Consider the following 72089-nt stretch of genomic DNA (forward strand, 5'->3'; position numbering starts at 1 on the left):
CAAAAGATACACATAGACTGAAAGTAAAAATATAAAAAAAATATTTCATGCAAATGGAAATGAAAAAAAAAAGCTGGGGTAGCAATACTTATATCTGACAAAATACTTTAAAACAAAGGCTATAGTAAGGGATAAAAAAAGTCACTACATAATGATAAAGGGAACAATCCAATAGGAAGAGAAAACCATTATATTTATCTACGCACCTAATATAGGAGCACCTAAATATATAAAGCACATTTTGATGGACATAAAGGTTGAGATCAACAGCAACACTATAATAGTGGGGGATTTCAATACCCCACTAAAATCACTAGATAGATCCTCAAGAAAGAAAATTAACAAAGAAACAGCAGACTTAAAGGACACACTAGATCAATTGGATTTAATAGATATCTTCAGAACCTTTCACCCTAAAGCAGCAGAATATACATTCTTTTCAAGTGCTCATGGTACATTCTCTAGGATATACCACATGCTAGGACAGAAAATGAGTCTCAACAAATTTAAGAAGATCGAAATCATATCAAGCATCTTCTTGAATCACAATAGCATAAAACTAGAAATCAACTACAATAGAAAAACTGAAAAACACTCAAACTCTTGGAAACTAAATAGCATGTTATAAAATAACTAATGGGTTAACAATGAGATCAAGGAAGAAATAAAAAATTTCCTTGAAAGAAATGAAAATGAACATAAAACAACTAAAATTTATGGGACACAGCAAAAGCAATCCTGAGAGGGAAGTGTATAGCATTACAGGCATATCTTAGGAAGCTAGAAAAAGGTCAAATAAACAATTTAACCCTACATCTAAAAGAACTAGAAAAAGAACAGCACGTAAAGCTCAGAGGAAGTAGAGGGAAGGAAATAATAAAGATCAGAGCAGAAATAAATGGCATAGAGGCTAAAAAAAATACAGAGGATCAATGAAACCAAGAGCTGGTTCTTTGAAAAGGTAAACAAGATTGATGAACTTTTAACCCGACTCACCAAGAAAAAAAGAGGACTCAAATAAATAAAATTAGAAATAAGAGTGAGAAGTAACAACTGACACAGCAGAAATACAAAGGATAGTAAGAAAATACTATGAAGAACTGTATGCCATAAAATTAGACAACTTAGGTGAAATAGACAAATTCCTCAAAACATAATCTTTCAAAAATCAATATAGAAAAATCAGAAAACCTAAACAGACCAATTTCATCAAATGAAATTAAAACAGTTTTCAGAAAACTCCCAATAAACATAAGTCCTGGGCCAGATGGCTTCACAGGCGAATTTTACCAAATATTCAAAGAAGAACTAACTCCTAACCTTCTCAAGCTATTTCAAAAAATTCAAGAGGAGTGAAGACTTCCAAACTCCTTTTATGAGGCGAGCATAACACTGATTCCAAAACCAGACAAAGACACAACAAAAAAAAAACCACAAAAACAAATATAGACCTATATCCCTGATGAACTTAGATGCTAAAATTCTCAACAAAATATTAACAAATTTGATCCAGCAATACATGAAAAAAATCATACATCATGATCAGGTGGGATTTATTCTGGGGATAAAAGGTTGGTACAATATTCGCAAATCAATCAATGTGATTCAACACATAAACAAAAGAAAGGATAAAAACCACATGATAATATCAACAGATGCAGAAAAAGCATTTGATAAAATCCAGCACCCATTTATGATCAAAACTCTCAGCAAAGTGGGAATACAGGGATCATACCTCCACATAATAAAGGCCATCTATGACAAACCCACAGCCAACATCAGAATCAATGGAAAAAAATGAAAAGAAATCCCCTTAAGATCAGGAACAAGACAGGGGTGCCCCCTCTCATCACTCTTATTCAACATAGTTCTGGAAGTCCTAGACACAGCAATTAAGAAGAGATAAAAGGCATCCAAATTGGAAAAGAAGAAGTAAAACTATCATTATTTGCAGATGATATGATATTGTATATAGAAAACCCTAAAGTGTCATTCAAAAAACTACTGGGCCTGATAAATGAATTAAGCAAGGTGGCAGGATATAAAATCAATATTCAGAAATCAGTGGCATTTTTATACACCAACAATGATCTGTCTGAAAGAGAAATTAAGAAAACAATCCCCTTCACTATTGCAACAACAACAAAAAATAAAATACCTAGGAGTAAATTTAACTAAAGAGGTTAAAGACTTGTACTTTGAAAATTATAAAATATTGATAAAGGAAATCATGGAAGATACAAACAAATGGAAGCATATACCGTGTTCATGGATAGGAAGAATAAACATCATTAAAATGTCTGTATTACCCAATGCAGTCTATACATTTAATGCAATTCCTATTAAAATACCAATGACATCCTTCAAAGATATAGAACAAATATTACAAAAATTCATATGGAACCAAAAAAGAACACAAATAGCCTCAGCAATCTTGAAAAGGAAGAATAAAGTGGGTGTTATCCACACTTCCAGATGTCAAGTTATACTGCAAGGCCATTGTACTCAAAACAGCCTGGTACTGGCATAAGAACAGGCATACAGATCAATGGAACAGAACAGAGAACCCAGAAATAAACCCACACCTATATGGACAATTGATATTTGACAAAGGGGGTTAGAGCATACAATTGAGTAAAGACAGTCTCTTTAACAAATGGTGTTGGGAAAATTGGACAGGTACTTGCAAAAAAATGAAACTGGATCACCAACTTACACCATTCACAAAAATCAACTCGCCTGATATCTGGTGGCGCAGTGGATAAAGCGTCGACCTGGGAACACTGAGGTCGTCGGTTCAAAGCCCTGCACTTGTCTGGTCAAGGCATATATGGGAGTTGATGTTTCCTGCTCCTCCCCCCTTTCTCTCTCTCTCCTCTCTAAAATGAATAATAATAAAAAAAAAGCCTGACCTGTGGTGGCGCAGTGGATAAAGTGTCGACCTGGAAATGCTGAGGTCGCCGGTTCGAAACCCTGAGCTTGCCTGGTCAAGGTACATATGGGAGTTGATGCTTCCAGCTCCTCCCCCTTCTCTCTCTCTCTCTCTGTCTCTCTCTCCTCTCTCTTCCTCTCTGTCTCTCTCTCTCCCTCTCTCTCTCCTCTCTAAAAGTGAATAAATAAATAAAAAATCAACTCAAAATGGATAAAAGACTTAAATGTAAGTCATGAAACCATAAACATCTTGGGAGAAAACATAGGCAATAAACTCTCAGATATCTCTCGTAGCAATATATTTCCTGATTTATCTCCACAGGCAAGTGAAATAAAGAACAGGATGAACAAATGGGACTATATCAAACTAAAAAGCTTTTGCACAGCAAAAGACACCATTAACACAATAAAAAGACAACCCACACAATGGGAGAATATATTTGCTGTCTGATAAGGGGTTAATAACCAAAATTTATAAAGAACTTCTAAAATTCAACGCCAGGAAGATAAAAAATCCAATCAAAAAATGGTCAAAAGAAATGAATAGACACTTCTCCATAGAGGATATACAGATGATCAATAAGCATATGAAAAAATGTTCAACATCACTAATCATTGGAGAAATGCAAATTAAAACCACAATGAGATACCATCTCACACCAGTCAGAATGGCACTCATTAATAAAACAACACATAATAAGTGCTGGCAAGGATGTGGAGAAAAAGGAACCCTCCTACACTGCTGGTGGGAATGCAGACTGGTGCAGCCACTGTGAAAAACAGTATGGAGATTCCTCAAAAATTTAAAAATCAAACTGCCCTTTGACCCAGCAATCCCACTTTTAAAAATATATCCTATGAATACCAAATCACTGATTCAAATAAGAAATTCACCCCCATGTTTATTGCAGCATTGTTTAATTTACAGTAGCCAAGATCTGGAAACAGCCCAAGTGTCCTTCACTGGATGAGTGGATTAAAAAGCAGTGGTACATATACACAATGGAATACTACACAGCCATGAGGAAGAAGGAAATCTTACCTTTTGTGACAACATGAATGGAGCTGGAAACTATCATGCTAAGTGAAATAAGCCAGGCAGAGAAAGAAAAATATCATATGACCTCACTCATTTGAGGAATCTAATGAACAATGTGAACTGAACAATGGAACAGAGGCAGAGGTGGGATCAAAGGGACCAGAGAGAAAGAGGTCAGAGGGGAAATGGAAGAGAAGATGGGATCAGAGAAGGGAAAGAGATTAGTGAAATTATATATACATAACACAGCATTATAGAGAGCAGGACAGCAATCCTAGAGGGAAGGGGGAAAGGCATAGGGGTGAGGGGCAAAGGGGTGTGCCGAGGAGAACACAGGTGTGAGGGGTGATATATTCGGTGGGACACTTGAATTTATGTAAACACAATAAATTAAAATCATAAATAAATAAAAAATAAAATGAATAAATAATTTTTTTTTTTTTTTTTTTGCATTTTTCTGAAGCTGGAAACAGGGAGAGACAGTCAGACAGACTCCCGCATGCGCCCAACCGGGATCCACCCAGCACGCCCACCATGGGGCGACGCTCTGCCCACCAGGGGGCGATGCTCTGCCCATCCTGGGCATCACCATGTTGCGACCAGAGCCACTCGAGCGCCTGAGGCAGAGGCCACAGAGCCAACCCCAGCGCCCGGGCCATTTTTGCTCCAATGGAGCCTTGGCTGCGGGAGGGGAAGAGAGAGACAGAGAGGAAGGTGCGGCGGAGGGGTGGAGAAGCAAATGGGTGCTTCTCCTGTGTGCCCTGGCCGGGAATCAAACCTGGGTCCTCCGCACGCTAGGCCGACGCTCTACCGCTGAGCCAACCGGCCAGGGCATAAATAAATATTAAAAGCATAGTTCCATCAAATTTTTTTCACCTATGGATGGAATGAACATTATTACCGATGCTTAGAAAATGCTGTTGTGCAGATGAATGTTAAAATAGAGTAAGGAATGTATATTTGTGATTTCTATGTTGGGTAGCTGCCCAGGTGCCCACCTGAGAGAGAACACTGATTATAAGTGTCATTTTAACAACCAGTTTGCTGAATTCTACAAAAAATTAGATATTGGTCTGCCAGATTGGTGTGAACTAGCTAAAAATCACTACTGCTTCTAACTCCTTCCTGATGCAGTGTGTTCCCTCACTGGCCAGTGAACTTCTGCAGAGGTGAAAACCTGCAGTGCCAATTGCCATGACTTTAGGAAGACTGCTGCTGTCACTCATCTCCGAGAGAACACCTCTGAGAAAAGGGAAGGCTCTCACCTTTGGAAGGAGGGGATGGCAGTTGCTGATGTTGCCAGTCAACAGTCAAGGGGCAATAAAAGGGGGACAGCCAGCATTTGGGGATGACTACAGGAACAGAGACGTATTGCAAGGTGATGGTGAAGCCACCTAGGCTGGACTGTGGGGCTGGAGGATGGGTGTGGACCCCAGGTACGGGTCTGTCAAGGGACAGGAAGACAGAAGGCCCCTGTGGGAACATTCACCAAGGGCTCAGGCTTAGATTTTGATAAACGAAACAGTAAATACAGGCACAGAAATACAGTGACAGGATTGAAAGGTGTAGCTCCTGGCATCCAACTCTCACAGTCGGGCAAGAACAGCAGCAGCAGCTGCTCATAGGTGGGAAAACAGAGCGGGGGGTAAGAATACTATTCAAGCTTTGTAGAACCCATTGTATAGTACACTATACAAGAAAAATATATATGCAGTTTATATATTTACATGTAGTAATATATATAATATATAGAATGAAATCCTGTAATTAGATTATATGGATCGTACTTTTGTGTTAACATAGTCATTTGCTCAGTGTAATACAGGTCTTCTTGATGTACAATGGAGTTTTGTCATGATAATCCCATCATAGGATGAAAATATCATTAAATAAAAAATGCATTTAACACACTTAACCTACTGAACATGATAGCTTAGCATAACCTACTGGAAATGTGCTCAGAACAGTTATATGCACCTACAGTTGGGTAAAACCATCCAACACAATGACTACACTGTCGAGTGTGGTCGTTGACTCTCATGGTTGTGTGCCTGACTGGGAGCTGTGGCTTGCTGCCATTCCCAGCATCATGAGAAAGGACCCTACCACACATATTGCTAGCCTGAAAATAGATCAAATTCAAAATTCTAGGCATGGTATTTTTTACTAAATATGTATCACTTACACAGCATTGTAAACTTAAACAATATCAGATACCAGAATTTTTGTGACTGTGTTTTAAGCCTTTATTTTCTAACTGGGAGTATGTGCAGGCAGCCCAGGCTCTTCCCCAGAGGCTCTGGGGAGATGGCCCCTAGAGGCCCTCCTCTGCAGTCAGTGAGGAGTTGAAGTCGTCGCTGAAGAGCTTCCTCAGTGTCTTCTGGCATCCTGAGCACAGGGCTTTGGTTTTCTCTACCTCTATCACCTGCCCCAGGTGAGGAAAGACTGCTGTATGTCAGGTACCATCCCTGCCGGGGCTTCTGCATGGGGGGCTCATGGCCCTATCACCAGGTGGAAAAGGACCGCCTAAACTCTGCACAAGGTTGTAATTTACACACCTATCTCTTTCTGGAGTATGACTGACTGGTTCCTCTTACTTTGCATTTCTCAAAGATTATTCATTTACCTATTTCTCCAGATCTCTCATTCTCAATCCCTGTCAACAGGAACTTTACAACAAAGTCATGTTTTCTCTCCCTTCCCCATGTCCAGTTTGTCTTTTTGTCTACTAAGCATTTGGCTAAAGTCTTTGCTGATTGTGAGGTTATGGCTTATCGACAGCCTCTGGTAGTGTCAAGGCAAAGGCATTGGGACTGAGACACCTTAAGTGATGGCAGGGATATGAAGAGAGGCAGAGGACCAGCCAAAAAATATTTTTCTTTTTCTTTTCAGTTCTGTGATCTTCAGAAGCTATTTAGACAATGGAATCCAAAGACTTAGACTTCTACTACCATTTATCTACAATTTGAGTTACTCCATATGAAAAGGGAAGTTGGTAAGTGAAACGAGTTTGGGCTTTGAAGTTAAACAAATTTAGATTGAAATCTCAGTTTAACAACTTAGCTGAAAGGGACAATTTTCTGGAGAAAAACAACTACTAAATTTGATTCAAGAAACAATAAAAGTCTGTATGATCAGTATTTCATCTTATTCTCTGAACTTTCTTATATGTTTAGAATGTTTCATAATATAGTTTAGAAGGCTAGTAATGCTCAACAAATATACTCATTCCATTCCTTTAGAATAAAAGACTAGTCACTCTCACCCACAGTTGGTACTAATATAAACTGATACAATATTGTGAAAGGATAATTTAGCAGTATCATCTAAGTTAAAAATGTACATATTCTATGGTTAAGCAATCCTATTTTTTTTTTTTGGCTTAAAACAGCTACTATTTTATTACATCTCACAATTTTATGGATCATGAATTCAGACAGGGCTTGCCTGGAGTCATTCTGACCTCATTTGGATGGTGGACGGGCTGAGATGGAGGGTCCAAGATGGCTTTGCTGAATTGGAAAGGCTGGTTCTACTAGCACCATAAATCAGAGTGCCTATGTGTGGCCTCTTCGGCATGTGGATCAATCTCAGATTAGTTGGAATTGTTACATGATGGACCACATGGCCAGGCTGTTGAAGATATGGTCCATAGACCAGCAGCACAATCTCCTGGATGCTTCTTAGAAATGCATAATATAGCCAGAAAATCCCATTTTTAGTAAGGCTGCCCATAGGAACACACGTGTGCGTGCACACACACACACACACAAATATATATTCACTAAGCATTATTTATAACAGATAAATATGAAACAGAAATCTCCCTAAAAAGAATGGTTCAATAAATCATGGGACATCCTGGACTGGAAAGATATCTATAATACATAATTTAGTAAAAAAAAGCAAATGACAGGATAATATATGTATCAGGACTCCATTTTTGTTAAGAAAAAAATTTCAATAAATATCTCTATCATTCATCCACCCATCCAAAAGTCCAGAATGTTGGGCACCAAATAAACACTGCAGAATAGCAAAGAATTTTTGCCTTTTTATATGTTGTATTTTAATGCACAAAAAGTGAGAGCTTAAAAGAATTTTATTTTTTTGCTTTTCTGTACATTTGAATAAACAAAAAAAAATCTTAAAAATCAAATCAAATCACTGTTTTCTGGGAACAGTTGTGCTGAACAGTCATGCTCAAAGGTCATGAAGATATGGTTTCCTGGTCTCAGAAGGTTTGTCAGCATAAACTCACTCACCCTTGCAATTTCTTCAAGCCTGTCATCTTGATTTCTCATCTTTTGTTGTACCTGAGGAATTATTTCATTGCTCCTCTTAACTTTTAGATCCCGGAAGTGCATAAGGAATTGCTTTTTGAAGTGAATCAGTTAAAATGTTTCCATTTCTTCCCAAGGTGAGTCCACAAGATTAAGATGTCAATGCTTTTGCATAAACTTCCTGGGTAAAACTAATCTGTGTTTTGGGTTCTATCCTTTTCTCCTGAAAACAAAGATAGATGGTTTAGACTAGGGAAGATTTCTATTTGCAGCCTGATAAAAACATTTAATTCCACCACTGAAAGATACTGTTAACAATAGCAGGCAGATATTGATGGGAAAAAAAAACAAAAAAAACAAAAACAAAAACAGATGATATCTTAGAAAAGTGTTCTGGGCCTGACCTGTGGTGGCCCATAAAGTATCCACCTCGAATGCGGAGGTTACTAAACCCTGGGCTTGCCTGGTCAAAGCACATACAAGAAGCAACTACTATGAAGTGATGCTGCCCACTCCTCCATCCCTCCTTCCTTTTCTCTCTCTTTCTAAAAAAAATCAATAAAATTAAAATAAACAAAAGAAAAAATGTTTTGGGGAAATGAGATCAAGTGTTCAGACACACCTGCCCCCTATGGGCTATATTTTCACCAAATCTGAAGCCAAATTTGTCCGCTTTTCCGTCACTGTAAGTAGCTGTGGCCCTGTGCAGGCTTCTTCAGGACATGCTTCCTCTGCTGGGTCCGTCAGGCCTCAGTGATGGCCAACGTTGGGCTCAGAATGTGTGACTTGATGACAACTGCTGACCCGAATTGCAGTAAGAATTTTACACTATAAAAGGGGGAGTTTAAGCTTTCCTTTTTCCCCTCTGGAAGCAATGTATGTTTCTAGCACAATTATTGACACACAGGCTAGCAGTTTCCATTTTGGTCATATTATAATCAGTGATAAGCAAATGGTAGATGTCCAGAGTTGAATTTCACTAGGTTGTGAAATAGCCTAAATATACCAGCTCTGTCTGTGGATGTCTGTTTTGATGATTGGTATAGACCAAAATCAAAGACACTTAACATAAAAGATGAGTAATTACAATTCCATAGGAAATGGTGAATGCTCCTGTCTGATGACTAGTGCCTTTGTGCCCTATTGCCAAAACCCCAGCAGTGCAGGTGGGCATTTTAAGTGAAATGCACCTGTGCTTTGAAGCTCCCTTTAAATATATTACTTTGGGTTGTCTGTAAGATGAAGCTTGGTGGTATTAAAACATGTTTAAAGCAAAATAGGAAGGAAACTGAAGGGAGAAACTTCTCTAGAATCATGATAGAAACTTGTCTTTAAGGCACGCAGTTTTATATTGACAGAGATCTTAGCAAAGAATTCACACATACTATGTGCCAGGCACCATACTAAATCCTTTACATTGATTATCTAGTTCACTTCCAACAATTCTGTGAGTTAGCATTCTTATAACCTTAGTCCGACAGGTGGGGGAGAAGAGGCTCTAGAAGGGTGTGACATGTAGAACATCATGTCCCCTGTAAGTTGTGGAGCCAGCATTAAAATCCAGGCAGCCTGACTCCATCCAGGCCTGTGCTCCTACTCTCACCCACTACAGCAGCACAGTGAGAGTGTGGCTGCGGATTAAATGGAGCAAAGGCACGAAGGGGCGTGAAGCCCCTCTGCTGAGCTTCAGGAGCGCGCACAACATACGCCTTCACAGGCGGGGCCAGACAAGTTCTTTCCTTCTCATTCCCTGGGCTTATTATGGACCTTGGATAGTTCAGAATAAATTTATGCCGGTATTAAATACCTAAAGGTCTTCCATAAAAGCTGAGTAGAAAGAAGCCCAAGAGGTTTTTAGCACATAGTCAGCTGTGAAGGGAAAGCAAGGCCAGAGGGAAGGGACTGGGGAGGTACTGTATTTCCTCATGGAGAAGACGCTCCCATGTATCAGACGCACCTTAATTTTGGGGCCCAAATTTTGAAGAAAAAAAAATTACATAAAGTTATTGAACTCAAGTTTTATTCATCATAAAACTCATACAACTCATCACTGTCAAAACTTCCATCCATTAGCTTGTCCTCATGTGTCTGATGATGAATCACTGTCTTCAACAATGAGCACAAAAACAAGCGCAAAAAGGCGGTAAATGCAAGTAAAAATTCTACAACCTCTGTATAAGACGCAGCCAGTTTTTAGACTCCAAATTTTTCAGGGAAAAAAGGTGCGTCTTATACATGGGGAAACACAGTACTTTCTAAGATATGCCTCAATCCACTGGGAAAAACCTTATTTAATCCCTTATCCATCAAGAAAAATGTAGAAAGAAAGCATATTAGTTGAAAGCAAGTCTTTTATAATTTTCCTTACCCATCATCTAAATATTTAAAAAAATCTTGAATGTAAGAACTTATATTAACATACTTTCTAGAGTCCTGCTCTCTACTTGATATTATTAGTAAGTGCTGCTCTCTGCAGTGGAAGACAGTCCAGTGATTCCTTTTATGAAGGCCACATGCTCTGAAATGCTTCTCCTAGAGGGGGAGCATTTCCACGATCCACATTTGAAGGTTGCTGTTATTCTCTGTGTAAGGTGAATGGGTCATGGTGAAACTCAAACCCTGAACTTGGTATTGATGCCATGCTCTTTCTAGGAACAAGGAGAAACACTGATGCCAATACACTCTGAACCTAAATAAAATAATTATTTTAGTGATTATATCATGAAAAGATTCATAAAAATTTAATCCTAAAAGGGACATTAAAAAATCACTTAGTATTAAATCTCATATTTTTATATGCCCTTAGCAAATATTATTTTATTTTTTTCTAGGTGAGGATACTTAAGCCCGAAGAACAATGTGACATGCCTGAAGTCATATTAGTCATATTGCTACAAGTGGATATCAACCCTGGCTTCACACGCTGGAACAACCAGGGGAGTTTTTTTTTTTTTTTTAAATACTGATGCTTGGGCCTTATGCAGGCAAATTAATCAGAATTTCTGGGCCTCTGGGCCTGGGCACTGGCACTTTATAAAGTTTCCCAGGTGCCTCAATCTAAAGCTAGAATTGAGAACCACTGAGCACACAAGAACCCAGGTGCTAATCGTATTCCAGTTATCAAATCCACGGTAGTCTCTCACTGCTCATCCCTGAGCCCAGGGAAGCCTTAGCTAATGAGTTACAGCACTCTTTCCTGCTGCACCCAGCCTGGTCTCCCAAACCTAGCTACACCTGGGCACTGTCTCTGCTTCCTTTAGTCACAGAAAATAGCTGAAAGTAATTTTTTCGTAAAACTGGGGGTGTCTATTCTTAGTTCAGTGTATTATCTTAGTCCATCAGTGCTCTCCTGGGGGATACCAGGGTAAAAGCCCTTGGTTGCTTCACTGAGTCTACTACTTTCCCATTATACACAGATGCAGTCAGGATGATCTAGGTTTGAATTCTACTCTGCTATTTACAACTCATGTGACTTTGGGCAGGTTCTTTGTGCCTCAGTTTCTTATCTATAAACAAGAATAATGAAACTGTTTCACAGGTCTGTCCTTCTCGACTCTCCTCTGGTATTGATCTCTAGCAAAACTGCAGCCGGGCCCTCAGTCTAGTCTAGTCTTCCTTACCTGTCTGAATCCCAATCCTCTCAGTCCCCAGGTAATAAACTTGTTTTGATAAACAAATTCTTTTTTTTACTTTTTATTTTTCTGAAGTTGAAAATGGAGAGGCAGTCAGACAGACTCCCACATGCACACAACCGGGATCCACCCGGCATGCCTACCAGGGGGTGATGCTCTGCCCATCTGGGGCATCACTCTGTTGCAACCAAAGCCATTCTAGTGCCTGAGGCAGAGGCCACAGAGCCATCCTCAACTCCCGGGCCAACTTTGCTCCAATGGAGCCTTGGCTACGGGAGGGGAAGAGAGAGACAGAGAGGAAGGAGAGGGGGAGGGGTGGAGAAGCAGATGCGCGCTTCTCCTGTGTGCCCTGGCTGGGAATAGAACCTGGGACTCCTGCACGCCAGGCCGATGCTCTACTACTGAGCCAACTGGCCAGGGCAATAAACAAATTCTTGATGAGGAGTTAGTCCTTAAGCCTTGCTTATTAGCATTTAGAGTGCCTGTAAAAGGCCTTCTGAAGACAGTGATTACATTTCAATACATTTTTTTCTTCGGTACTTTGTACTCTTCTAGCCAGAGATGAGTTTTGTAGTCTCCTAACAATTTGGATTTTATTAGAATAAATTCTATTCAAAACTGAGAGCAAAGTATGTAGACTACTGACCTGGAGGCAAAAAACAGCACTACAGCAGCATCGTTCACCATCCAGGACCGTGAGCCTATGCCAGGCATCGAAACCACCTTGTTTCTAGTTGGAACCCGAGTTTCAGTTAGATCCTTGAGACCCATCCTTTGCCCGGAGCTCAGATCAATATTATTTCTTGGTTGAAATCTAAATACCTTCCAGGCTCCCATCTGAATGAGGTGCTGGTTGTTCTGTTCTTCTCCCCCATCTCTCACCATTCCCAGTTGCCCACGTCCCTTCTGTTGCCTTCTGGCCCAGTCCTTTCACCATTCACCATGCTTTCTGGAACATCCACATGGAGGTAAACTCCACATGCCCGCAGTCTGCCTTTACATGCCTTTCTTGGGAATGCCTCTCTGAGGTCCTTTCATTCTCAGAATGTGGGATGTCATCCTTATCTCCTGGATGTTAATAGGTGAGGGTGTGCGGTCATCCTGGAAAGAGGGCAGCAGTAACTGTGGACAACAGTACCACATACACAGTACATGTCACTTGGAAAAATGTTTCCCTCTCAACTGCTTCTTCCAATTAGTTCCATTTCTATCCCACAAGACTATGTGGTACAAGTTTCTTAATTCCATCCTACTTACCACTCTAACACAGACTCAAACCTTATTGCTCCATTTCCCATATTCATTGAAAAAAAAAATCAAGCCAAATCAACATACTTGTAGTTCTTCAAACATAGCAAGACAACTTCAGAATAATTTCCAACAAGGAGGAAGAGCATTCTCCTCCGCCACCTCATTTAAATGCCTATCCTCTGTAAGAACCCCATTTACTTCTCTTTGACAGCACTCAGTCTCAGCAGTAAGTGGTTTGCTTGTTTCTTCCAATCAAGATGACACAGATCATATCTTTTAGAAACCCACATTTCACTGACCCTAGATCTGAGCTTTCCCTACAGCATGTATCCCATCTCCCAGTGTATCGCTAGTGTAATATTGGGTCTATAAAGTATTTTAAAAGGAATAGTATTCATATCATTGCAAGCTGGAAGAAAACTTATGTCATTAAATCCAACTCCCGTTTTAAAGATAAGCCCAAAGACATAGTGGCTTTCCCAGAATGTCCCAGGAAGTCAGTGGTTCAACAGTCCCAGATAGTTCCCTCTCCACTACTGAGACCATTCAAAACTTTAAGGAGTCTGACATATAATTTCCAAGAATAAAATAAGCACACAAATAATTATAATACAAAGTATTAATAAGACATAAAAAATTCAAAAGCAGATGAAAGGGGGAAAATTATACTCATAGGCTGGGATAGGTTGTAGGTAACGAGGGTAGTCAGGATACTGTACAACAGTTCTCAACCTTTTTAGTCTCAGGCCCCTTTCACACTTTTAAAAATTACTGTGAACCCCAAATAGCTTCTTTCTTGTGGTTTAATTCATTGATATTTATTATATTAGAAATTAAAACTAAGAATGGTAAAAATTATTAATTTAAAAAATAAACTCATTACGTGTTGAATTTTTGTAAAGATATATTTTCTACAGAGTGACATTTGTTTTACATTTCTGCCAATCTCTTTAATCTCTGACTTAATAGAAGACAGCTAGATTCTCACAGCTACTGCTACATTCAATCTCTAAAGATGTTTTGGTTGAAGCCTTAGAAGAAAATTTGGCCTCAAGTGCTTATTCATTTTTTAAATTTATTTATTCATTTTACAGAGGACAGAGAGAGAGAGAGAGAGAGAGAGAGAGAGATATTAAGAGTGAGAGCCAGAGAGCGAGACAGAGAAAAAATGTATGGTAAATATTCAAATATTCAATATTTGAATCCTCACAGTTTATTTCTCAATTATTTTTTCAAGTAAAAATGGATTCCATGAAAGAACTGTTCAGCACACAACTCCATTGCACAAGTTCTTTTTGTGTACTCCCCATATAGTCATATAGAATATTGAAAAAATGTTCTTGAAGGCTGAGATTTATAAAATTAATAGTTTTTACTGCCTTTATCAAGAACATTCTTAAATGAAATTGGCTTTTTCTTCTATAAGTGCATGGTGCCATTGCTTTGGTCATGTTAAGTAAAGTGCCAGCAGGTTTACCTACATTTGCATTTATGGTATATCGCAATAACACAGTAGAAAAGGAAATTAATGTCTTAATGTTATAAAATATATTTGACCATACGGCCCCCTGAATTACTTCTAAGGACTCCTCTGAGAGTGGACAATACTCTGAGAACCACTGGTATACTAGATATAGTCTTTGAAAAATAAGTTGAATTTTGATAGGACGAGGAAGGTAGCTACATTAAGAAGGAAGTAAAATATGAGGTATATCTAAGGGACAGAGGGTAGGATATAGGTTTGGTTGAAAGAGGAGGGAAGCAGAGGCAGATGAGGCTGAAAAGATACTGTGAAAGGCCTGGAATGCCTTCATGATAATCAATTAGGTTTTTTTAAAAAAAATTTTAGAGGTGACATCAGAGAAATGGCGCCGTGAGGAGGGCTCCCAATACCTCTCTCCAAAATTTCAACAAGTTGTACAACCAGAGACAGAAAAATCGGTCCCTGGAGCATCTGGAAGTCCCACACACTGAACAAAAAGGTATGATTGGGTGAAAAGGTGGCTAAATATATAATCAACCCTGAAGGAAATAAGATGGAGAAAGGAACACTCCGCCTTCCTCACTAACCTGAGCAAGGGCTGCTTTCACTTGAAACTGAGAGAGAGTGGGGGCTGGGGCAGAGACGTTCAAGCCAAGGAAAGAGTATGCCGTGGCAACTCAGCCCACGTGAGCCAATGCCAGCGCCGGACCCTGGCAAAGGCGGGCGAGCAGCAGCCGCCATTACCCCCGATATCCTGGTTGGCGAGCGTGGACAATATGTGAGAGGTTCCTCCTAGCGCCCCGGGCATGGGCGCCAGTGTTACAAGACAGAAGAGCAGGGTGAGAGGCTTCTGCATGGGCTGCGACCAGAGTCTCGGTGTGGTCCCTGCTCCCCCAGCAACAGCGCGCAGAGAGTGTGGGAAAGCGAACTTCCCTACACCCAACTTCTCTGGGCGGGTGGGGCGCCTCACCCAGCCATTCAAGCTAACATCCAGGGGAAGAAAAAATACAGAAGCGCTAGGGGGAGGGGCGCACAGGCAGCTTGCAGAATGTCTCTGGAGCAGATCTTTGGATCCAATCGCTGAAATTAGCTTAACCCACAGTCTGCTCACCACCCAACTGGTTTACGCAGCTTTAGTTGACAAGGTCTCTCTCAGATCAGTGATCTAAGACAAGAGACATATTTTTTAGTGCCTCTTGCTATGCACGTAGGGGTGGGGGCAACTTCCTGCAGCCGATACAGGGTGAAAAACACATTCCTATGGAACAAACCTCAGAGAACACTGCAGAAGATAGGCTAGGCTGTAGGCTTTTTAACAAGGAAGAAGCCTGCAGAAAGCAATCCCACAGAAAGCTAAGGCAAATTTAACTAGATATACCTAGGGAACTGAACAGAAGTCAACAGGTCCCCCTACCTGCTTAAGCTGGTGGCTCTGATTGGCAGAGCTTTCATATTCAGGGCTGTGCACTAAACAGAGGGACTTGGCAGCTTTTAAAACCTCCTGTTCTGCAGGCAGTGACTAAGGCATCTTCTTCCCAGCCAAAACAGTTTACAAAGTGCAAAAAGCCTGGGGAGAGTGGTCCCACAGAGTGCTGAGGCATACTGGACATGCCTGGAGGCTCATAAAAAGACACCTTGAGAGCAATTGGCTCCCAGCCTGCCTGATTACACTGGCAGCTCTGACTGACAGAGCCTTACCCAGAACCCTGCGCTGAATGGGGATAGAGTGGGGATCTGCCAGCTCTTTGAGCCTCTTACTCTCCAGGCAGAGGCAGCGGCAACCTCATAGAGGGCTCATCAGGCTGCTAATTCAGGAAGGAGAGACTAGGAGAGAGGCTCCGGGAAAACGGACTCTCTCATAGTCGGAGCCTGCAAATGCTAACAAGCCTTGACTACCAACGAGACTGAGGCCTAGTATATGACATCATCATAGAGACACATCAACTGCAAATCTCTACCTAAGCATGCCACAGGAGCAGAGCCTGGGGTACAGAGCCACTGACCAGGAAGAGGGAGAGGAAAGAAAAAGGAAGAAGAGAACCTCTCAAAATCAAGAAAAATCCACATTAACAGTCTTTATAACTTTTTCCACTTTTTTTTTGTTTCTTTCATCTTCTTTATTTTTTTTTCTTCTTCCACCTTGGTCATTTTATTATCTGCTCATTTTATTCTTTTCTCTTCATCTTAAACTACATTACCCATAAGTGTTACATTTCCCACATTTTTTTCTTTATTTCTTTCTCTCTATGAGGGTTACACTCCAAAACCCTTAACTCTCTCTTTTTTTCTTTTTTCCTTTTTTCTCCATTTCTCCTTTTGTCCTTTGCTTTTCCTCTCATTTGATCTTCACTCACGAACAAATTAATTTTTGTATTCAAATTTTTTCTGTGGCATTTTGCGTGCTTTTACTTCCCTTTTTAACTCATCAGCATTCCCCCCAATCCTGGTTCTCCATTCTATGTAGTTTTTATTCTTCTTAATATAATATTATAGTATTTTTTTTGTTTCCCTCTTATCCCTTTCACTATATCTCAGTTGACCATCATTTACAAGCAAATTATTTTAATCTTGATCCAAATTTATTCCTTTTTGGCATTTTGTGGGTCCCTTCCTCCTTTTTGCCCCTTTATCACATCTCCCCAACTCAGGCCCTCCATTATAGGTAGTTTTTGTTCCATTTAGCACAATATAATTCTCAGATTTTCATGGTATTTTCTTAAAGAGGGAAAGAAAAAAGGAAAGAAAAAATTTTTAATTATTTTTTTATTGTCCTTTTTTCTTTTTTTTCACTTTTTATTCTTTATTAATTCTCATTAGTGGTATTAATAAAACCACCCTCAGATGCCATTAAGGAAAAGTAAATCAAATATCATGGATACAAAAGACAGAGATGTAGCACAGATAGATGAGGAAAAATCAATAGAAAAGAATTTAACAGACTGAAAACCTTGGAATTAAATGACAGAGAATTTAAAATAGAAATCCTAAAAATACTCAGAGATATATGAAAAAACACAGAATAACAATTTAAGGAGCTCAAAAAACAACTCAATGAATGCAAAGAATATATTACCAAGGAAATTGAAACTATGAAAACAAATCGAACAAAGATGAAAAACTCAATTCATAAAGTAAAAAATGAGGTAACAAGCTTAGCTAATAAAACAGGCCAGATAGAGAGAGGATTAGTGACATAGAATACCGGCAACTTGAGGCACAACAGAGAGAAGAGAGAGACTCAAGAATTAAAAAAAATGAGAAAGCCCTACAGGAATTGTCTGACTCCATCAAAAAGAGTAACATAAGAATAATAGGTATATCAGAAGGAGAAGAGAAAGAAAATGGAATGGAAAACATATTCAAACAAATAATAGAGAACTTCTCAAGCCTATGGAAAGAACTAAAGCCTTGAATTCAAGAAGCAAACAGAACACCGAGTTATTTTAACCCCAACAAACCTACTCCAAGGCACATCATAATGAAAATGGCACAAACCAACGACAAAGAAAAAATTCTCAAGACACCCAGGGAAAAGAATACAACATATAAAGGAAGGCCTATTAGATTATCAGCAGATTTCTCAGCAGAAACTCTACAAGCTAGAAGAGAGTGAACCCCAATATTTAAAGTTCTGAAAGAGAGGAACTTCCAGCCAAGAATACTATACCCATCAAAGCTATCCTTCAAATATGAAGGAGAAATAAAAACATTCACAGAAACAGAAAAGATGAGGGAATTTATCATCAGAAAACCCCCACTCCAGGAAATACTAAAGGTGGTTTTCCATACAGATACAAAGAACAAAACAAAACCACAAGTAAAAGCTCCACCAAGAACACAATGAAACCAAATTTAAACTGTGACAACAAAAACACAGGGGAGAGGATGAAGATTAACAGTAGCAAAGGACAATGGAGTGCAGAAGCACTCATAAAATAGTGTACTACAATGAACATGGCAGGTACCCTTTTCATTACTTAATGGTAACCACCCCTGAAAAAACCACCATAGAAGCACATGACTTAAAAAAGGTAGTAACAGAGGAAAGAAGTATGGATTACAACCAAACAAAAACAAATAATAGAAAAACAAAAGAGAAGAATCAAACAAGATACAAAACTAACAGAAAGCAATATATAAAATGGCAATAATGAACCCTCAGGGGTCAATAATTACACTAAATGTAAACGGATTAAACTCACCAATAAAAAGACACAGAGTAGCAGAATGGATTAAAAAAGAAAATCCAACTGTATGCTGCCTACAAGAAACACATCTAAGCAACAAGGATAAAAACAAATTCAAAGTGAAAGGCTGGAAAAATATACTCCAAGCAAATAACATCCAAAAAAAAAGCAGGTGTAGCAATACTCATATCTAATAATGCTGACTACAAGACAGCAAAAGTACTCAGAGACAAAAATGGTCATTTCATAATGATTAAGGGGACAATGAATCAAGGAGACATAACACTTTTTTTTGTTTTGTATTTTTCTGAAGCTGGAAACGGGGAGAGACAGACAGACTCCCGCATGCGCCCGACTGGGATCCACCCGGCATGCCCACCAGGGGTGACGCTCTGCCCACCAGGGGCGATGCTCTGCCCCTCCGGGGAGTCGCTCTGCCACGACCAGAGCCACTCTAGTGCCTGGGGCAGAGGCCAAGGAGCCATCCCCAGCGCCTGGGCCATCTTTGCTCCAATGGAGCCTTGGCTGTGGGAGGGGAAGAGAGAGACAGAGAGGAAGGAGGGGGGTGGGGAAGCAAATGGGCGCTTCTCCTATGTGCCCTAGCTGGGAATCGAACCCGGGTCCCCCACACGCTAGGCCGATGCTCTACCGCTGAGCCAACCGGCCAAGGGCCGACATAACACTTCTTAATATATATGCACGGATCCAAGGAGCACCAAAATATATAAGACAGCTACTGACAGACCTAAAAACAAAAACTGACAAAAATAGAATCATACTTGGAGACCTCAATACGCCATTGACTGCTCTAGATGGTTCATCCAAACAGAAAATCAATAAAGAAATATTGGCCTTAAACGAAACACTATAGCAACTGGATATGATAAACATCTACAGGACATTTCATCCCAAAGTGACAGAGTACATATTTTTCTCTAGTGTACATGGAACATTTTCAAGAACTGACCATATGTTGGGCCACAAAAATAACATCAGCAAATTCAGAAATATTGAAATTGTACCAAGTATATTTTCTGATCATTAAGACTTGAAACTAGAATTCAACTGCAAAAAAGAGGGAAAAACCCCCACAAAAATGTGGAAACTAAACAACATACTTTTAAAAAATGAGTGGGTCAAAGAAGAAATAAGCGCAGAGATCAAAAGATATTGTACAGACAAATGAAAATATCAATATGACATATCAGAATCTCTGGGATGCAGCAAAAGCAGTAATAAGAGGGGTGTTCATATCACTTCAGGCCTATATGAACAAACAAGAGAGAGCCCAAGTAAACCACTTAACTTCACACCTTAAGGAACTAGAAAAAGAAGAACAAAGAAAACCCAAAACTAGCTGAAGAAAGGAAATAATAAAAATCAGAGCAGAAATAAATTAAATAAAGAACAGAAAAACTATAAAAAATTAATAAAACAAGGAGATGGTTCTTTGAAAAAATCAATAAAATTGACAAACCCATGGCAAGACTCACCAAGGAAAAAAGAGAAAGAACTCATATAAACAAAATCCAAAATGAAAGAGGAGAAATCATCACAGATATCAAAGATACACAAAGAATTATTATAGAATATTATGGAAAACTATATGCCATGAAATCCAACAATCTAGTAGAAATGGATAAATTCCTAGGACAATACAACCTTCCTAGACTGAGTCATGAAAAAGCAGAAAGTCTAAATAGACCAATTAGCAGGGAGGAAATAGAAAAAACTATTAAAAACCTCCCCCAAAATAAAAGTGCAGGCCCAGATGGCTACACTAGTGAATTCTATCAAACATTCAAAGAAGACTTGTTTCCTATTCTACTCAAAGTCTTCCAAAAAATTGAAGAAGAAGCAATACTTCCAAACACATTTTATGAAGCCAACATAACCCTCATAATGAAACCTGGCAAGGATGGCACAAAAAAAGAAAACTATAGACCAGGGGTCCCCAAACTACGGCCTGCGGGCCGCATGCGGCCCCCTGAGGCCATTTATCTGGCTCCCGCCACACTTCCGGAAGGGGCACCTCTTTCATTGGTGGTCAGTGAGAGGAGCACATTGACCATCTCGTTAGCCAAAAGCAGGCCCATAGTTCCCATTGAAATACTGGTCAGTTTGTTGATTTAAATTTACTTGTTCTCTATTTTAAATATTGTATTTGTTCCCATTTTGTTTTTTTACTTTAAAATAAGATATATGCAGTGTGCATAGGGATTTGGTCATAGTTTTTTTTATAGTCCGGCCCTCCAGTGGTCTAAGGGACAGTGAACTGGCCCCCTGTGTAAAAAGTTTGGAGACCCCTGCTATAGACCAATATCTCTAATGAATACAGATGCTAAAATACTAAACAAAATACTAGCAAATCGAATACAACAACATATTAAAAAAAATAATACATCATGATCAAGTGGGATTCATCCCAGAATCTCAAGGATGGTTCAACATACGTAAAACGGTTAATGTAATACACCATATCAACAAAACAAAGAACAAAAACCACATGATCCTATCAATAGATGCAGAAAAGGCATTCGATAAAATACAACACATTTTTTTTTTTTTTGTTTAAAACATTCAACAAAATGGGTTTGGAAGGAAAATATCTCAACATGATAAAGGCCATATATGATAAACCATCAGCCAACATCATATTAAATGGCATAAAACTGAAGACTTTTCCCCTTAAATCAGAAACAAAACAGGGTTGTCCACTCTCTCCACTTTATTTAACGTGGTGCTAGAAGTTCTAGCCCGAGCAATTAGACAAGATAAAGAAATAAAAGGCATCCATATTGGAAAAGAAGTAAAGGTTTCACTTTTTGCAGATAATATGATCCTATACATCGAAAACCCCAAAGACTCCAAAAAAAGATTACTAGAAACAATAAACCAATACAGTAAGGTTGCAGGATACAAAATTAATATACAAAAGTCCATAGCCTTTCTATATGCCAACAACAAAACATTGGAAAACGAATTCAAAAAAATAATCCCCTTCACAGTTGCAACAAAATAAATAAAATACCTATGAATAAACATAACAAAGAATGTAAAGGACCTATATAACGAAAACTAGAAATTGTAGATTGTTAAGGGAAATCGAAAAAGATACAATGAAATGGAAAAATATTCCCTGTTCTTGGATAGGAAAAATAAATATAATCAAAATTACCATATTACCCAAAGCAATACACAAATTTAATGCAATTCCCATCAAAATTCCAATGACATTTTTTAAAGAAATGGAACAAAAAATCATCAGATTTATATGGAACTATAAAAAACCCTGAATAGCTAAAGCAATCCTAAGGAAAAAGAATGATGCTGGGGGCATTACAATACCTGACTTCAAACTATATTATAGGGCCCCGACAATCAAAACAGCATGGTACTGGCAGAAAAATAGACACTCAGATCAATGGAACGGAATAGAAAGTCCAGAAATAAAACCACATATATATGGTCAAATAATTTTCGATAAAGGGGCCAAGAACACACAATGGAGAAAAGAAAGCCTCTTCAACAAATGGTGCTGGGAACTGGAAAGCCACATGCAAAAGAATGAAACTCGACTACAGTTTGTCCCCTTGTACTAAAATTAATTCAAAATGGATCAAAGACCTAAATATAAGACCTGAAATAATAAACTATGTAGAAGAAAACATAGGTACTAAATTCATGGACCTTGGTTTTAAAGAGCATTTTATGAATTTGACTCCAAAGGCAAGGGAAGTGAAGGCAAAGATAAATGAATGGGACCACATCAGACTAAGAAGTTTTTGCACAGCAAGAGAAACTGACAACAAAATAAACAGACAGCCAACTAAATGGGAGATGATATTTTCAAACAACAGCTCAGATAAGGGCCTAATATCCAAAATATACAAAGAACTCATAAAACTCAACAATAAACAAACAACCCAATAAAAAAATGGGAAGAGGACATGAACAGACACTTCTCCCAGGAAGAAATACAAATGGCCAACAGATATATGAAAAGATGCTCATCTTCATTAGTTATTAGAGAAATGCAAATCAAAACTACAAGGAGATACCACCTCACACCTGTTAGACTGGCTATTATCAACAAGACAGGTAATAGCAAGTGTTGGATAGGCTGTGGTGAAAAGGAACCCTCGTCCACTGTTGGTGGGAATGTCAAGTAATACAACCATATGTACGAAAGTATGGTGGTTCCTCAATAAACTAAAAATAGAACTACCATATGACCCAGCAATCCCTCTACTGGGTATATACCCCGATAACTCAAAAACATTGGTACGTATGGAATCATATAGTTCTTAGTTTTTCTGATTTAATTATTTCGCTCAGTATAATGTTATCAAGATTCATCCATGTTGTTGTAAATGATCCAATGTTGTCATTTCTTATGGCTGAGTAGTATTCCATAGTATATATGTACCAAAGCTTTTTAATCCACTCATCCTCTGACGGACACTTGGGCTGTTTCCAGATCTTCGCTATTGTGAACAATGCTGCAATAAACATGGGGGTGCACTTCTTTTTTTCATACAGTACTATGGTGTTCTTGGGGTATATTCCTAACAGTGGGATAGCTGGGTCAAAAGGCAGTTCGATTTTTAATTTTTTGAGGAATCTCCATACTATTTTCCACAGTGGCTGCACCAGTCTGCATTACTACCAGCAGTACAGGAGAGTTCTCTTTTCTCCACATCCTCGCCAGCACTTATTCTGTGTTGTTTGGTTGATGAGCGCCATTCTGACTGCTGTGAGGTGATATCTCATTGTGGTTTTAATTTGCATTACATAGGTGGTACATAAAAATTAGACTCAGAGACATGGACAAGAGTGTGGGGGTTACAGGGTGGGGGGTAGGAGAGGGAGGGGGATGGGGAAGGGAGGGGCACAAAGAAAACCAATTAGAAGGTGATGAAAGACAATTGGACTTTGTGTGATGGGAATGCAGCATAAGCAAATGGCAAATTAACCTAGAGCTGTTTTCTCTGAACATATGTACCCTGATTTATCAATGTCACCCCATTAAAATTAATCAAAAAAAAAAAAAAAGAATCTGGTAAAAAAGGCAACAAAAAAACACATTGGTACGTAAAGTCACATGCAGCCCCATGTTCATTGCAGCATTGTTCACAGTGGCCAAGACATGGAAACAACGAAAAAGCCCTTCAATAGATGACTGGATAAAGATGTGGTACATACATACTATGGAATACTACTCAGCCATAAGAAATGATGATATCGGATCATTTACAACAAAATGGATGGATCTTGATAACATTATATGGAGTGAAATAAGTAAATTAGAAAAAACTAAGAACTGCATGATTCCATACATAGGTGGGACATAAAAACGAGACTAAGAGACATGGACAAGAGTGTGGTGATTACAGGGCGGGTGGGGGGGAGGAGAGGAGAGGGAGGGAGAGATAGGGGGAAGGGGAGGGGCACAAAGAAAACCAGATAGAAGGTAACAAAGGACAATTTGACTTTGGGTGACGGGTATGCAACATAATTGAATGACAAGATAACCTGGAGATGTTTTCTTTGAACATAGGTACCCTGATTTATTAATGTCACCCCATTAAAATTAATAAAAATTTATAAAAAAAAGAAAAATATTAAAAAAAATTTATTTATTGATATTAGAGACAGGGAGAGAGAGAAACATTGACTTGTTGTTCCAGTTATTTACGCACTCATTGTTTGATTCTTTTTTTTTTTTTTTTTGTACAATATTTTTCTGAAGTTGGAAATGGGGAGGCAGTCAGACAGGCTCCTGCATTCTTCTGACCAGGATCCACCTGGCACGCCCACCGGGGGGTGATGCTCTGCCCATCTGGGGCGTCGCTCTGTTGCAACCAGAGCCATTCTAGTGCCTGAGACAGAGGCCACAGAGCCATCCTCATCGCCTAGGCCAACTTTGCCCCAATAGAGCCTTGGCTGCAGGAGGGGAAGCGGAAGGAGAGGGGGAGGGGTGGAGAAGCAGATGGGTGCTTCTCCTGTGTGCCCTGGCTGGGAATTGAACCCGGGACTCCTGCACGCCAGGCTGACGCTCTCATTGTTTGATTCTTGTATGTGCCCTGATCAGGGATTGAATCCACAACCTTGGTCTATCAGTACGATGCTCTAACAACTGAGCTACCAGGCCAGGGCTGATCAATTAGGTTTAAACCAGACAGGAAGAGACTACGGTGAGCAGTGTTTTGTTTTGGAAAACTGTAGTTTCAACTTACATAAAGATAAAGCTGGACATGTTTACATTTACTAGCTATAAAATGAAAACAACAGCATAGCTGCTTTTCTCATAAGGAATGTTTAGGGAATGAAATAAACATGGCCGAATGCTTGTTGTAAGAAACATGCTGCACTTTTACTTTAATTTACAGCATTATTTTCAGAAGGAAAAAGAGTAAGGACACACATAAGGACATATTCTGAACTGAATGCTATGCCAGTCATTCTTCCTATGTTATATAATTTAATAATTAAACAAACTTACAAAAGCAATGTCACCATTTCATTTGGGCAAATGTAACCCAAAAAGTTAAGTAACTTCCCAAGGGATGTGACTTCAACTCTAATTTCATATTTCACCCATTATCTCAAAGCATTTGGGGAAAGTCTGAAATAAATTTATCAACTACATGTATATCTATATCCCATGCAATCCACTAAAATAGGGCACAAAATGGTGTCCTAATCCCCCATACATATAAAATGTCAAATCTCTAAAGAGACTGTATATTTTGAATTTTTCTTTCCTTCAAGAACTATTTTAAATAACAGGCAAAGCTGATTACCAGGAGATATATATATATATATATGGGCTGACAGAGATTTTGTTAAAACATAACTGAGGAAAATGATTATTTGAAAATCACTGCTAAACTTCATCAGAGTACTTATTGGACACAAAGATTTATCTAGTTCATATTTTTAAATATCAGATCAATAAGAAAAAGAGGTAACGAAATTCAAAATCATAGTATGATGCCAACTTCTTTCACCCAAGAAAAGAAGGCTGCTATACACCATATCAACATGGCGTGTTCTTGTGGCACTTGGCCCTGCCCCTTTAAATACCCATATTCTGTTGCACATGCACGCACGCACACACACACACAGAAACAGCTCCCTCCTCAATGTAAATAAATAAATTCCCTGTTCAACTGGACGGTTGGAAACTTTTTTGTTGACATTTTAATAGAAATTATCAAAATTATCTCAAATTAATCACAATATATAAATATTTTACTATACAATAAAATATAACTAAATATATGTAGAATAAAGCTATTTATTATTTATTCACTTCTTGGTAGGATAAGGGTCAGAGAGTATAATATAGTTCAAATAGAGTTGCTATCTAGCCTGACAAAAAACAGATTCTTGTTAAAGGTAGAAAATTATTATAAACATTGAAAACAAATGAGCAAAATGTCTTGTAAGTCTTATAGATTGTGTATTTTAAAATTATAGTTCATCAGAAACTATGCTTTTCTTCTGTACTGATACAAAAGTAAATGCATTTTGGCTTAAATTACAACTGTTAATAAATTATCCCTTTGTATATACACATAATATCCTTTCTATATCTTAGACTAAAAATTATACAACATTAAAAAGCTTATAAAGTAAATTGACAAAAACGTGAAGTTATATATACATTTCGGACATTGGGGAATTATTACAATTCTATGCTATACAATGTCAAACATGGGCAATGGATCCAAGTTATAGAATAGTTACAATGAAATAATAAAAAAAGTATACTTTAAAGTTAATAATTTAGTAAATTTGTTCATTTAAAAAGCAAACATCACCATTATGACTAATTGCCAAATTCCATGAGTTTCGCTGAATGTGTGAATCTTGCTGCTGTGCTATTTTTTGAAACAGGTGACCAATCCAAAATCCCTCTATGTTTCTGGATATATTACTAGGAGCTAAAATTTTAGGCAGTATAACTTTTTTTTTTTTGCAAGAGAAATAAAGATGGAAGAGAGAGGGACGGACAGAAAGGAAGGGATAGAGAGGAGAAGCATCAATTCTTTATTGTGGTATCTTAGTTTTTCATTGATTGCTTTCTCCTATATGCCTTGACCAGGGGGCTACAGCCGAACCAGTGATCCCTTGTTCAAGCCAGCGACCTTGGGCTCAAGCCAGTGAGCATGGGGCTATGTATATGATCCCACGCTCAAGTCAGTGACCCTATGCTCAAGCTGGCAACCTCTGGGCTTTGAACCTGGGTCCTCAGCATCCCAGGCCAATGCTCTATCCACTGCGTCATCGCCTGGTAAGGCGGAATAAAACATTTTTATTGAAAGGTAAGATCTATAAACATATTCTTAACAAAAATGTAAGTATCTGCCACCAGCAGATTTGTTCTGTTGTAATGCTAGACTTACTAGAGTTAAGTGTTACACATGTGCAAATGTGTCATGGCTAAGAAAAGGATTTGCTTAAGTGTATATGTATTTGTATATGTGTATATGTGTGTGTGTATGTGTGTATATATATATGTGTGTATATATATAAATGGATATTTGCTAAAATTACAAGTGAAATAACTTTTGATATCTAACTGAACAAGAGGAGGAGAAATAAGCTAAATCCCATAATACATACTTATCATTATTGCACATATCACTTTAGATTGGTGAGGTAAGATTAGATATATGCAGTGTATTTATTTACAATATACTTGTACTCATGAAAACTGCTTAGTCACTACTTACATGGTTTCTGCCACACCTAAATTATGATCTTTCACAATAACAGCTCTGACTGGACGAGGTGATGTATATACCCCTCAGTGACCTCTCTGTACTGGCTGATTGATCTCCTTTAAATGCTATAAATGAGAAATGTATATGCTAAGTATATTAGCAGTCAGTAATACTGTAGTTGCTAATGGACAGCTATAATTTGGTATAAAACTCCTTAATTAAATTTCTGTTACACAGGAGATAGGCTGGCAAAGAAGAATTTGGATAACTTGTTACCTTACTTACTACAAGGTAAAATGTCCATTATGAAAAAGAAATAATTCCAAAATGTTAGATAAAGCACATTATCTTCTTAAGTCCATTTAGTCTTTGAAAACTAATATAGTCATTAAAAAAAACTGGACTTTTTCCAAAGGGCATGATACTGCTATATATACCTTTACCTAAATAATATGATGATTAAATGGAGACTGCTGTCATGGATGCATTTGTTTGAATGTGAAAAATCTGCATTCTTTTTTTTTAAGTGAGAGGGGAGATAGTGAGACAAACTCTCACCTGTGCCCCAACTAGGATCCACCCCGCAACCTGTGTGATACTCAATCATCTGAGCTATTTTTAGTGCCTGAGGCTGATGATCCAAAGAATTATCCTCAGTGCTTGGGGCTGACGCTCAAACCAATCCACCACTGGCTGTGGTAGTGAAAGAGGGAGAGAAGGGGGAGAGAAGCAGATGGTCGCTTCTCTGTGCCCTGACCGGGAACTGAACCAAGGATGTCCATATGCTGAGCGATGCTCTATCCACTAAGCCATCCAGCCAGCCAAAAGTCTGCATTCTTAATGTTTACCACAAACCCAACGCAGTTGATGATCACTCTGAAGGTCAGTCAGTTCTTCAACAGTTCTCCAGCTACACTGGCAGGCATATGCTCGTGCTCCTTTCTTCTTTACCAACTTTGTTTTTAATTTGTGGAATTCTGGCATGTTGTTCCTATTATTAAAACATGAATGTTTTAGAATAGTGGCTTTGTCAGTGCTTAATGACTTAAAATTAAGTTCTAATTGCATTAATTTCCTATCTTTATGACACCCAGAACACCAAACATCTTAGTTTCCCTCATACAAAAATACAGAAGATATGCTTTGTGTTCTTTCTGATGATATTGCTTTCGTAATGAGTACTTTTTAATAGTAAGTCTCTAGGTCTATTTGTTAAGGCTGTTTAGAACTCAATGACCTAAAAAGCTGAAGAATTATTGATTTGTCTTATCAGAGATGGTATATGATATGAGAATAGAGTGAAAAGGATGGTAGTTCATGTCCTACCCCAGATACTCATTACTTCATATTCTAAAGCCTACAATGTGGCAAATGGAGGGGATATAACAGGCATAAAAATAATAGGCTTCTGATGGGTTAACTATAGAAATTTTTCATGTATATAGAAAAAGTGCCTGTTATTTCTATGTCTTGAACTTACATATCTTTCATTTTTTAATGATGTTATTTACTTTTATAGTATCAGCAACAAAATAAATGCCTATCCTACATTAAATGACAATAATGTTAAAATAAATCAGTGGGAAGGACCATCATGAAAAGTGATAACCATCTGACTTGATGCAATTATAAAAAATGACTAGAGCAGTTAATTAAGTTTAACTACTTAAAAGGCAATTATGATTTTCATGATAATTCATGTCCTAGATTTATGTAACTATTCCACGGAAGAAGAAAAATGAAAAAATTCAAAATGAAATGATAAAAAATGCAAAGTAAAACGATGAAATACAGTATAAACATTTATAAATGAGATATAGTCCTGTCTTTGATTTTTATGTCACTGCAATAGAAGGCAGGCTGCAAAGTGCCCTCTGGTGGCCGACGGACACTACACTCAGTCCTGTATCGTACAAAATCCGGGCATAATTTAGAAGTTTAGAACCTAACAAAACCAGAGAGATTTTCCAGATCAGTTGTTTGATTTCAGAAAACTGAGACTTTGATGAGCTAAGTGATTTAGCTAAAGTTTGCAGGGAGTCAGGAGAAGAAATGAATCACCTAAGTTTTATCAGAGAAAAAAATCCACAAAACTAAATGTGTTCAATGAAAAACTAAATGTTAAAGAAAAAAATGTTCTTTATGCAATATGCAATATATATTGACAAATTTAACATCTGATACCTGATTGAATCCTTAATTAGATATTTTAGGAGTAGGAATAATGAAAGCCAGAAAACTAAGACATTTCAAATAATTTTTAAGAAGAACATATTTTAAAAGCTCAGAAAAAAATAATTTCCTTATTTCCCATACAGAAAATGATTTAATAGAAAAATAAAAACACTTTATTCAGCCATTATGGCACAATGATAAATTATAGATTATACTTTTTAGAATGTTCTGGAGTTTCACTCACTTATAAAAAAAGGACCAAATAAACAACTGTACACTGTTTCTTTGTATAACCAACGTTCAGAATGATTCTACTAAAAATAAATGGCTCCCCATGTTCTGCTGGGCATTCCATGGCACTCTGCAAACCTTTTAACTTGCTTTTGGTTACCACTTACTCCTGAATTCCCTTAGTGACTATTGCCTGTCCTCCTCAAGTGTTCCATCTACCCTCCGTTCCTTTAATTTTAGCAGATCGCATCCTCACTCACAAAGCCAGACCATCAGATGTGAAAAAACTTCCATCTCCTAGCTTTCCCCATGAATGCAACGAGTATCTTACCTCCTTCCACCCAAAGAGATCCTTATTTCTTTCCCACTGGAGTATTATAACATCTTTCAATAATCCCCATGATTCTAAACTGGCCTGGTTCCCATACATTCAAACTCTATTCATATCTCTCCCCTGATTAAAAGCTTTAGTGATTATCCACTGTCTAAAAAAATTAATCCAGACTCCTCTATTGCTTTCCTGGCTCTGCTCTTTTTGATCTCTCTTTCCTACTATCATTTACTTTTTCCATCTCCTGTCCTTGTATCCACATGTGGCTATACCTGTGTCTTTAAAAATACCCCCTAAGCCCTGGCCAGTTAGCTTTGTGGTAGAGTGTTGGCCCAGCATGTGGAAGTCCTGGGTTCGATTCCCAGTCAGGGCACACAGTAGTAGTGCCCATCTGCTTATCCACCTCCTTCCCCCCTCTGTTTCTCTCTCTCTCTCTTCCCTTCCCACAGCCATGGCTAGAATAGTTTGAGCGAAGTTAGCCCTAGGCACTGAGGATGGCTCCATGGCCTTGGCCTCAGGCACTAAAAATAGCTTGGTTGCTGAGCAATGAAGCTGTGGCCCAGTCAGGCAAAGCATCGCCTGGTAGGTGCTTGCTAGGTGGGTCCCGGTTGGGTGCATGAGGAAGTCTGTTCCTGCTTCCTCCCTGCCTCACTTAATTAAAAAAAAATACCCCGTAAATAATACCAGTGTCTATCTTGTTTGCTAGGCAAACTCCAAATTATTCTTTAAGACTCTGAGGCTTTTCCTGATACCTCAGGGTGAAGTGTATCCACCTGTCCTTTGATAATCTCTTTTAACCTATCTCCACTATCATAGTTATCACCTGGTGTCACTCCCTTCAAACTGCATTACTTGAGCATAGAAATTGGGTTCTACTCATTTTGTGAGCCCAGTATCTAAGAATGCCACAGACTAGGTGCTAAATAATGTCTGTTTGATAAGGAAACACTAATAAACTCTACAATGATTGGCAATGCCTGTGCCTGACTCTGTGAAAAAATAAAGCTTCTCTTCCTCATGAATAAATCAAACAAAACCAGGCTGCCACAGATCTACAGTAAACCAACTGACATTCCTGAGAACTCCAAGACACTGTAAGTTCCTCAAATACCAACTAAACCACCAAAAAGCTTCCTTGATGCCTATATTCACTCCAGTTTTAATATTACATGCATTCTATTATCCTATACTAGTTTTATAAAAATTGATGGTTCATCTTGCTGACATATGGGGATTACTAATAAATAATTAGATTAACTAGAAGATAGTATCTTGCAGAGGCTTTAGAAAAGCCAGAAAAATACAAAACAGATATAAAATTAAAAGTTAACTTTTCAACTATAGGATTAAAAATAGGTTAACCTGACCTGGGATTTTGGAACTCCACTAGGCTTTATTTGGATTGAAGACTGTGAAACCTCTTAAATTATAATTTTCCCATGTATTTGTACATTTCAATTGTGTGTGAGTGTGTATATGTGTGTGTGTGAAGAGGATTCAAAATTTCCAAAAGATTTTCAAAGCAGTTTCTGATGTGAAAAAGTTTAAAAACTATTAAATTAGAAGAAACTCCTAAGGATTTACACGAGAATGACTGTGGGAAGAGGTGTGGAAGACTCACACTTTTCTTTATGCTAATAGAGAGTGCTACAATATATCCTGATTACTTGCATCTGAAAATACTGTCTTTGTCTAGGCACAGGTTAGGGGCCAAAAAATGCAATTTTTAACTAAATTTTTATTTAAAAATGTAAATATACAGTTTAAGTACATTTTTATAACTTACGACATCATCAAAATATTAGGTGTCAGTAGTGTATAAAAATGTATAAAATGCAAAAGAACGAGTAAGACTATCCTGACCACAAGGAGGGAGGCAGACATATATCAACCTAAGACTTTCAATCTTATCTTACACAACAGATACAAAGTGCTGTGGACACACAAGAAAGGATGAATTTACTTCCAAGTTGAGAATGGTAAGGGGTTCATGGAAGATACATAATGAATTGTACCCCGAGGGACAGGGAGGGTTGAGGCAGATATAATGAGAAGGTGTCCCAGAAGGTGGAGAGCTTGCACAAAGTCATGGGGAATGGTAGTACTGAGTAAAATCTTGTGAAGGTGAAAAGTACATTGTGGAAAGACAAAACTGAATGGCAGAAACAGCTGGATCATGGAGGGGCTTGGATGCAATACTAAGAAATTTGGGCATGATTCTGTAAGCAGAAGGGTTCTGGGTAGAAGAATGGCATACTCTCAGTTATTATTTAATTCTCAGTAAGGAAAAGATGGTCTAAAAGGAGAAATTGTAGGCAGAAAAGTCAGTGAAGAGGCTGTATCTATCCATACTCTTGTCTATAAGTACCATGTCCTTACTCAGGCTGATAGTAGACAGATGAAAAAAAATGAGATGGATGAGAGAAATATTGAAGAGGTAGAGGCCACACAATCTGACCAAGTCCACCAAGAGACATTATAGTGAAATAAGAAATATAAAGTTATACTTGCTATATTTTTACAGTGAAATTCTTTAGAAGCATACCTGAAAAACAGATAATCGCATGATTTGTCCCACATATAGTCATTGTAGCTTACTACCCAGAAATCACATGCTATACAACGCAGATGGTCACACACTCTGTTTAGAGAAAAAGAAGTGTATATTAAAGATGATTGGTATTTTTAAATATAGAAATATGATGATTTATTCATAGGATCTACTATGTATTACAAATTACTGAGTAAACAACAAAAAAGTAAAGATTAAACTGATGATAAACTTTTATACTAATGGATGAATTATATACCTAAACTTTCAGGTTAAATTTTACACAGACCTATTTCACTAAGATCTTACACACTGATACATATATGCATACATGTACACTGTACAGATAACAAAGAAACAAAATGGAACATCTTCATATTTGAGATCTAAATTTAATCTATAAATTCCCTCAATACCTTTTATTTATATAATTTCTATTTAATTACTATGAAACACTATTGTATGAGGACTCTTAAGCCTGCTATTTTGTTTAGAGATATTAATAAAATTATATTCCAAAAATTCAAAGGCAGTTGATTTCATTTTAACAAGCATAGTAAATATAGCATTTCATAATTTAAAAAAAAATCTGTTCTTGGTTTTTAAAATAAAAGTGAGTATAATTCTCTGTTGCTTTAATTATAATATGATAAGGACATAAATATAATTTTACATAGAAAATAACATTACTAATAAAGCATTTGCACTTAATAATAATAATAAAAAAAAAACAATGGATATGTAGATCTTTTAGCTCAATGGTTTTCAAATTGTGCCTGAGAAAGATCTTCACTTAAGCCAGCTTCTTTAAGTGCTGCCTTTCCTTTTGAAATTTTCAAGGATGCCTTTGCCTTTATCGCAGATTTTGCCACATAATTTTGAAATAAATCCGTCTCCCCCTTAAGCTACTTAAATCCTGGGACAGTATCTTATTTGGTTCTGTTTCCCTAGCACAGGGGTCGGGAACCTATGGCTCACGAGCCAGATGTGGCTCTTTTTTTTTTTTTTTGTATTTTTCTGAAGCTGGAAATGGGGAGGCAGTCAGACTCCCACATGTGCCCAACCGGGATCCACCCGGCATGCCCACCAGGGGGCGATGCTCTGCCCATCTGGGGTGCTGCTCTGTCGCAACCAGAGCCATTCTAGCACCTGAGACAGAGGCCATGGAGCCATCCTCAGTGCCGGGGCCAACTTTGCTCCAATGGAGCCTTGGCTGCGGGAGGGGAAGAGAGAGACAGAGAGGAAGGAGTGGGGGAGGGGTGGAGAAGCAGATGGGCACTTCTCCTGTGTTCCCTGGCCGGGAATCGAACCCGGGACTCCTGAACGCCAGGGTGACACTCTACCACTGAGCCAACCGGCCAGGGCCCAGATGTGGCTCTTTTGATGGCTGCATCTGGCTCGCAGACAAATCTTTAATAAAAAAAATAATAATGTTAAAAATATAAAACATTCTCATGTATTACAATCCATTCATTTCCTACCGCTCATGTTCATGGTTGCGGGTGGCTAGAGCCAATCACAGCTGTCTTCCGGGACAACACCAAACTTTTATTGGATAATGCATAACGTACATGGGTCGTTATATGGCTTTCATGGAATTACATTTTAAAATATGTGGTGTTCATGGCTCTCTCAGCCAAAAAGGTTCCCGACCCCTGCCCTAGCAGTTGGCATTAACGGAGTCATTCACTTATTTAAAAAATACAGGTTAAGGAAACACAGTTATGGGTATGTGAAACAGAGTTTTTTGTATAATTATTAATTATTGTATTATTTTCCATATGAATAACTGTAAACTTACTTTTGCCCTATCCTGTATTTATTGAAAGCCTCCTATGTGCTACTGAGATTTTTGTCCTTATAGAGACTATATTGTAATGAGAAAAGAAATAAACAATACTCATCACAATATTAGAAGGTAAAATAATGATTCAAATGAAATACGTTGAGTAGGGAGAATATAATTGAAAGTATAAGGAGAGAGTGGTCTGCAAAAGACTCTCTGAGAACATGTATTTGAGCAGCTTAAACGGAAGTGGTAGCTGGTAAAAGAAGTGGGGTTAGGAGAAAGTTTAAGAAGGGAGGAAAAAGTGCATGTCTTTATGCTGATGGCAATAGCGCAGTGAAGAGCAAAACATTGATGATGCAGGAAAGAGGGCAGAACTTCTAGAATTGTGCTTAGCACATAATGGGTAATTAGTGAATACCAGAAGAATTCAAATGCCAAGCAATTCTCAAAACCTGTATATTACATAGTGACTTTAGGAGTAAAATGATAATATATGACAACTTTTGTGAATTGCTGCTGCAAACAATTTGATTTGTGTAATAATGTGATTTACTTTAAAGAAACCTCCATTGCCTGAAGTATTTAAAAACAAGAATCAATATATATATATATTGTCATCTAAAAATGAAAAGGAAATAAGAGTTTTTAAGATACCAAAAACAAAGTTAAAAATAGAGTGGAAGGGAAACATTTTCAGCACATGGTCTAATACGTATATTATACAAGAGTGTTTACAAATGACAACAAATAAAGAAAAAGCTTAAAAATTATTCAATTTCACTAACACAAGTATTATAGAATAGTAGTTAACATTTTAGATTCTGAACAGATTGTCTAGGAGGTTCAACTAATGATTCTATTTACTAGCTGTGTAACTGTAGTCAAGTAACTCAGCTTCTCTGGGATACAGTTTCCCTGTATGTAAAATGGGGATACTAAAATTTTTAAATATCTCTTAGAATTAGTACGAGTTAATATTGGTAAAGTGCTTATAACAGTACCTGGCACATAGTGTTTGTGGAAAGGTAAAATATAACAAATAATTAAAATTCAAAGGAACAACAAAATAAAATTTTAACCAATTTAAGTTAGTAAAAAATAGCCTCTCAGACATTTCTGGTGACTATGTGAACTGCTTTAACCTTTGCGATTATTTTAAAGTTAAAATTATCCCTAGCTATGGTACTAGCAATCCCAGTTTGGAAAAGCTATGGTATATAAATAAGAGCACCAATATAAACATGTATCTTAAGAATTTCTACTGCAATATTGTTGAAGTGGCAAAAAAACAAGATATCACTTAGATACCTACCAAAAAGGGAAAAGACTGAATAACATGCAGGATATTTATACTATGGAATAATAGGCAGCAGATAAATGAGAATTTATCTACTGTCCTAGATAAGGTAAGAACATGGAGGGTAATATACTAGGTAGCCCACACTGCTTGTCTCAAGAATGGTGGGAACAGAGGGGAAGGAAGGACATTATCATCTTTTTCTTTATACATCTTTCAAGTCTGTTTTTATTATTTTCAATAATGATACAATCTTTCTGCAATTAAAAATAAAATAAAACCCATACTTAGATATTTTTCACTTATTTCTCTTAAAATTCAAATATGGTAATTTCAGAACTGCAAATCTTTCTTGGCCTACAGTTTCCTTTGAGAATAAATGCTTTCTATTCTTAATGTTATTATTAATCATAACAATAACCAAACAAGTTGCATAAACAATTCTATTTCTTCTTCTTCTTTTTTTTTTTTAGAGAGGCAGGAAGAGAGAGAGAGGAACATGGAGCTGCTTCTGTGTGCGCCCTGACCTGGGGATGGAACCGGCAACCTCCGTGTTCCTGGACGACACTCCAACCAACTGAGTTATCTGGCCAAGGCTTAATTTGTTTCTTTTAGAGACAGAGAGAGGAAGGGAGTGAGAAGGGAGGGAGAAGAGAGAGGGGAAGGAAGAGAGAGGGGATGGGTAAGGGAAGCATTCATTTGTTGTTCCACTCAGTCATGCTTCATTGGTTGCTTTCAGTGTGTGCCCTGACTGGGGATTGAACTCACAACCTTGTTGTTTCAGGACAACACTCTTAACTGATTGAGCTAACTGGCCAGGGCTATATTTTCTTAAAAACTGTTAGTAATTTATGAAGTTGTATTTGTAGATATGAAATGCAACACAATTATATTCATACACATTTGATTTAAATTTTGAATGTACAAGTCAGGAAATAGAAAATGATGTTCCCAAAGCTGCCATAACTTGCTTTCTTATGCATATGTAGTTTATTACATGACTGTACAGAGTGTTAACTTTAATGCCTTAATACATAAGTGCAATTGGGCTGAATTATTGCTGTTGTGGGAACCATAATTTTGAATTTCCTGACGTTTTGTATGTGTAAAATCTCAACCATAATGTTAAATACAGCTTTTTAATTTAATTTAAAATTTAGTAGTTTATTCAAATCTATTCACACCACCACATTTTCCTACAAACACTGTCCTTTGAGAAAAATAAAACTAACTTGCAGCTAAGAAATCATTCTGCTGCTACGATTCAGTCTGTTAGATCATAATTAGTACCAGTCTATGGAATAATCCAGTCTTGCAAGTAGTTTAAAAAATAATTAGGAGTAAAATTCTATTTGGCTTGAAAATAACGCTTTGGTTTTATCTGTACCTTATTAATGCGACCACACTTCCTGCTACTACTCTTTTTATCCCTTCCACCAACCGGGTAAAAGACTCAAATCTTAACACTCTAAAATCATTGAGTATTACTCCCGAACCAGAAGTCTACCCAGAAATCAAACAAATAAAACACATGGAAAATAGGTAGAATAGACTCAGTTTCATTATGCCTTGAGCATGTAAATCAGTATTTATTTTCAGAGCTTAAAAATATTTCTCTTTCATAACAACGTACAACTATAGCATATCTAAAATAAGTTATGATCCCAATGAAAAATAAACTATCAGGGTTCTTTCTCTAAAATATGGAGGAACTAGAATATGAAGGTGTTATCAACAGCTTTGTCCCTTTGTCCAGCCAATAAATAAAGTCTTTTATTTATTTATTTTTTTGAAAGAGAGAGAGAGAGAGAGACAGACAGACAGGAAGGGAGAGAGATGAGAAGCATCAATTCTTCATTGCAGCATCTTAGTTGTTCATTTATTGACTGAGGGGGCTCCAGCTGATCCAATGACCCCTTGCTCAAGCTAGCAACCTTGGGTTTCAAGCCAGCGACCATGGGGTCATGACTATGATCCCAGGCTCAAGTTGGTAACCCTATGCTTAAGCCAGTGAGCCTGCGGTCAAGCTGGTGACCTCGGGGTTTTGAACATGGGTTTTCAGCCTCCCAGGCTGACATTTTATCCACTGTGCCACAGCTTAGTCAGGCAATATGAAAATCTTTGTTGAAGACATTAATACCCCAAAACAGCCCAAAGTAGTAGCCTTATGTCCAGACCCTGTGGTTCTCAAACTCTGTCAGATCTACACAGTAGATTAGGGAGTTTTGATGTTTGGACAGCTGGAAAATAATAGCAGCTGTAGTAGCAAAAACAGTGAAGATCTTCCCTTCTTACAAAAGTATACATGGCCTTCTACAAACTGGTTTACTAGAAAGCAAAATGAAGCAGAAATCAAGTTACACATTTGAGTCCTTACTTAGTAGATAATACTTAATGTGACCTTACACAAGGAACATTGCTTGGGGATCATTGTTAAGGTTCTCCCATAGTCATTTAATTCATTGAATTTTGTCAATTCTAGATTCTAAATAGCTCCAATGTGACACCTTTTCTCTACAGCCACTGCCACCACTCAGATCACAGCTACCATTACATCTCTTTCCTGGACCACTGTAACTACTACCTGCTGGCTGGTCTCCCTGGGTCCTCTCCTGTCTTGCCCCTCCACTTTCCAGTCCATTTTTTATTGAGTGCCAAAATAACTTTCTTTAGAAACAGAAATAAGATTAGATGACACCCTCTGCTAAAAACCAACCAACACACCAATCAACCACCCACCCACCCACTAATGGCTTTCACTACATATATGACAAACTTTCTCTAAAATCTTCTAGAGGACTATGGGACCGCAAACCAAATGTCCCTCAACTACCTCTCCAGCCCCATCAAGAGCCATTCTTTCCCCCATTCTCTATGGCAGGGGTCCCCAAACTTTTAACATAGGGGGCCAGTTCACTGTCCCTCAAACCGTTGGAGGGCCGGGCTATAAAAAAAAACTATGAACAAATCCCTATGCACACTGCACATATCTTATTTTAAAGAAAAAAAAAAACAAAACGGGAACAAGTACAATATTTAAAATAAAGAACAAGTAAATTTAAATCAACAAACTGACCAGTATTTCAATGGGAACTATGCTTCTCTCACTGACCACCAATGACAGATGTGCCCCTTCTGGAAGTGTGGCAGGGGCTGGATAAATGGCCTCAGGGGGCCACATGTGGGCCGTAGTTTGGGGACCCTTGCTCTATGGTCTAGCTCACTGGGTTGTCCTCTGCTCCTCCAACACTCCTTCCCAGCTTACAGATAAATTTAACCTGGTGTACTCTCTGGCTCCAATAGTCCCCTCTCTTAACTCCTACTAATTTTTCATACTGTAGTCTGATTTAATGTTACTTGCTGAGGGAAGCATTTTTTAACCTTCACCTTAGATAATTGGGGTGCCAATTATCTAAGCTTATAGTATTCTGTACTTTCCCTCACATTACATATTATGTGAAAATTAAACACTTATTGGTAGAATTATCTGTTTAAAGTCTCTCTTCTCATCTAGACTGAAAGCTCACTGAATGCAAGGAACTGTCCATTTACTTGTACACCATGATGTATTCACTCAAAACCTAAGACTTGAAAAGCAGGTAGTTAATTAACATGTGTTTGATGAGTTTAACACCAGTGCCTCAATTTCTTCATTTATAAAATGGGATTAAAAATTCTTGCTCTAATTGCAACTTTTTTTTTTTCCCTGTGGAGTGGGTAAACCACTATGCATATATAAAAAGTGCTCTGGATAGTATAAAGTCCTTTACACATAAAATGTTTTACATGCACATACATGAACAGGTATGTGCTTCTCTTTCCGTGGGTGCTGATCTGTGGCACAAAAACGGTGACTGACAACCAGCATCTTTGTAATGGGTAAGGAAGAAAAGATCTGTATATATAAATATATATTTACTTGTGCATAAAAATGCAAATAGTCTGTTTTCTGCTCCTGTGTAGAAGGTAGGAATGAGGTTTGATGGGTTTGCCATTTTGGATCAATATTATGCGCAGGACCCACAAGATATATACATATATAAAAAGCAAACTGTTTTTTTGCCTACTGAAATTCTATCCAGAATAGGTTCTACATTAGAACCAAACCAAAGGACATGGAAACAATCAAAGTGTCCCTTGATAAAGGATTGGATAAAGAAGATGTGGTACATCTGTACAATGGAATACTACTCAGCCATAAGAATTGATAACATAGTGCCATTTATGACAACATGGATGGACATTGAGAACATTTTACTGAGTGAAATAAGTAAATCAGAAGAAACTAAGAACTATATGATTTCACACATAGGTGGGATATAAAACTGAGGCTTATGTATGACAAAAGTGAAGTGGTCAGCAGGGGGAGGGGAATATGAATTAGGGGGCTGAGGGAAGGGTGTAATGAGGGACAAAATATATGGTGATGGATAATAATTTGACTTTGACTTTGGCCTGATGGATATACAACATAATGAACAGTTCAAATGCTATAGAAATGTTTACCTGAAACCTATGTCCTCTTATTGGTCAATGTCATCTTTTAAATGTAATTTTTTAAATAAAATTTTTTAAAAAAAGGACAAAAAATCATAATGAAATGTTTACTTTTTAGAAGAAAACAAAATTTATTGTCATAAAGACCATTTTTAAAATCAGAAGACACCGGTCAGCAAACATTGCTACATACTTCCTGAGATAAAATGGAAAGGTAAAAGCAGAATATAGGATTCCTGCTGCTGAAATATAATAATTTCCTTGGAAACGAAAATAATTTAGATGAGTTTCACTGAGTTGACACAGGTAAGTCAGAATCGATAAAAACCAGGCTATATTTTTCTCTAACGGCAGTCTGGACCTTTAACTTTTTGTGTAGACACTCATCACCACATGATGATGTAAGTACTCTCAATTATTATTTACAACCTGTACAAGTAGGCAGCACCCCAGTGGACTGCTATTAGCCTGTCTACCGTGTGGTGTTACTGACGCAGGCTTCCCCAGACTCCCAACTTCCCTCGGGTCCTACAGTCTTTTTCCCCAGGGTTCCTAGGCTCAGTCAACAAGACCACAATGCTCCAACAATATATTTTCAGAATCTACATCTACTATATATTTAATATTATAGTTATCTCTCCTGAAATGTGGTCAACATACAATAATATATCTTAGTCTTCTCTTTCTTAACAAAAATTAAGTTTTATGAATGACAAAAAATAATAATCTAAGTAATTAGGCCTCTGCAAAGATAGAACCAAAGTATCAGGACAGTAGAAAGATTTGCTTAAAACCATTCTGTCTTCCCAATATTTGACAATGATAATGGAATATGCTAGGAGTATGAGGCTTGGGTTAGATGGCATCATGATCATACGACTGCCTTAAGTGAGACAATGAGTAAAGGAAGCAAAGGGGAAGAAATAAAGAAAGGAGGACATCTACCTTTTAAATATGTAAAATTAAGTGACTATGAGAACTTTCTGGGTACTTCAGACCCACAGCTTCTCATGCTGACAATGCGGGCAACGCGTCACATAGCTGCCTGGCTGCATTGCTTCGCCTCTCTTACCAACTGGCTTCCACTGCCAAGAGGAGAAAATGGCAAAGCAGAGCTCACTCTCCTGGTGTCCAGTGGAAACCACACAGGGACTGGAGTGGTCCAGGCACTTAAAGTGGGGCTCAGAAAAAGATATCAACACAATTAACAACACAAACCCAACATCACAGCATTTAATAGCTATCACTCAAGAATAACGAAGATTTCAGTAAAGTGCTCTAGGATTGGCTAATAAAATATACTTCTCATTATGAAACAGACTCATGACAAGATAAGAACTATGTTTTAACAGCAGGTTATCAATCTAGAAAATGTAATAAGAAAGTACAGTACATTTCTGATATCCTACCTCTGTGAAGTGGTTGTTCCAATACCACATGGAGCAGTGCTTCCCCCGAGGTACACAGGGCTGCAGCTAGACATGTTCAACAGATGGGAGAAGATGAAAATTCCAACAAAAAAGAAATATGAGAAGTTAATTTAACCTTGTTGACTCTATGGTCTTATAATCAAATTGTGTACTTTCCTGAACAAGCCAACTGCTTTAAAGAGGAAGTCTTTATTTCGGGATCACTGCTTTATTGGATATAACCTGTATATTCAGGAACACTCAAGGAGTTAAAATGAGTCACAGAAAAAAGTGTTTGCCAAATAATGTAAGGGACAAAGTAAATATTGAAGAATATAACAGAACATTAATTTTGAGAAACTGTTCACACTTTTTTTTTCACATGGCAGAAAATTATTTACAATAGCAATAATCCCCCATTCAAGTTTCTTTACACTAAGGGGTCACAGACCATAAGAACACGGAAGACATTGCTATTGGTCTTTCTCCGGAAAGCCAACCAGTGCTTTGTTGTTCAATGTCACTATTGTTTAAATGGTAATAAAATCTACTAGACTATGCTCATAGTGTTTGCTCACTAGTGTGTATAATTTACCAAGGCAATCTCAACTTACCTTTTACCAAGGCCTTGAATGGAAGCTCTGACAGATGTGTTACCTGAAGATTTAGATTTTAATTTCTGTTAAAAAAACAAAACAATAAAAGGCCAAGAGTAACTTAGATAATTGTAACATGAAAACTAATATTCTTTTTTTATAACAGGAATGTTTTTAAATGACTTAAATAAAAAAATGTGTATCCTTTTAAAGTTTTTGAAATAAAACTGATCAAAACCTTTTTCTTAAAGGCAAAGGGAAGTAGACCTCCCTGAGGAATTTACAAATTACTTTGCTAACTTTTAGTCTAGGAAATTGATATACTGTCATTATTAGCATGCTAAGATTTAGAGTCACTTTATAATTCTTCAATTAATACTAGAGTAAAATGATTTAATACGAAGGACCTTCTATTTAAAACTTCATCCTGAAAAAATTCAATTGAGGAGGAAAAAAACCCTCAGACCCCTTTTTAAAGTCCATAAATGGTACTCACCTGAACTAAAAATAAACTAACCAAACTCCTGGATAACTTCAGGAATATTAATTTTGATTAAATGGAAAGGTATAAACCAATAGGCAATTGAGGAAAATGAAGTATTACCTAGTCAAAACCATACAGTAGTTCCTATATGGTTACATAACATCATCATTAGCAGGCATTTATTAAGTGTTAACTGGTATATGGTACCAAACAACATAAACCAACCTACATACTAGGACCACCGCCAAGGAGAGGAAGTGAGATGGAGAAAATGTAACTTAAACTATGCAGAGACATGCCTGCATTTTATCTAGTAGGTGAGGAAATTTAATGGAGGCAAAAATATTTCAATTTACTATTTCTCTTAACTTTTTTTTATCTGATGTTAAACAGAAATGGAAAAATTTGGGGTGCACATTTCAAAACTAATAATGTGCATGAGTCTCTCTGTTTTACAGAATATGTTTCATGTACCATCCAGATTCATGCTTATAACTCAAAGCTGGCATACTGTGATGTTTACTGTTGTCTCTGGGCTTTTTTTGTGTGCATCTAAGAGCAGTTCAGAAACACAAAATGGTTGAGCAGTAGGGCTCTACGCTCAAGAGCATGATCTGGCCTCTGCGGGTAAGATGAGCATGAACCAGCTATTCAGACACCTCTTTTTCTCATTCAGTCAATGTTTTGCATTGATCTGCTCTCTTTCAGAAGTTTATTTGGGTTGCTTTCTCCCTTGCAGAGTGAAAAATTGGATAACTAAAAAAAGGAGCATACAGAAGTACATAAAAGTTTACTTTTTCATGATTGTAAAAGTTACTTTTATTTCAGATTTGTATATCTTAAAGCGAAGCCAGAGAAATATTTCCTTCTGCTTCTGAACTGCCCTGAAGAAATATTGCCTCACATCCAGATACACATCCTGTAAAAATGGATAAGTAATAAATTGTTGAGATAATCAATGAATCACAAGAAAATCATGTAGTTCCCTCCTCTACTATTAATTAAACCAACCTTGCTATTTGGCATTTTATAATACACTGTTGTTCGCACAGCATTCAACACCATTCCTATTGGGTTAACATGTTAATCACAGGCCATCAGCTTATTAATTTACCTCAGATGAATTAAAAATGTTAAATTTAGAGAAATAAAAATCTTAAAATCTATACTAGTCATTTTATTTTTCGTCTGGTTGACAAAAATGTAAGTGGCCCATACCCATATCCATATCCTTACTATCAGCACTGCCTAGTGATTTTCAGTCCACTCCTTGCTTTAATCTTCTCTACCTTTTAAAAAACCTTTTCAGACAGTCAAGATGATGACATAGGTAAATATGGTACTCAAATCCTCCCATAACCACATCAAAATTATAACTAAACTACAGAACAACCATCATTCAGAAATGCCTGCAATCTAGCTCAATGGAAAGCAGTCCATTGAGGGATTAAAGGGAAAAGCCACATGAAGACGGGAAGGAGAGGCAGAAGACACTGAAGAGGCTGGACCCATACTCATGTGTGGTTTAAATTGGGAGAAATTTCTTGGCCATGGAGGTTTCCCCATAAGCAACAGATCCCAGACCCACCCAGGCCCACCTCCCACCAGTCCAGGAATCCAGAGCTAGGAAGAGGAAGTCCCCATAACATCTGGCTATAAAAACCTGTGGGGATTGAGGCTAAGGGAGACAGAGGACTGCAGGAGCTCCAAGCAGCTCCTCTTAAAGGGCCTGTGTACAGACTTAGCTGGACTCACTCATTCTGAGCTCCAGCTAAGAGGAGCTGGGGCACCAGCTTGAAAGGAACCAGGGACCTATGGGGAGAAACTGGATTGTTGGGCATCAGGGCAAGGGCTGGGGAGGCAGCTTTCTGCCAGACAAAAGTACTGGCAGAGGCCATTGATAGGCACCACATGTGAGTTTCTATCAACCTGGCTCAGAATGTTCACTCGTCCTAGGTGATTCCCTGAGATCCCACACCATCCAACTTTCTAGCCCACCTAAACTGTTTTTTACTGGCTTTACCATATGAATGGCCTGTTTTGGCTCATACTTCGAACTTTCCTAAAATCTCTCAAACAAGAAGCATCTGGCCTCTGCATTCCCCATACCACTTGCTCAGTAGCCCCAGGCCTGGTACTAGCAGCAGCTGGACTTGGCTCACAGCTTGGCCTCTTCTGGGTACCACCAAGTCCAGCACAAGTTGCAGTCATCTGCTCATCACTTCGTAATTTGTGCTGGGTGGCCCCAAGCAGGGCATAGGCAGTGGCTGACCTTGAACCTCCTGGGAGGTCCCAGAGCCAGTGCACCTGGTAGACAGAATTAGACCATGCCAGATTACAACCCTACCAACTCCACAAGCAATATACTCAAGGGGTGTAACTGGTGAGCACCAAAGCCCCATGAAAGCAAGTCTTGCCCTGCAGAAGTTACTTCTGCTGCAGTTACAGCCAGTCCTCAAAGCTGATTGGCCTGGCGGAGCGGGGGTGGGGGTGGGTGGAGGATCAATTCCTCCCAGTGATGCCAAGCTCAACTATAAGAGGACAATGCACAGAGCCCACACAGGGGATCATCTAGAGTGCCTGGCTTCAGTGACCGGAGAAGCTGTGCCACTGGGCCTACAAGACACCTACTACACAATGGACACTCTACAAAGTCTGGGAGATAATAGCAGCTCTACCTAATACATAGACACAAACACAGGAATGCAGAGACAAAGAAACATGTCCTAAATAAAAGGAGAAATCTCCAAAAAAAGAACTAAAAAAGGAGGTAAGCGATCTACCTGACAAAAAGTTCAAAACACTGGTTGTAACGATGTTCAAGGACCTTAGTGAGAAATTCAACAACATTTGCATCATGAGGGTGCCAAAAGGCACAGAAAGAGAAAGCAAGAAATTGAAAACCCATTTAAAAAAATGACAGGAAACTTACCTACCCTGATAAAGGAAATGGATATACATGTCCAGGAAACAGAGTATCAAACATGATGAACCCAAAGAGGTCCACACCAATACACATCATAATTAAAATGCAGAAGGTTAAAGACAAAGAGCAGGGGTCCCCAAACTTTTTACACAGGGGGCCAGTTCACTGTCCCTCAGACCGTTGGAGGGCCGGACTATAAAAAAAACTATGAACAAATCCCTATGCACACTGCACATATCTTATTTTAAAGTAAAAAAACAAAATGGGAACAAATACAATATTTAAAATAAAGAACAAGTAAATTTAAATCAACAAACTGACCAGTATTTCAGTGGGAACTATGGGCCTGCTTTTGGCTAATGGGATGGTCAATGTGCTCCTCTCACTGACCACCAATGAAAGAGGTGCCCCTTCTGGAAGTGCAGTGAGGGCCGGATAAATGGCCTCAGGGGGCCGCATGCGGCCTGTGGGCTGTAGTTTGGGGACCCCTGACAAAGAGTATCTTAACAGCAGCAGGAGAAAAGCAGTTTGTTACCTACAACGGAACTCCCATAAGACTGTCAGCTGATTTCTCAACAGAAACACTGCAGACCAGAAGAGAGTGACAAATATTTAATGTGATGAAATAAAAGGACCTATAATCAAGATTACTCTACCCAACAAAGCTATCATTTAGAATTGAAGAACAGATAAGAGCTTTCCAGACAAGAAAAAGCTAAAGGAGTTCATCATCATCAAACCAGTATTACAGTTGTCCCTCACCATATCATGGTTTACTTTTTGCAGTCTCACTGTATCATAGATTTTTAAATTGTATATATCTAATTTTGGATCACGGATTTTTTGCTATATTGCAAGATTTTTCAGTATATAGATATTTTTATGTATTATTTTAATTATTTTTACGGTAAAATAAGCATTTTCTAGCCTAAAAATTTAAAAATATTAATTAAAACATATTAAAAGAATATTAATTCAAAATAAAATACTGTAATGCTCTCCTTGGCTAAGCAGTACATTCATCTCATCGTCATCACCTTCATCGATCGTCATCAGTACTGCATAGCTAATTCCTCATCATCTTCACCATTCAAGTTGTAGTATATTCACTGGTAAGTACCCATACAGAATTTTATGTGTTGTTAAAATTACATAGGTTTAAGAGTGTAAAAAGTGTTTAAGAGCGCATAGGAAGTGTTTAAAAAGTGTGAGAAAGGTTAATAACAGTGTGGGAAAGGTTTATAGGAGTGTGGGGTTTATAAAGCCTTAAAAATATATAAATAATAAAATAAATATAAGATAGCTATTTTGCAGATTTTCGCCTATTGTGGGGGTTCTGGAACCTAACCTCTGCGATAGACGAGGGACCACTGTATGAAATGTTAAAGGGTCTTCTTCTTTTTTTTTTGAGAGGAGAGGAGATGGTGAGACAGACTCCTACATGTACCCGGACTGGGATCCACCCGGCAACCCCTGTCTGAGGCCAATGCTCAAATCAACCGAGCTATCCTCAGTGCCTGAAGCTGACACTTGGACCAAGTGAGCTATCCTGTCTATGCCCAACCATGCTTGAACCAATTGAGCCACTGGCTGTGAGAGGGGAAGAGAGAAAGAAGGGGGAGAGGGAAGAAGAGATGATAAGCAGATGGTTGCTTCTCATATGTGCCCTGACTGAGGGTCAGAACCAGGACGTGTGCATGCTGGGCCAACATTCTACCACTGAGCCAGCTGGCCAGGGCCGAGGGTCTTCTTTAAAAAGAAAAAAAAACTCTAAAAAATATGAACATTAAAAAGGCAATAAATATATATTTATCAACAATTAAATCTAAAAAACAAAATAAATGAACAAGCAGAACTGATACAAACTGAGAACATTTTGATGGTTGCCAGACGGGAGGGGCTTGGGAGGAATGCATAAAAAGGGTGAAGGGATTAAGAAACACAAACTGGGTCATGGGGATGTAAAGTACAGCGTCGGGAAAACAGTCAATAATATTTTACTAACTATGTATGATGTTAGATGGGTATGAGATGTATCAGGATGATGACTTAGTAAGTTATATAATGTCTAATCACTGGGTTGTACACCTGAAATGAATATAATATTAGATGTCAACTGTAACTGAAAAATAAAAAAATCTCTTTGGTATTTTTTTAGTTTTTCAATTTTTTTTCTTTGTGGTTCTTGTAATTTAAACATTCATTGGTCTCTTTCTTTAAAATCTAACAAATATATTTGGCAACTACCAAAATGGTAATAATTAAAGTATATAAATTCTCATACACTGATGGTAAGAAGAATATAAATGATATAGCACTTTGGCAATAGGTAAATAAACGGACAATGAGCACACCTTATAACCTAGCGATTCCTCTTCGAGGTTTTTACATCCTAGAGAAACTTCTGTACATGGTAAGAAGAAGAATGCAAAGACAGCTGATGAGGCATTGTTTGTAAGAGCAACAACTGGGCATAATTTAAATGTCCATCACCAGGGAAGTGGATAAATAAATTGTGGTGGAATTATATATATAACAAGCTATTATACATCAACAAAAATTGTCTATAGTTACATAGATATGTAATAAAAGAATAAAAGTATGAATAAGAAGGATAGTGGTTACTTCTGGGAAGAAAGACAATAGAGTAGGATTTGGAGAGTTCTTAAACTATAGCTATAATTTTTATTTTAAAAAAATCCAGAAAAGCAAATAATGGCAAAACATTAATATATGTTCAGTAAGAATGGTATATATGTGGCTTTTATATTATTTTATGAGCTTTTCAAAACATTGATATAGATACATAAGCATTTAACATATTAATAATTTACTCATGGATCATGTGATAACAGCAATGGCATTGCATCTGAGATGCTAAGCACAGTCCTATATGAAAGCTGTTTGTTTCAGTCTTTCAGAAAAGCATTCTCTAGGTAACCAGCTTCAACTATGAGTTGACTGTTGTTCTAACAGCTTCCCTAATTTCATATTCTTGCTCAGAAATGAACAGCAAACATATACTGAGAATTTCTAATAATTTATTTCTTCTATAACTCTAAGCAGAATTTATTTAGATGACAGTATTTCTCAATGCAAAGGAGTATAGATACTTATGCATTTTATGGGTTTTCAGACTATTCTAAACATGCCTTAAATAATGAAAAAAATTACTGCATATTTATAACACTTGACTTACAAAGGATTTTTTATCAGAGCTGGGCTCTTCAAATATTTCACTAATAAGACTGTCAAGATCATCTTCTTTTTTAAATCTTTCTGTTGATCTGAAAAACAAAACAGCTAAAGCTTAAGAGCATAGAAAGTCAGCCAGTAACAAAAGTTTTATTTAAATAAAATCTATTATTAGAGTTGATAACAGAAGAACAAATGTAAAATTAGTTAGTTTTTTCCTGCTTTGGACATAGCCCAAGTTTGTTGAGACAAAAATATAGGCTGTCAGTTACAAACTTACATACTTCATAAAATACATTTAAAGTTATGTATACATCATCTTCAAGAGAAAGAGGGGCATGTACTTTGAAAATGTCAACCACTTAAAGAATATAAAATATATACAATTATAATGAGAACCTGAAAATTATACACAAAGAAATTTTAATTAGTCATTCTAATTATTTCCCTAAGGGTTTCATTGCAAGTGAAACAGATCTTTTCAGTAGAGGAGCCAAAGGTTATATTATCAAATGATAAAAAAAAAGCAATATTTATTTGGCAGAATGTTTAGAATGTTTCAACTACCTTTCTACTCTCTCTAGGTTAAGCAATAACAGGATTGATATAAACTGTTACTGCATGGAACTTAATAGCTAACATTTACTGAATATTTAGTATATAATGAAGAAACAGGGACTGAGTGATTCAGACACTCATTCAAGGTCATACAAATAGTGGAGAGGCTTGGAATTGAATCTAGGACAATCTGTATACCTAACACTAAGCAAAACAAACTCGTTAGAGTTTGTATGTTACAGATGGTGTACATCAACCTCATAACTTCATTGGGCAATTAGATTATTTTAGAAGACAGGTTTTTTAGTCAAACTCCAATTTTAGAAACATATTTACTCTAAAAAATTCTAAGCATTAGGACTATAGGCCTTCTTTGTTATTGTTTGTGGAAAGATAATTAATCTGATGTAAGGAAATCCAGACTGCTGCCCAACAGTGAATGCCTGATTCCTTTTTTCTATTTATTTCCAAGCTTTGGTCTGCACTTGTTCCCTCTCTAACTTTTATCCTTAATGTTTGCTGATCTGTACTGGCTTCTTCTCTTGATTTATAAATAGGCTTAAGACTTTGCTCTTCAAAGAAACACTCCAAAAAAACCCAATAAAACCCTCTTGAAGGTGCCACTCTCTCTAACCTACTACTGAGGAGAAGTCTATATCTATTATTTCTACTTCCTTAGAAGTATATTGGATTCAGCATCAGCTAGTGATCTGGATGAGGGTTTCTCAATCTTAGAACTGACATTGAGGGCCATACAGTTCTTTGCTGTGTGTGTGTGAGACAGAGAGTGCTGGGCTACCGTTCATTATAGGATGTTTTACAGTGTCCCTGACTTCTACACATTAGATGTCAATAGCACACCCTTCCCCAGTTGTGACAATCAAAAATGTCAAGAAACTACAAAATGCCTCTTGATTGGTAAAATCATTACTGGTTGAGGATTACTAATCTAGCTTAAAAGATTTAACCTCTCTGAACCTCAAACATTTTATCTGTAAAAAGGAGATCTAGACAACTATTTAAAACTTCTTTCAGGTGTAATTTCTATTCACTATACTTAATGGCCTTTCTCAGTTCCAATTCTTTTTAATCTTTCAGAAGCATCTAACATTATTGGGTACCAATTCCTTGAATGTCCTTTATGACAGCAGGTTCCTAAAATTTCCTCTTGAAATTCTCTCTTCCTTTGGTTTTTATGATATGCTCCCTGGGTTCTACTCTCTCACTCAATTTCACAATTTCAAGAATCAGATGCATTCACATCCTACCAACCTAACCAGTGCTGTTAGGGATCCAAACTGTGAGTTTACGTAAAATTCTGGTCTGTTATTAGATCACACAATTTCATGATGCCTATGTTTGCCTATGCTCTGCTACAGAAATGAAAAAAGAAATGTTTCATTGAGAAATCATACAAATGTTCAAGGACAGTGTAATATATTTTCATTTTTTTGGTCTTTTGATGCTGCAATAATCTTAATCAAAGGTTAATATGTATATATATTTATTAGTTCTTCCCCTAACTTTGCTTCTTATAATCTAATCTTCATTTAAGATAGTTTCTGTCAAAAATAAAAGGCATATTCTAAATAAAAGAAATATAAACACTTGAAACCCAGAATTAAATGTGAAAGCTTAAAATATAAAAGCTTAAATCTTGACCTACAATGTCCTGGTAAAACTGAAAATATGAGCTTGATCAAATAACTCTTTTTCTGACTTGGTTTGTTCAATGAAATGGGAATGAGAGTATTCACCTCATATGGTTGTGGAGGCTAAATGAAATAACATCTATAAAGCACTCAGCATATAGAAAGGACTCAATAAATATTGGCTATTATTACAGCTATGGAGGTTAGGATATTATCTGTACATATTCCCATCTGTATTACCCTCAACCACTTTATTACTATTGCAGTTTAACCTACCTCCCTCAGTCTTTTTACATTCTTTTTATCTTTTTGAACACTTAAAAAATTGTATGTTTTGACCACTTGTTCCTGGTATCCAAATGTAGCATGATTATTTCTTTTATTATTTTCAAAGCTATCATTTTAAGAGACAATTTCAGTACTTTAAGTCATATAAGAAAAAGATACAGTCTACATCACTATACAACTGACAGGTAGTCTCCTGTAAATCAATTAATTCATAATATAAATCGGTTCCTAATTTTTAAAGATGAATTTTGGCCCAGGACAAAATTTTAATGTTTCACATTAAATACCAGGTAGGGATTGTATTTGACTAGGTTTAGGGCCTTTGCTGCTGTTGCATAATTTACCTTTACAACTAGATTGCCAAATAAAAACTTTTAACACATGACAACAGTAATGGTCTGCTACAGCTTTTATAAATGTATTACTGAAAAATCTGATGTAGTAAGGTGGGATGTGGTGCTAGAAGCATTATGGATGGATTTTAGTAGTACAATAACAGACTAGAGTGAGAGGCATAATAGGACCTGCATTTGAGGTGGGCATCCACCTTAGCAACCCTTTCCATTTTAAGAAGCCTGATGCAAGACATTCTACCCTTATGCACACTAGTTCAGACAAACAGGCTCCGGAAGGCTCTTTATTAAATTCTCTCCATTCCCTAAAGGAAAGAATAAAAAAATAAAAGAAATCACAAGGTAACACTGTTGTGGGATAGGAACAGTAAATGTGCTGGGAATGAGTACATAAGAACGTCCAGCATTCAAGATAATAATGTACAAATTGATGAGTGATATTTGTATAAACATCCAATCAAATGAGCGTTAGCCTATCAAAGTAGTCACTTTAATTGGCTCTACATTTTTTAGAATGCTGCCGTGTTACCTAATTTTTAGAATTTGTATCTTAACTTTAGAATCTTTTCAATGTATTTAACTGCTAAGGGTAAATTTCCGTAAACAATTAAGTGTCATTAGAGGTAAGTCTGGTAAATTCGGTAACAAGTTGAGTAATAATACTTTTGGGAAATCACACACATGCACACCAAAACAATACGATAGATGCAGCCATAAATTAACAAGAATGCTTTTCTTGGATTGGTCCAAGGCTCTGTAATTTCGCAAGCGTTTCCAAGCGATTCCAGCAAGAGTTAGTGCAGAGGCTTCCCAAGGCATTATTTTGAAGGACAATTCTCTTTTTGACGCAAAAATTTATTTTTGGGAGTGAGGGGGGAAATGAGAAGGAGAAGGAAGTCTTCTTATTCTATAAAACCACTGATAAATTCGAAAGGCAGCTTTTCGGATCGAAACCCCAAAGAGAAGAAATTTTCCCAAATTCTCCGAGCTAAAGTAAAACAAAAAGCAGCTAATGACAACAGAACGGTATGATTTTTTCCTCCCAACACTTGGTCCTAGGATTAGTCTGCTTGGGGAATAGTCAGAGGCTCAGGCTCCGCGTGCCGGAACTTCCCCGGGGAATGAGAACCACTCCTGGGCTCAGGAGAGGGCACGCCTCTTTCTCCACCCCCAGCAGGACCCCTGGGCTCTGCCCGGGTGAGGCCGCGGGCTCCCGGAGGCGGGCCCAGGGGCGGAGTCGGGCCTTGGTGAGAGGTGCCAGGGAGTGTGTGCGGCCCCAGGGATGGGGCACTGAGACGAACAGAAAGAAGAGCTGGAGGGGCGGCGTTAGGGCTTGGAGCAGGTTTTATCAGAAGAGCCCACCCTTCCCACCCATTAACCTGAGACTCTCTTTCTTCTTGGCTCCGTTCTGGTCGTTGCTGAGGATGCCGCTGCCGCAGCCTTTGGGCCGCTCAGCCAAGCCCAGACTCTCTGGGTCTAGTCTGCAAAATTTGGACTCAACCTCATCCAAAAGCTCATCCAACTCCTTCGCCATCTTGAACGGCTACGTCTTCCCCGCTTGCGTCGCGGCAGCACCCGGTGGTTTCCAGGGGCAACGCGACGAGCCGCTGCGCGCACCCTCAACCGCTCCCACACCTACGCATGCGCGCGTCGCTCGGAGGGGCCCCAGGCGTCGGGAGGGGTGGGCGCTTGACGCGCTGGCGCAGAAGTAGGTGTTGGGTGGGCGAGGTTTGACCGCCCAGGGCTTCCTGCTGAGGGAGAGTAACGAGCCGTACCTTCGGCGCGACCTTGTAGTGATTGATTTTCTGTAACTCGGTCCAGGCTGTTGGGCGCTTTTGGGTTCCATCTCCCTCTCCTGGACCCAGGTTGTCACTACAGTCACACTACTCGCAAGCTCCTTCATCAGCTCCTCTTCTGGGACTACTGAGTCCCTGTTTTATTTCAGCCATTCGTAAAGGCCTTTAATTGTCTGTGGAAAAAGGAAGAACTCTCCAAAACGAAAAGTATTCCTAGCAAAAGGCTGGCTTCCCGTAGTCGGCAGGATTCGAACCTGCGCGGGGAGACCCCAATGGATTTCTAGTCCATCGCCTTAACCACTCGGCCACGACTACTGTCGGTGCTAGTCTTACCAGTAAGATCTATATGGAATGTGCGTACAGGTGTTTGCCACTTTTTTTTTTGCATAGATTGGGAGAAAACTTTTGCAAAGCTAGTCTGTCTGATAAGAGTTATTTGAGTGTTACATAATTTTAGCTTTTTGGAAGGACTTTTCAAATATTTTTCCCCCCATCAGAAAAGCTGAATACTAGTCAGTCTCTGAAGTTAGAATCAGAAAACAAGAGACAGGAAGGAGAGCCCAGTACTACTGCATACCTGCTTGCAGAGTGATGGAGCCATTTCTAGAAGGGAACCGGGAACCTTGGGGTGGCTGACCAGCCTTTGGGCTTCCTTGTCTTGCTCCCAGCTCCATTTCCCCAACTTTGCTCTTAGCCAAACAGCTCTCAGAACCCTTTCTTTATCCACTAAGTTGTAAAATGCTATCCTACCGATTTAAATTCATTATGTAGGGTCACAGTGTCCTGATAAAGCACTATTTTGAAAAGTGTAATGTGTGAGACAAATATTGTGTAAGCTACTGTCATATAGTAGTACTCCTATAAACACTATGCACGTTGTAACCTGAACTTTGACTAGTTCTAAAGTGGGGTAGCAAAAAGATTGGCACCTTTGGAAGCGGGACAGTTTGATCCAGAGGATTTAGTAGCTTAATTTATTTGGTTTGTTGTTTTTTCAAAATGAATGTCTCTGAAGAGCAACCTGCAGTGTTGTGCTGGAGCTAAGGGTACCTGCTCTGTTTATTAGAGCTCACCTTTAAATTTTTGCTATATTGGGTGTCAGTTGTTAAATGGAACCATTATTAAAAATTAAATTATATAAAATTATAATTAAATATGTTAAAAACAAATAATATTAAAAAATTACTGTGATCTAGTTATTTCACTACATTTATTATAATTTATGCTGTTGAGGTTATTTATATAGTATTTATTGTATCTGAAATACTATACAGTGGCTTGCTATTATGAATCTCTTCTTAATTTTCCATTCAGTGGTGTCATCTGAGTAACATGAAATCAGTCTTCGTGGGTGTATTTACACCAGGGAAATTACAAATGCTACAAAATATGGCTTTTTCCCTTAAGAGCTGGCTGCAAAACATTTACCAGCACACCACTAATGTTACCATTAGAACTCCTTGAATATTCCTTGCAGGGCAAAACTCTCCTTACCTGCTGAGCTGCTCTGGCGATTCTCACGGTGGCTTTGTTTTAGCCACTAGAATCTTGGCAAATTGTGTGATTAGCCACTTAATTTTTCAGTTTTTTTCCAAGTTGCCCTGCAGAGTGATTGTATTTGGACTGTTATCTAGTAGAAAGATAGGAATAAGCCAGTTGTCCTTGCAACATGGTTCTGGTGGGAGTAATACATAGTTGCCATCCAGTTTAACAGGCTTAAGTTAATGATTGGATTTTTTTTCTAGAAAGATGAAATCTGAAGGTGGTATATGCTAGTATAGTTGACTGATGGACAACATGGGGCCAGGGGATATTTGCTCCATGCAGCCAAATATCCTCCAAAATTTTTGGTGGCTCTGGTTAAGATAGCAGAGAAGGTAAATGTGGTACTCACATCCTCCCATGACAACTTCAGAATTACAACTCAATTACAGAACAACTACCATTGAGAACACCTGAAATCTGGCTGAATGGAAGTCCTATAATTAATGATATACAGAAGAAGCCATAGTGAGACTGACAGAAGGGATGGAGACCCAGAATGAGCAGGTCCCACACCAATATGTGGTGGTTAAAGATTGGGAGGATTATCTCAGCTGTAGAGGCTGCACCTGAGGAACAAGGTTCCAACATCACACGAGGAGCCCACAATTCCAGTACCAAAAAGAGGAGTCCTTATAACTTCTGGCAGTGAAAACCAGTGGAGATTGTGCCTGAGTGAAATGGAGAGCAGCTGGAGTCCCAAGTATTCTTTTAAAAGGGCTCGTGCATGGACTTACTTGCTGACAAACTCACTCCTTCTGAGCCCCATGGCTGGGCAGCAGCTTGAAAACGAACAGGGACATATAGGGCTCCAGACTTGTGTGGCTCCAGAACGAGGACTGGAGGGGCAGCTTTCTCCCTCCCATTGATGTGCCAATGGCAATCAAAGCTCAACTACGACAGAAGTGCTGGTAGAAGCCATTGTGCCTTTGCTGAGCCCTCCACCTATAGGCACAGTTGGGGGCCATATCTGAGTCTCCATCAACCTGGCTAACATTGTTCACCTCACCCTGGTGATTCCCTGAGACTCCTGCACCCCTCCACCTAACTTTTGGGCTCACCCATGATGTTTCCAGTGGCTATTCTATACAAATGGCCTGTGTTGGCTCATGCTTTGCACTTTCCTAAAATCTCTCAAAGGTTCACAAACCCCAAACTCAGCATGCCCCGTACCTCTTGCTAAGTGGCCCCAGGCCAGCCACTGGTGGCAGTCAGCCTCAGTTTGCAGCTTGGCCTGTCCCAGGCTCTCCTAATCCCATCATAAGTGGCAACCATCTGCAGATCACTTTGTATCTCATGCTGGGGCCCCAGGCAGGGCACAGACAGTGGCTGATGTTGGCCTGCACTCTCTAGGAGGCTCCTAAGCCAGCTCACCCAGTATACAGCTTCAGACCACTCTGGAGCACCACCCAACTATCCTCATGAGTGGCACACTCAAGGGGCAGGCTTGGTGGGCAACAGAGCCCCACTGAAGTGAATTCTGCTCCATGATGTCAGCCACTGCACCAAAGCTCCTCTGCTATAGTTGTGGCCAGTCCTTGCTGTCGATCAGCCTGAGGGTCACTACCTCACATTAACATACAAATGGCAATCAAGGCTCAACTATAACAGGAGGCTGCACACAGTCCATACAAGGGGGTGTACTTGGAGCACCCCATTCAGGTGACCCAGGAAGCTGTGCCACTGAGCCTGGAAGACATCCACTACATAAGGCCACTCTATGAAGACTGGAAGATGTACCAGCTCTACTTAATACATAGAAAAAAACAGAGAGTCACTCAAAATGATGAGACAAAAAACATGTCCCAAATGAAAGAACAAGAAGAAGCTCCAGAAAAATAACTAAACAAAATGGAGATAAGCAAGCTACCAGATGCAGAGTTTAAAACATTAGTTATGCCTTGGCTGGGTAGCTCAGATGGTCAGAGTGTTATCCCACTATGCCAAAGTTGCAGGTTTGATTCCCAGAAAGGGCACATACAAGAATCAAGCAATGAATGCATGAATAAATGGAACACAGATCGATGTTTCTCTCTCGCAAATCAATAAAGATTAAAAAAAAGGAAAACAAGACAGACGTATGCTGTCTACAAGAGATTCACTTCAGATGGAAAGAAGTAAAGACTGAAAGTAAAGGGATTGAAAATGTATTTCATGAAAATTGAACCAAAAAAGCTGTGATAGCAATACTTATACCAGACAAATCTTTAAAACAAAAGCTTTAACAAGACACAAAGACAGACTCAACAATTCCACTTCTGGGTATTTTTCAAAGAAATCTAAAATGCTAATTTGAAAATACATGCGTCTGTATGTTCATTGCAGCATTGTTTACAATAGCTAAGATATGGAAGCAACCTAAGTGCCCATTAATAGACAAATGAATAAAGAAGATATGGTACATATATACAATGGAATGTTACTTGGCCATAGAAAAGAATGAAGTTTAACCATTTGTGACAATATGGATAGACATAAAGGGTATTATGCTGAATGAAATAAATCAGAAAGAGAAAGACAAATGACATAATTTCCTTATATGTGGAATCTAAAGAACAAAATAAAGGAACAAAAAAACCCAGAAACTGATTCATAAATAAATACACAGAACATTTTGAAGGTTGCCAGATGAGAGAGGGGTTGGGAGGCTGTGTGAAAGAGATAAAGGGATTAAGAAACACAAATTGATAGTTACAAAATAGTCATAAGGATGTAAAATATCACATAAGGAATATACCAATAATGTATGTATGTTTAGTGCCAGATGGGTACTAGATTTATCAGGGTGACCACTTTGTAAGTTATATAAATGTCTTATTGCTAGATTGTACATCTGAAACTACAATATTATTTGTCAACTGCAATTGAAAATTAAAACATGAAAAAAAAAGATCTTTGTAACTTTTGACTCCTCAAAAACTTAGTTGTCCTTCAGCATCTGCAGGAATTTGTTCCAGGGCCCATAGATACCAAAATCTGTGGATGCTTAAGTTTCCAAATATAAAATTGAAAGGTAGGTTAACGCATACAGTTGGCCCTCTGTATCTGCAGACTCCCAAACCTGGGTGGAAAACAGTATAGGTGTTTATTGAAAAAAAATTCCCCATTTAAATGGATCTGTTTGGTTCAAGCCCATGTTGTTCAAGGGTCAACAGTAGTTGAAAGAATCTGTTGGTATGTAAAAAATTTGCATGAAGGACTGTGAAAAGATAAAAGAGGAAATGTTTCTAGTTGTGTGTTTTGTTTGTATGACTATTAAAAAAACAATTGCTGCTTGTTTTCTTCTTTTTCTACTTGCACCCCTTATTTTAATAGGTCATCTAGAAGTTGGGGTTTTCAGAATTTTTTTTATTCAGTGACAGGAGGGGAGGCAGAAAGATAGACTCCCACATGCTTCCCGACCAGGATCCATTAGCAAGCCCACACAGGGGTGATGCTCTGCTCATCTGGGGCGTTGCTCTGTTGCTCAACAACAGAGTTCTTCCGTAGCACCTGAGGCGAAGGCTATGGAACCATCCTCAGAACCCGGGGCCAACTCGCTCCAATTGAGCAATGTCTGCAGGCAGGGAAGAGAGAGAGAGAGAGAGAGAGAGAGAGAGAGAGAGAGAGAGAGAGAGAGAAGCAAGAGTGGGAGGGGCAGAGAAGCAGATGGGTGCCTTTTCTGTGTGCTCTGACCGGGAATTGAACCCAGGGCCTCTATACACCGGAGCAATGCTCTACCACTGAACCAACCAACTAGGGCCCAGAATTTTATTTATAGACCATTCAACTCTCCACTGAGACTCCTGACTTCAGCTGTGTTGTGTTTCTGCTGTGCCTCAGAGATAGAAAAGTCTACATTTACAAGGAGAAATGCCATATATCACATATGTGTATGACTGTGTGATAATCTGTAAAATAATAGTTCGCTGTTAAAAATCTCCAGATGTTAGGAGTTATATCCAGTGCGCTTCAGTGGACTCTAAACAATGGAAATGGATGTATATGATATGGATGCATGACTTTAGAAGATTCTGTATTAATGAAAATTATATTAGAAGATAATTTTAAAAAACTCATATTATAGTATTCCCTCTTAACTATGGGAATGTGTTCAAGACCTTCAGTGAATGCTTGAAATGACAGATAGTAGTGAACCTTATATATACTATGCTTTTCCCTATGCATACATACATACATACATATATAAAGTTTAATAATATATGTGCCTAATTTATATGAGCTTAACAAAATTTATAGAGCTTAACAAAAATAATATAATAAATTAGTTATAATAATTATAATTATATACAGTAATAAAAGTTAGGTAAATGTGGTTTTCTCTCTTTCTGAAAATATCTTATTGTATTATACTCTCCCTTCTTTTTATGATGATGTGAGATGATAAAATACCTTATTGAGTCAAGAACTTTTACCTTTTCACTTAAGGGAAGCACTTTACAGCTTCTCTTTGGCATATCAGCATTTCCAGCATCACTACTCTTGTGCCTTATTAAGTAAAATAAGGGTTATTTGAACACGAGCTCTGCAATACCTGGACAATCATCTGATAACTGAAACAGATACTAAGCGACTAAGGACAGAGCGATGATTACATCTGGGGTGGAATGGAGCAGATTGCTATGAAATTTTGCCACACTACTCAGAATAGTGTGCAATCTAAACCTTGTAAGTTGTTTATTTCTGAAACTTTTCATTTAATATTTTTTGGATCACAGTTGACTACAAGAAAATGAAACTGTGGAAAGTGAAATGACAGATAAAGGGAAAGTAGTGTGTGTGTGTGTGTGTGTGTGTGTTTATATTGCTTTTGTATTTCTTTTGTTTCTCAAAATGAGGAATCTTATTTATTACCTCTATAATTATATATTAATATGTGTAGACAATGATGTGAAAACTTGCCCCCTAATTCTTTACCAGTCTTGGAAAGGCTGCTGAACTTTAGATGTTTCATAAAGGAATATAGCCAGGTATCTTCAGATGATACAATTATTCAATAGAGTAAAAGGGGCATGACATGTATTATTACATTTACTTAGTATTTCCAGGAGACATTTTAGGGTAAAGGTATCCAAATAAGAAAACAAAGCCCTGTTGGCTCTTGCAAGTAACTGAAGAATGGTCTGAGCCTTCCTTCCTGCTAGCACCGGAATTAGTTCAATGTGGTGATACAGCTGATTCTATTGTCCCACACAGCTCCAGGCCAATCTCTTCAGTTAGAAGGTGTTTTATAATCCTCCTGGCTCTTCACATAATAAATTGCAAGGCCTCTTGGAATTCCCATGTACTTGAGTTTAATTTTCCCAGCCCTACTTCTCTCCCCACACATTGCAGACCTTATAAATAAAATACCCACTGCTGAGCAATGTTATTGGTGTGAGGGTAGGCATCCTCCCAGAACAGTTGCCTGCCTCCCAGCAGATGATGCTACGAAAGAAATTGAGTAGTGTTGAGGCAGCTCCAGTTCTTTTAAGTGGTCTCTGAGTTAGGCCTCAATGTCGTGTAGGTAAATTCTGTCCAGAACACGCAGAATCTTTATTGGAATTTGTACATTCATCTTTCACAGCTGTGGAGAGTTTAGACTAATCACAACTCTCACTGGGATACTGTCGTCTTCATAATTCGAAAAAGGATCAGGAGCCTGCAGGCTTGGAACATCTTGAGAAAACTCTGGCCCTGAAGTACATCATCACACGTGGGGGACACCACTTGCAGCATCATCGCAGAGCTTAAGAATGCTGGAATCAAGTATTTCTCTGGCGTGATTTCAAGTGGGCTGAGAAATCTGAGAACTGTTTTTTTTTTAAACTGCAGAACGGATTCTTTCCTCTTCCATCAACCCCATTGCTGTCAATGTGTCCAATGTTAGGTGCCAGAAATGAGCACAACGTTTTAATGATAACAATGCCAAGGTTAACACAGCCACCAGGGACTCTCTCAAGAATCTGTTAGGGTGTATTTTGATCCACAGACATGTTCCAAAGGCATGCAACCCCTTAGTCTTTCTATCCTCAGTACATTTCTCTTCGATAGCCTGGATAAAACTTGTCACTTTTTGCCAGACCTCCTCATGCTTTGAGACCCCTTGGACATGATTTTTCATTGACCCCGTGTGTCCATATGGTAGGGCTACGTTCAAAGTTGGTATTTGGGAAGCAGTCTCTGACAGCAGAGACCTAGTGAACTTTAGCCATTTGTTCAAAAGGCCAGCATTCACAGATGTGCTATAAGGGTGTAATAAAATTTTTGACCCCACCCAAAAGGATATTTTAACACCATTCATATAGTAACCAACAAACTTCAGCCTAAGGAAGTAAGTGCTAATGTATATCTCTCAAACTAGTGAACTCTCTGAGGAGGTAGTAATCTAGCCTTTTTTAGAGGCTTTAACAACAAAATGTTTCTTTCAATTCTACAGTTCTGTGAGTACAGCTGCCTCTTCCCTCCTTTTCGTTTCATATTATATTTTTGCTTTATGATTTTCAACTTTTAGAAAGTTAAATTTAACTCCAGAAAAAGAAAAAAGATCAGTTGTGGACTACAGCGGAGGGTGTAGGAATTTCAAATAGGCATTGTAATGAAAGCAAAGTGAGGACCAAATTGGCGGAGGCAGTTGGGTAATTGGGAACGTCTCATATCTCTGGGCTTAGGTTTATTGCCTATCAGTCTTACATTTCCTCCAATTGGCCAGATTGCCTCTTAGGGAGGAATCCAAGGTTGTAAGCATACAAGTTTGCTCTATTTCCTGAATCACATTTTTACATACTAACCAATCTTTATGGCCTGTATGTTTCTGAAATCTAAAAATTCTCCGCCTACAATGAAAAGCTCAGGATAAAGTCAACAGGGAACTCTTACAATGAACTTCACAAGAAATATTTGGGTGCTGGAAAGGACTTTTGTGATTATGTATAAATCTGTTTCGTTTTACAGATAAAGCAATCATGGCCAGAGAAGTGAAAAAAATTAGAAATTCTTTGATTATTAGGAGGTTTTCATTGCAACCATTTATTCCATTGTTTCATTTCATTATCATGCTGGTTATTTGGGATAAAACTATTTCTATTGGCCATAGGTTGATGATATAACTTAATATCAGATTGCCACATTTTGGAATCTTTGCATGTTTGGACTGACATATCAATAAAAAGATGGCTCTTCCCCTCTGCTTTTTAAAAAATTTCTGATTCTTTATGTCATTCTTATGTACCCAGTACTCTATACTTTAGTGACTATGTCTAGACCTCATCTTACATGTGAGGACATATTTTTTCTCTTATAATACCTAGAAAGAGAAGAGGAAGTGCATTTTTGAGAACATCTAAATTGAAATCCCATTATGATACTGCTTTTGTGGGGTATGTAAACCCCCATTGTAGTCTAACAATGAGGCTTGTTCTCCAGCCTGTGAGTTGTAAGCTTGTAGAAATGGTAAGTTTCAGCTAACAGGGTACATACAGACTGGTCTGTTCTAGCCACAAAAACTTTTGACTGAAAGATGATGAGTCTCCCTGAGCATAAAGGGAGGTCTCAGACTAAGGAGAGGCTGTGAGGGCTAGTGAAGAAAGTAAAAGAAGATGATGAATTCCAGGAGGAGAAAGCCTGGACTCACCTCTGCAGCCTCAGTAATGGCATGTGCTTGGCTGGTGAATGAAGGGATAGATTCCTTATACAGCAGGAACAGCATATTTTCTGACCTCTTGTTTTTTTGTTCTGAAAACTACATTATCTCAGACTATATGTGGCCAGGTTCTTCAAGACATTATCATTTATTGGCAAAATGTCACTGATTGCTGTGTCAGTGCCTGTTTACTTTGGTTGGCTGTAGCTTGACAGAGCCTACCTGCAGGATATGGAAAGCTGCAGGAAACCCACCAGGCCCTGAGCCAACATAAGATTTCCTTGCTCTCTTCCACCATGTTTAGATCTGAATTAGTCTGGACAGCCTAAATCTGGTATCCAGTGAGCAAAGTGCTACATTGCTGTCTTCTCCATTGACTCCTGTGATGGACTTCTACTCTACCTTTAGAATGATCTCCATTTTTATTCTTGGGCTGTAACTGTGTCCAAACCCCAAACCCTTGTCCAGGCTGTTCTAGTGTCTGAGGGATGCCAAAAACAAATCACCATACTTTGTGACTTAGAACAATAGAAATTTACTCTTTCAGTTCTGGAGGCAAGTCTGAAATGGAGGTGGAGATAAGACCACATTCTTGTTCTAAGGGTTCTAAGGGACAATCTATTCCTTACCTCTTCCAGCTTCTGGTAACTATTAGCATTCCTTGGCTTGTAGCCTCATCACTCTGATCTTTTCCTCTGCCTTCATTTGCCTTCTTTTTTGTGGGTCTGCTCTGTGTATTGATTTTATAAGGATACATGTGATTAATTCTAGGGCCCATCTAGATTATCCAGGATAAGTGTCTTTGTTGAAGACCTTAACTTAATCACATTGCAAAAGCCCTTTTCCTAAGTGACTTACATTCCAAGGATTTGACATCGATAACAGTTTTCAGGATCATTTCTTAGCTTATCACAAGGGTCCTGACAAAAGCCTGGGCCATGCTGACCCCTCTTGGGAGATTGCCCTCTTGTCTCTCTTGGTTCTGGCTTAAGGCTATGTCTTAACATAAATAAATCTGCCTGGAATCAGATGTGTCACCCACTGGACTATGAGTATATCCCATAGCTCACACATTCTTACTGCCTTTTCAAGCATTCAATTCCAGCCACTTGGGTATAAGTATAAGGCTGGATCAGATCCAAGCTTGCCTTTAGATACTGCGATTTTTCTTGATGGATAACTTTCCCACAAATAAGCCCAAGGTCAGGTCGGTTCTCTTGGGCTGAGCCATACGGAATAGTGTCCATCCTCTAGTCTGCCTGGCATTGAGGTCTCAGCATTCTTCATGGCAATGATCATGTCATTGGGTGTAGTGTTTTCATGTTTATAATATAATTTATTGAACACTTACCATATTCTGGGCTCTTTATATAACTTATTTATTGTCACAACTGAAAAAATAGGGGCAGAGAGGTAAAGTTACTTGCATAAGGTCATACAATATGGATTTTGAAATTGGGTCTAAGTGCAAAACTTATGTTCATTTTATGTGCTATACTATATTTTACGTGTTTTCATTATTTATCTTAAGGTTATCTTCTCTTATCCTCTTCATTAAAAATAAAAATAAAAACTGAGGTGAGGGTAAAATTTTTCTTTAATTTGATTTTCTAATTACTTAAGGGGATTTGGCAGACAAATTTATTCAACCAGACACTTTAATTTCTAAATTCTTGTCTGTAGGGGATCTTTCCAGATGAGGGTCTTTGAGAATACATAAATTTATGCTACTCTTGCCAGTTCACATTATTTTATAGTTATTGCAATTCCTCACTGGGTGTAGAATTTGTCTGTACTCTTTTAACATTCTCCAGCAACCATACTGCACTCACAGAGGAGATGAGATGCAAGTATGAAGAAACACACCAAGTTCAATCAGCCAGGAAAAGCTTATAAGGAAAGTCCATATTCCAAGGAAGAAGTTCAGCAATGAATTTATATATTGGCCTCTCACTGAAATCCAGACCAATATCCACACTCCTAAGTATAGTTAGACTAAAATTCTGAGAACCAACAGATATTTGTCACTCGACCTTGCTAGCCTAGGTTTAGTTATAGCTTTGCTATTGTATATATTATGGTCTTGGATGAGACTTTGTCTTGTTTTCCAATCTCCTTATGTGTAAATGGAAATGACTAGTAAATGCTTCTGATTTCTATACTTTCTATGTTATAACAAACTAAAAAAATTAATTTAAAGGAAGCATAATTTAATAAAAGGCAGTATACTAATGGTGGTGAAAACATGGCTTTAGAAATCACATGGCCCTGGGTTTCAATCTCACTTTCCCTGTTTACTAGCTGAGGGTGGGTGGCGGGCACTTAAAAGCATTGTTTATCTTGTCTGACCATCCATTTCTTCATCTATTGAAAAATAGGTTGGATTGGTGGTGGCACAATGGATAGAGCATCAACCTGGGACACTGAGGTCCCAGGTTCGAAACCCTGAGGTCACCGGTTTGAGTGAGGGCTCAATCGATTTGAATGCAGGCTCACCAGCTTGAGCACAGGGTTGTTGGCTTGAAGTTCAAGGTCACTAATCTGAGCCCAAAGTGGCTGGCTTGATATAGGGGTCACTAGCTCAGCTTGAGCCCTCTGTTCAAGGCAGGTATGAGAAGCAATCTATGAACAACTAAAGTGACACAGCTACGAGTTGATGCTTCTTGTCTTGCTCCTTTCCTCTCTCTCTCTCTCAAAAAAAATATGAGGTTAGTAATACAGTATTTACCTGGCAGGAATGCTGTGAGGGCTGAGTGGGAATCCAAGTTGCAGGCAACAGACTTGTGAAGCTACTGAGAGACCCAGGTTAGATTCTAATAGTGACCCCGGGAGGTAAAGACCATCCTCACTGCCTTGCACCTCTCTGGGCTTGCCTAATGTTTTCTCTCCAAAGCCAGGATACTGCTTTATGACAGAGGGATTACTGGACCAAGCAAAGAGGAGTTAGTTTCATTACTTTAAAACAAACCCACACATCAAACACTACTTTGCTTGAGCCCTGGAGGGATGTGCCAGATGGAAGTTAAATCTCCTAATAGTGAGGTAGTAGGCAGGTAAGTCAAAAGGGTCCTCTCTGAGGGATCCCACTTGAGGGCAGAGTATGTGTTTCAGTGTAGATCAAATCAGAGAGAACATGTACCTGTTGCACAAAAACCTTTCTGTTGAATCCTGCCACCACCCTGTTTCACATTCTCTACCTTTATGGAAATCTGCAAATATCCTCTAACTGGTTTCCCTACCCTCAGACACTTTCCCTCTAGTCAGAGCTGTATAATTTCACTCCTGGTAATCTTCTTAAAGCTGTGGCTTTTCATGCTTTTCAACTATGAGTTGAAATAAGAAATACAAATAGATGACGGAACAGTATACACATATGTCTCTCTGCTATCTATTATCTATCTATCTATCTATCTATCTATCTATCTATCTATCTATCTATCTATCTATCATCTATCTATCTATCTATCTATCTATCATCATCTATCTAATCTATCATCTATCATCTGCCCACATACCTACCTATCTATTTACCTGTATGTTATATATCTAAAGTAAGACAAAAGTTTTTTTTTTAACTTTTTTTTACAAGTCCTGGATGGCTTTTAAATAACTTTTTATTTAGTAAATTAAGTGTAATGGGTGACATTGATCAATAAGAGTACATAGGTTTCAGGTAAACATCTCTATAGCATTTGAAATAATGATTGTTTTGTATGCTTACAACTTTTTTTTCTTAAGTGAGAAGCGGGGAGGCAGACTGACAGACTCCCACATGCGCTCCGACCGGGATCCACCTGGCAAGCACCCTCTGTGTCACCACAGGTTGAGATAAAAGTTTTATGAAATTGTATTTTAATCTATGTGAGATGCATTCTGATACTTTTTACTTTATTCCATTCTATCCTTTTATTTGAAAAAAGTACTAGTCAAAAACAAAAAATAAATTCTAGGAGAAGGAGGAAAAGGAAGAGGAGCAAGAGGAGAGGGTGGAGGGACACATAGTTTGAAACATTCTGTTCTTCAAACGTTTCTCTGATTATGTCTTTGTTTTCTTACCAAATCTCTGATGCCCTTACATTACCTTCCTCATGAAGTTTAAATTTCTTAGCTTGGAAGGCTCCTAGCTCCCCTCCTGGCAGGAGGTAGTAAACTGAAGTGGGAACTTTAGAGTCAGATGGGCCAGAATTGAAGGTTGCTCTATGGCACTCGCCAGTGCTGTGCCCTTGAGCAAGTTAACTTAATTTTTTATGTCCTTGTACCCTCACCTATAAAAGGGAACAAATGCACCCACCTCATTGTCTGTTTTGAGGGTCCAATGAGAGTGCACACAGTAAGTACTCAGTAAACATTAGTGGTGAGATGGTTCTGCCCAGTACATGCTCTGGTCCTAATATATTCCACTAGTGGTTCTTTTCCAGAGAATTTGGTGCCCTCCTGTATCTGTGCCTTTGTTTATTTCATTACTCCTTCCTTGACCCTATTGCTTTTGTGGGGGAAATATTATATATCTTTTATAACTGAACCAAAGTGTCACCACCACTTTAGTCTTCTCTGACCAAAAATTGAGAAATGGTTCGCTCTTCCCCTGAGTAGCTGCAGCCCTACCATGATGTGGCACTTATGGTTATTGTCTGTCATCGTTATTTCTAATGTCCCTTAGAAGAATGTGAGATCCATAAGAATGGGAAAAGTGTTCACTCCATATGTACCTACCCAGTGTGCATTTCTCAAAATATTTAGTGCAAATAATATGTTGAATAACTTAGTGTATGAAATTGTCACTTTGCTATAGGAACCTGAGGTAAGTATGGCTCCAAGTTTCCCAGTGAAAATAGAATGTCTGATATGGTATACCTAACTGAGAATACCTTGCTTATTATATATTTTTAATTTTACCAGAAAAAAAAGAAAATAATCCTTGGCTAAATATATACAAACTGCTCATGTATGTAACCAGCTTATAGTTGGTTTTATATCAATGATATAAGTACTGTTAATAAACTATCTGGAACTATCTGGTATGTGTTTGTGTGTGTGCATGTGTGTTTGTGCACTCACTATAATTCTTGCGTCAATGCATGGTAGGGGGGAATAATTAGCAAAATAACTAAATGATATGTTCTAGAATGAATCCAAGCTTTAGAATGATGGGTATGGGCATAGGTTCTGTATCTAAACCTCGTGAATTTAAACTCATTTAAATAAAAATTTAATTATTTAATGGTTGTGCTAAAAATCTCTGTTCCTCTATTTCCTCATGTTAAAATAAAGGCTAATGACAATATCTACATTTTTAAGACTGTCATGAAGATTAAATAAGTCAATATGCATATAACACTTAAATAGTATCGGGTAAGCATCTATCAATGGAGCACAATGCAAACCCTATGTCCTAGCAGTTCCGCTTCTATGTATATACCCAATAGATATGAGCACATGTATTTACCAAGACACATGTACTAGAATGTTTATGATAATAGAATTTATAATAGCTCCAAACTAGAAGCTACCCAAATGCCCATCAAGCATGGAATGTATGCATATTAATAAAAAGTAATCTCATTTAAATTGGAATTGGGAGGGCCAGTAGGGAGAGAGCTCTCACACATTATCACTCATCACCAACTGCCCCAAAGAGGAAAATGTACTTTCCAGGAAGTACATTTAACAGGAAGATGTTAATCTACTTTACTACTCCAGCAGGGAGAAGGAGATTCTTTTTCTTGCCTGGCAACCCCTTAGCTGATGAAAGACTGTTACAACTTAGCTAATAAAAAGGCACTACACTTTGAATTTCCTGTTTCCTCCAATAGACTATTTGCAGTAGAATCTGCATGTCCTTAATTACAATTCTTTATTGTTCTGGAATAAGCCCATTTTGCAGGAGAAATAAATGTCTGGCTGCCTACTTGTTTAAGGACAACAAATGGGTAAATTGCAGTGTATATACATAATAGAATATTATACAGTGATAAAAATGAATAAACTATGTATGTACAACAACATGGATGAATCTCACAGACATAATGTTGAATGAAAGAAGTCAGATACAAAGGGTAAATATTGTATAATTTCATTAAATACAGTTCAAAAGCAGGCAAAACCAGAAAATTGAATAATTACCTAGTTGGGGAGAATGACTAGAATGCAGCACAAGAAGTGCTTCCAAAGTGCTGGAAATGTGTTTCTTTTTGTGGGTATATTCAGTTTGTATAAAATCACCAAACTGTATACTTGTGAATTGTAAAGATTTCTGTATGTAATTTATTTTAAAAAAGTTTTAAAAGTACATGATGAAAAAAAGTGTTTAATAAAAGTTAAGTATTATTATTAGCCTGAAAGACCAGATTAAAAAACAAACAATTTATTGATTGATTTTATTTTATTTTTTATTTTTTTCATTTTTCTGAAGCTGGAAACAGGGATGCAGTCAAACAGACTCTCGCATGCGCCCGACCGGGATCCACCCAGCATGCCCACCAGGGGGCGATGCTCTGCCCCTCTGGGGCGTCGCTCTGTTGCATCCAGAGCCATTCTAGTGCCTGAGGCAGAGGCCACAGAGCCATCCCCAGCGCCCAGGCCATCTTTGCTCCAATGGAGCCTTGGCTGCGGGAGGGGAAGAGAGAGACAGAGAGGAAGGAGAGGGGGAGGGGTGGAGAAGCAGATGGGCGCTTCTCCTGTGTGCCCTGGCCGGGAATCGAACCCGGGACTCCTGCACGCCAGGCCGACGCTCTACTGCTGAGCCAACCGGCCAGGGCCTATTGATTGATTTTAGAGAGAGAAGGAGAGAGAAAGAGAGAGAAATATTGACTTGTTGTTCCACTTATTTATGCATTTATTGGTTGATTCTTGTATGTACCTTGACTAGGGATCAAACCTGCAACCCTGGCACATCGAGACTAGGCTCCAACCAACTGAACTACCCAACAAGGGCAAGACCAGATTTTGAATCTTTGTTCTATGGTTGTCAAGGCTATGGAATCTCTTGAATTCTCCATTTCTAGAATGATAAACAGGGATAATGATACATGCATTTATGAGGTATGAGCTGTTATTGAAAACTGGTGAGATGAGATTTTTAAAATGGTATCAGCTGGATGCTCTGGGCGACTGGAGGGGATAGATGAAAGAACAAATTTTGTTCTGTTAGGAAATAATATGGGAAAGAATTCTGATGGCACTAAACTGGGTTTACTCCAAACATTTAGTGCTAATTTACAGAGAAGAAACAGGCTTATGGAAATTGAATGACTGCCGCAAATCTCCGTGAGGTGGGTGGGCAAATAGAGGCTTTTAATTACAAATCTGTTGTCTACCTTAACAGAAGAACCAACCCAGGGTAACACTCAAAGCAGAAGTTTGTAGTTTTCCCCTCTTCTCTTACCCCTCCCCCCTCATCCTCTTTCCCTTATAATTTAGAAAAAATAAACAAGCACTCACTGATGTTGTGTGTTCTTGCAGACTATAGATAGCAATGCTCTTGACTAAGAATGCTTGAGGTACTTTTCAGACTCTATCAGTATCACTCCTAGGGAGCACCACAGACATTTACCCAAGCTGGGCCAATGTCGTTGCTGGACTGGTCCTTGTGGTTCTTATTATGACTGTAGGATGCACTTCAGCAAAATCATCAGGAAACTTTGAGAATCAAGATTTATTTCTTGCCTGATCTTTGCTGGCACAGTGGATAAAGCATTGATTTGAATGTTGAGGTTGCTGGTTTGAAACTTTGGACTTGCCCAGTCAAGACACACACAAGAAGTAACTACTATGAGTTGATGCTTTCCACTCTTCACCTTCCTGACTTTCTCTCTCCTCTCTCTAAAATCAATAAATAAAATCTTTAAGAAAAAAAGATTATTTTTCAAGAGTCCTGGAGGGTATATGGCACACCCAAAGGCCATACAATGAGGTCAAAGAGAGAGGGGAGAGAGAGAAAAACAAAGAGAGAGAAAGAGAGAAAGAGAGGAGACATGGGGCTCTACCTCTGCCTTCGGTAGGGTTCAAAGTGTTACATATGTCTAGGGTTTTACAGGTTCGATCCCTATTGGCTAATTTAAAGCATAAAAGTGGAATTAAGGCTTGGGAAGGAAAATGAGGTCAGTTATTAGGTTACCAAGGGCTTTCTGAAATAGGGAACTTCATGCGTGAGAGCAACCTAATTCCTTATCTGGTTGTTTTGCCAGTAACTTCATTTAGCAATGTCTATTCAAGATGGATGTCTTTTGAAACGGAAGCCAGGCAGTTATACTACAGGCATGAAGATACCAATTTCTGCAATGTCATGAACCCTAGAAACTTGGGCACTTGATTTTTTATTTATTTTTTATTTTTGGACTTTTGTTCTTTGAGGAAGATATTAGAACTATTCCATTTGCTAAGAACTGTACTTTTCATGGATTTTACATATCTCTTCTTTGCTTCTAAGCCTCTACTTTTCAGTAGTTTTAGACTTTTTTTAGTAAATACACATTGTAAGATGTATATTTTATATAACGACCCAGTGCATACATGCACACAAACACCCCTGAATTAAAAGTGTCATTGAACAGTATTTATTCTTAGTATAGAATGCAATGCTCTCTTCTAGTGTAGTCTAATGTAGCCTATTTTACATTTTATCCTATTTCAACTTACTCTATACTATCTTATTTTATTTTTTTTAAATTCTGGAGCAAAATGGACTACCTTGATTTCCTGATTTTTCCATGAATCTCAATCCTTAGCAAAGCTTTCAGGGTCAACCTTCATTTGACATTTTGGGCTTTAGACTCTGCATTCTCCCAATTTCCCCATCTGTACCTGACAGCCAGCAAAGTTTCTCAATCTTACATTTTATCTCCTTGGGATCCCAGCTTCTGCTTTCCCTGTGACAATTTGTCAGTTAGATGCACTGACATTTGGCTAACCAGCAAGCTAACACCTTTATTCAGCCTAACCCTTTCTGGCTCAATCTGTTATAAAAATCTGCAGTTACATCTGATTGAATCCTCACAGGGTCTTTAGTCACAGTTGGGACTCTCTGATACCCATAAGTCATAAATAAAGAAATTATTCTTTTCTAGAATAGAGATAAAGGACTAGAGCATTAAAAAAGTAAGTCATTTCTGACCATGGCCCATTGGCTCAGTGGTAGAGGATTGGCCCAGCATGTGAAAATTCCAGGTTCAATTCCCAGTCAGGGCACACAGGAGAAGCAACAATCTGCTTCTCCCCCCACCCACCCCATTTCTTCTCTTGCAGCCATGGCTCAAATG

At 38.3% G+C, this 72089-nt stretch overlaps 1 protein-coding gene and 1 non-coding gene across 3 annotated transcripts; both read right to left on the reverse strand.

Moving 5' to 3' along the window:
* Positions 1–26802: 26802 nt before the first annotated feature.
* On the reverse strand, positions 26803–54071 carry CFAP418 (cilia and flagella associated protein 418). Of its 2 annotated transcripts, XM_066379174.1 has the most exons (6): positions 53253–53723; positions 49027–49114; positions 42436–42500; positions 41822–41887; positions 32824–32919; positions 26803–28532 (listed from the first exon to the last, which is right to left on the reverse strand). In XM_066379174.1, exons 1-6 carry the CDS (start codon positions 53405–53407, stop codon positions 28379–28381), a joined length of 624 nt encoding a protein of 207 aa, XP_066235271.1. In that variant the 5' UTR covers positions 53408–53723; the 3' UTR covers positions 26803–28378. The 2 variants fall into 2 exon arrangements, with proteins under 2 accessions (XP_066235271.1, XP_066235272.1); XM_066379175.1 differs by lacking the exon at positions 32824–32919 and having other exon boundaries at positions 53253–54071.
* TRNAS-AGA (transfer RNA serine (anticodon AGA)) lies at positions 53903–53984 on the reverse strand. Its single transcript has one exon. It is a non-coding gene; the product is annotated as a tRNA-Ser (tRNA).
* Positions 54072–72089: the final 18018 nt, after the last annotated feature.

This window comes from Saccopteryx leptura, chromosome 3 (genome assembly GCF_036850995.1).
Source record: "Saccopteryx leptura isolate mSacLep1 chromosome 3, mSacLep1_pri_phased_curated, whole genome shotgun sequence".
In the NCBI taxonomy this organism is placed as follows: domain Eukaryota; kingdom Metazoa; phylum Chordata; class Mammalia; order Chiroptera; family Emballonuridae; genus Saccopteryx; species Saccopteryx leptura.

Bases quoted from the DNA above. Each gene is read 5' to 3' on its own strand.
- CFAP418 (XM_066379174.1), bottom strand. From the start codon at position 53,407: ATGGCGAAGGAGTTGGATGAGCTTTTGGATGAGGTTGAGTCCAAATTT. The intron at 32,920-41,821 runs GTAGGATATCAG...TTCTCTAAACAG, and splicing joins GGAACAACCACTTCACAGAG to AGTGTGTGACCATCTGCGTT. The intron at 28,533-32,823 runs GTATGCTTCTAA...TTTTAATAATAG, and splicing joins TGCGATTATCTGTTTTTCAG to GAACAACATGCCAGAATTCC.